General features: G+C 34.3%; 2 protein-coding genes across 7 annotated transcripts in view; one reads left to right on the forward strand and one right to left on the reverse strand.

The window, feature by feature from the left end:
• Positions 1-13256, reverse strand: part of LOC136037651 (alpha-methylacyl-CoA racemase-like) — a 48493-nt gene extending 35237 nt beyond the window's left edge. Inside the window, exons 1-4 of one of the 5 annotated variants that reach the window (XM_065720366.1) lie at positions 13165-13256; positions 3075-3182; positions 1768-1903; positions 1-39 (exon numbers count right to left, since the gene is read on the reverse strand). The exon at positions 1-39 is cut by the window's left edge and continues 105 nt beyond it. In XM_065720366.1, the coding sequence (XP_065576438.1) occupies positions 1-39; positions 1768-1903; positions 3075-3182 (283 nt within the window). In that variant the 5' untranslated portion in view covers positions 13165-13256. Of the gene's footprint in view, positions 40-1767; positions 1904-3074; positions 3194-8430; positions 8450-13156 lie in introns of those variants that run through there. The other 4 variants (XM_065720365.1, XM_065720367.1, XM_065720368.1 and 1 more) reach the window with 4 other exon arrangements.
• An 11720-nt stretch (positions 13257-24976) lies between these two features.
• Positions 24977-57948, forward strand: LOC136037650 (vacuolar protein sorting-associated protein 33B-like). 2 transcript variants are annotated; one of them, XM_065720364.1, is made up of 5 exons: positions 24977-25000; positions 35451-35625; positions 41803-42487; positions 44574-44756; positions 55816-57948. In XM_065720364.1, exons 2-5 carry the CDS (start codon positions 35456-35458, stop codon positions 56572-56574), a joined length of 1797 nt encoding a protein of 598 aa, XP_065576436.1. In that variant the 5' UTR covers positions 24977-25000; positions 35451-35455; the 3' UTR covers positions 56575-57948. The 2 variants fall into 2 exon arrangements, with proteins under 2 accessions (XP_065576436.1, XP_065576435.1); XM_065720363.1 differs by having other exon boundaries at positions 24982-25100.
• The last annotated feature ends 14141 nt before the right edge of the window (positions 57949-72089 follow it).

Consider the following 72089-nt stretch of genomic DNA (forward strand, 5'->3'; position numbering starts at 1 on the left):
TTAAAACTTTGGGACCTAGACCAAGCTTCTCCATTACACCTGAAATAAACAAATCAAACAGAAATGCTATGGCAGCTGTTACCAGACAATAAAGAAAACATGGATTTGCCAAAAATCCATAATCAATAAAGATCACCACACTACAACACAAGGGATGGTGAAAAACGTAAATTTATACATTAATACATTAAGAATAATACAAAACATCTTGATGGCCAAAATATATACGATACATGGGTTCATCATAACTTTAGAGAACACAATTTTGGAGAAACACATCGACTCTTGCGATCTGCTTTTTAAACCGGAAGTGAATTACCAATTCTGAAGAACAGGAACAAAAATTAGCTATACTGTATTGGCTCTACTGACAATATTGTACGGAAAAGACTATGGACATGACCTGATGAATCTACAAACGCTACTTCATAGTGTCCAAAGAATTGCCTAAAATTATTTTTTTTTATTGGGATACGTTGCCACATCCACAGTATCGTTCCGACAAAGTAGTGATTATTTTTCAATTACTTTTATATTTTGCTTTTCTTATGATGCTTCCTCGGCTCGTACTTCATTGGCAATTACTTGGAAAATGGTCATTTCACCTGCTTGGGGTGAGAGATGTTAGCTTTTTTTGTCTTGAATGAATCTTTTGGTATTAAGTTATATATTCAAGATAGTCCTTTCCTGGGTGCCTAAACATAAACATATGTGTTACAATATCTGGACTTTGAGAATTCACATAACATAGAGGGTTTACTGATTTTGTATCTTTGCTTGGTTTCTAGTTTCTGCTGCAAAAGTTGCCACACAGGGCTACCGCAGACAAGGCATCATTTGGTCTCTATAACGCTTCTAAAACAAGGAAGAATTAAACGATCGTTGTGACACGAAATTTTTTGGTGAAAAAACAAGCAGTGTTACGATAGAGGAATCACACATACGGACCACGAGTACAGGAATCACAAAACTACCTGAAAAACGGTGACCAATAATAGATACAATTTCAGACTTTGAATTAACTAAATTTATTTTGTGTCTGAAATATCATGTTTTTGTTTTCTTCGAAGAACTATTTATTCAATTCTTAATATTTCGAAGTTTTCCGTTATTTAACCAGTAAGTTTCCACAACTTTTAGCCAATCACAATCTGAAAACAATCGCGTAATGTTATATAACAGGCATCCGAAACGGAGAGCATACATTTTCTTCCTTTGTGCCTGCTATCTTCGAAGAACTATTTATTTAATTCTTGATTTTTCGAACTTTTCCATTATATAACCAGTAAGTTTCCACAACTTTTAGCCAATCACAATCTGAAAACAATCGCGTAACGTTATATAACAGGCATCCGAAACGGAGAACATACATTTTCTTCCTTTGTGCCTGCTATCCAATAGGCTCTGCAGTTAGTGAACAATTTCACTGAAGAAATTCTTTATAATATATAAACTATAATTTAGGCATTTTCACATTACTCTATTTGGAACTAAGAAGGAAAAAATCAGTATATAATGGCACACTCTCTTTAACTACTTACCAGAATGCTAGAACATCTTACTCCCAGCAAGAATTTTGGTGGAAAATCCCTAACCCCTTTATGATATTTATGGAAGAAGCCATAGATGAAACAGAATGCCAGACACGGGACCCTGAAAGAATTTTTCCGGGAAAGGGGGCACTTTTTGCTCGGCAAATATTTATTGGACCAATTATTGTCCCCACTCCCTCTCTGGATGCCCATAAAACTCAAAGAAAAAACTCACCAGGTCGATATGGTTCAATCAGTATATCAGCCTGATTAGTTAATTTTTTGATTACAGCAACGGCTTCTGGGTTCTTCAAGTTCAAGGCTATTGACCGTTTACCTCGACTAAGGCGGTCCAAAGGTACAGCATTCGTCTTAAAAAATGAAAAACGATTTAATTTTTGAAATAGTTGCTAAAGAAAGAAAAACTGTTAGTATGATGAGGGAATACGTATTGCCAAGCTGCATAGTTCAGAAAACGAACTGAGTCACAATATTTGGTCAAATATAGCTCCTGCATAGTGACTTGACTACAACTATGAGCCAAACTTTCTCCCCCCCCCCCAAATAAAAGGGATAACTTAAAAGATAATTGTACCAAAGGAATAAAATATAACTCTTAGCTAATAGGCAGAGGACACTCTGTTTAAACGCAAAAGCAACAAAAGCATATTGGGGTTCTAATACTTAATGGAACATTTATGACTCATGAGAGATTCAAGTCTTATAACTTGAGTTTGGTTTCAATTTGTTTGAACAGCCATATATCAAGGAACAAGCTGTAAGATAAATTGGGATTAATTCACTGAAAAGGGCTACAATGAAGAGAAGGATAACATTCGATAATGATTCAACAATCAGACTTTTTATTCATCCTAAAAAAGTAGTTTATTTCTATAAGAAAAATTGCTTACTCATTCATGAGGCTTGGTTTGTTGTGAATCTCAAGATATATTAATAAAACCCCTTTAAAAAGTTAAACTAAATAACGCAATATATAGAAACAGAATATAGCAATGAAAAAACTAATAAACAACTAACAAGGGAAAAAATAAGAAATAATGAAAGTAGTAAGACCAGTGAAGAACTGGTCGACATTCGGAGGAAAATTCGACATAAATGGCAAGGAGAGTAAAATTTAAAAAAGATCTTGAACATTAGGTTGGGTTTCTGGATGAACAATGACAGGTTTGAAAAATCATAGTCTTTCAACATCTTTGGAAAGCAGGGTGACAAAAAAGCAGGACATCTTTGAGAGAGGTGACAAAGAGTCACAAGAAAATACTGAAAGAAAGTAGAAAATTCATAGGAGACAGTAAGTAGTAACACTCTAAACAGAGTAGAGCAGAAAACATAAGCATAGAATATTAAAATATTACTTTCCAAAGTGAAGATTTCTTTTGGTATAGCATATGTATATGCTGGGTGTGAGAGAGAGATAAAGAGAGAGAGAGAGAGGGGGGAGAGGGAGAGAGGGAAAGAGAGAGAGTGAGAGATAGAGAGAGAGAAGAAAGAGATAGAATGAGAGGGGATAGAGAGAGGTACCTTGTCAACTCGAATAACTGAAGCTCCAAAATCGGCAAAAATCATTCCGCAAAAAGGGCCAGGAGCTAGACCAGCCATTTCTATGACTTTTATTCCTCTTAACGCCATCTAAAAAAAGACTATCAAAAATTGATGTGATACTTCAATAAATCTAGTCATTACTTTAAAAACTACTTTTTCATCCAATGTCTTTTTTTAATTAACAGTAAGATTAAAGATTCAATTGATTTCATTTTTTCAAACCTTGGATATAGCATCTGCCTAGTTTTGTACCAATCTAGACACAATATTAGAAAAGTTGGTAATCATCTTCTTGACTTCTCCCCAAGTAGGTTTTCCAACATATGCAGGAAATTTTTTTGTACTTTCTTTTAGGGTATGCAACATATGGAAGGAGATGATAGAATTCTAATTGGTGTGTTGGGAGCTTTTAATCTTCAAGAGGGCATCTTTGTAGCTAGTATTTTGCTCACAAGCAGTTTTCAGCAAACCTCTTCTGCCTTATATTTTTGCGCATTCAGAACTGTTGGCATAGTGATGGTTGTTGCAGTTAGGACATTTTGATGTCTTATCTTTTTCACCCTTGTCTACTTTAGAAGAATTTGTAAAGTTGTGATTATCAGTGCAAACACTTAAAGCACATACGAATAATCAGGTCTCTTGGAATGGGTAGCCCTTTCAATAGGTTATATTTGATCCTGTGATTGATCTTCTAAAAATATAGCCCACCTTTTTTAATAGGCCTACCTTGGTTTGAGGGTAAATCTTTAATCTCTTCTATAATGAGTACATCCATTGGAACGAAGAGAAAATCTTTTCCATATTTAATGCTTCTCCCGTCAACGCCCTTTTGTGGAAGTGTACTGTAAGCCCCTGGCCCAGTGAAGCAATTCTTGCCGCCATTTTCTCTCACTTAGTAATCAGCTTGGCATCCCCTTTTGGCCTAAGTCTTGGCAAAAATCTAGCCACAGCCCCCTCAAATGGTACTTTCTCATAATTTTACCAAGACATCTTCCAAGTAGACCATTTAATCCATGGAGAGGAGGGAGCTCATCTCCTTTTTCATTTTGTTGGTAAGCCAATAATCTAATTGTAGAGTAAAAGTCAGTCCTCATCTCAGAAACCCTGGGTGGGAAGGTGGATCTCTAGTCCCTGAACAAAGACCAGGACACTATTACCTTACAATGAATTTGTCATCAAATGACAAATACAGACACCCTATAAGTAAGGTATTAGCTGCATAAGATTCATTTTCAATTATACCTCAAAATGGTCTTTGTCAAATATGGAAAAAATTTAAACAATAGTCACTCAGGCAAAATTGTAGATTAGGGGCTTCTAACAATCTTATACAGTAGTTTAATTAGGTGAATAAACCTTTCAGAAATGATCCCAGGGCCAAAAATGTGGCCTGGAAAGTTATTACTAAGCTAGCATGTCTATATGTTTGACTGACTTTTCTATCTCTTTTCCATTGGCTTTGATTATTGAAAATAGAATTCTTGTTATTTTAATAGATTTTTACGCTATATAAATTATTATTGGCATGTACATAAAGGAAGGGAATACAGGTTAGAGATTTATCTTTCAATCATGATTATTCCCCATGAGTTGAGCGTTTTTGTCAGTATTATTAATGAGGAAAAACCATTACTGATAGGTTGCATACATAGAAACCCCACATGCCCTTGCGTCCTCCCAAGCTCTAATTCAGTTGGCTTAACAAGCCTCCAATCATGATAATCAGGACTTAATTCTTCTAGGAGACCTAGGAGATCTTCGATTGTAAACCAAACGTGTTTTTACTTTAATTGTGTCATTTGCAATATTTATTCCCAACATCATGCAAAACGTGCATTCTTTTGTCAAATCGTACAAGTGTAAACTGCACCTGAGTGTAAGGGGCTATTCAAATATGGTCTTGAAGGCTAACCTCATATCTCAAGACAGTGGTTTTTTACAGGAAACAAGAAAACCTCATGCCATTTTTTAATTTTGAAGCGTGTAAGCACAGCACTTGGTATTTTGTCTAAGAAAGAAACGGTCAATATATTAGTTTATTTTTTTCCTAATTCAATTTTGACATACGTGTTAATATAAAAACAGGGTCTAAGATACAAGTTTAATTCCAGGAAGATATGCAGTGATTTATATGCAAGAAATGCAGCAAACCCTATATGGTATAAGATTTATTTTGTTAATAACCGAAGTCTACAAAAACAAAATAAAACAGCTTCAATTAAAATAAAACAGGCATAAGTTAAGCATTTTTTTTTTCATGTGGAAGACTATTAGAAAAAGGGTGACAACTGGTGCAGAATTCTTCCTTACTTCTGTAACAGTTTGAATACAGTTTTGAGAGACGTAAATTTATATTCTGTTGATTTTTGCTTTTATGGTTGCTTGTACAGAATTGTATTCCCAGGGTTCAAACAGGTTGGTTTGTTCCAAATTATAAGCTCTGTCCTATAGGATTTCCCGGGGCCCAATAGATTTGGAAATTCGCGGGATCAGATCTGAGGTTGACGGCGTCAGATGCCTGGCCACTTGAATTCGTCATTTCTCGAACTGTGCCAACGATTGACTGACACACGTAAAATTCTTGGCACCACTCTTTCTGCATATTGGGCATCAATTTCGGTATGAGATAAGTTTTTCTCTTTGCAAGAGACTACTCCATTCTTGCAGATTTCAGCATCTGCTCTCTTTCACTTGTCCAGGACTTCACAGCTCCTTCAAGCATAGAAAAAGCTAGGGCAATGTCCATGGAGCTCTTGGACTTGGCAGCCTTCTTCATTATGTTGGTTGCTTCCTGAAGTAGAGTATCAGCTACTGTTCTCTTTTCCTGCTCTGATGATTTTCTTTTTCTTTTTGTTTTCCAGGTCTTCTATTTATTTCTTTTGGTTATGGACCTCCTGCAACTTCCACTTGTTGCCCTCTTTGAAAGCTGCTTTCTCCTTCTTGGATAGCTCTTCCTTTTTCTTTTCATCCATATATTGTTGGTACTGAGACCATGCAGAACATGCAAGGTTCAACAGCTCTTTTGTAAAAACAAACCATTATGGTTTTCCTCCATAAGACCTCAATGCATCATATACCATGAGTCTGCCATCCAGAACACATTCATACCTTAACCCCTGGTCCTCACCAAGAATCCAACCAGAAGACAAGAGCCCACACCCAACATCTGAACTGCAATGCAACAAAGACAGCCTTGCTTTGATAAGCTTGGTACCGCAAGTTCCAGATACTTGCTGTCCCAGTGCTCATTCACCAGTCCAAAATCATGACTCCAAAAATGATCAATCTGAGTAATGTCCTCATGGGGTCCAATTTCTATTCACAAAAGCAGCCACTCAGCCTTGGCAACATCTGAGCTTACTCCAATTGCAATCTAATGTGCAACAATCGCTATGTCTGCAATGCTTCTTGAATCCTTCATGTCGATTAGACTCAAACAGCGTATAGCCTCTAGAAAATAATGCTTTATCAGAGGACACTTGTTCAAAATATGGCAAATACCCATAATAAAATGTTTTTGCACATTGACATAGAAAATGACCTAGTCTTTCAGAGTTGCTTTCTCACAGAAAGTTTTTCCGCATTTTCTGAAACAAGGGGCTTTCCTGCAAATTTTTCAGCAAGGTTCAACATTTCTGGTGAGAAATTTTCAGTCTTGGTCACAAAATCTGGAGTAAAGACCCATCTGCAAAGTGTCACACTTGGTCTTTTGATCTCTGTGTGCAGAACATGAATCAGAAACTCTTCTTTCTGGAACAGTTGGGTGAAACCCGTGAACAGTTTGCAGTTCTGATATAAGCCAAAATCTTCAGAAATATGGGAGTGGAGACAAGATTCTTCAGCTTTTGTCTCTCAGCACCAAGTTCAGAGAGTACTCCATGATTGCTGACCACTGCTACATGATTCTAGCAAGGGCATGTCTGATTGTCAGGCACTGGCTTGGGACATGATTTCTGAAAGCATTCCCTGGCCTCAGTTTCTTTTGGCACTTTTGATAGTCTTCACAACATACAGGCCAGCCATCAAAAAATGAATGCATAAGAATAACAAAGTCAGAACTTTTTTCTCTGAAACCCAGAAGACCTTTCAAGAAATGATTATGGATTATATGAATGTTGCATGTGTAAATGTTCTATAATCCCTTTCTGTTTTTGGCATTGAACTTGTTCAAAACGTTTTTGTTGATGTTTGATCCATCACTTCCAAGCATGATCAGTTTTTCAAGTAGCAGCTGATTCTGCTCAATTGGTGACATAACCTTCCTATACAGGTCATCATTTGTTGAGTTTCCTAAAACAAATTGTGCATAAATATCTGCTCTGAATTTGTTTCCATATGAGGATCAATATAAAACATGTATCTGTAACTCTTTCACACCAGCATTGTTGGTTGTCTTGCCAAATACTAGTACAAAAAATAATTGAATGTCCTTCACAAGCATATACTTACAGAAAGGATGCAGCACATCAGTGATCAGATATGAGAGCTTCTTCACACATAACACATTCCATTGGGGATCTTACCAGGAAACTTTTCATGGAAGGCTGCAACAATATGGTTTGAAGAGTTAGTAGACATGGAACTCTGTAATGTCTGAACTGCCCTTATTAACTCAGTTTTATAAGTGCCATCATGCTCACAAAGAACATTTGTACCAACTAATGGTTTATCCTTGTTTTTTTCATCAACTCAATATTGTCTGGTCAAATGAAGCTGTAGTGGATGTGGTTGAGCAATAACTGTGGCTTTGTATTCTGCAGATCGCATAAGTTGGTTTAGCTGAGCAACTCCAGCTGTGCAACCAAGAATTTTCAAGCAGAGTCTGAAAAAGAATGAGGGCTGGTTGTTCCTGGTCTTACACCATTTGCCAATCTGATTACTGCTGCTGTCCATCTTTCCAAGCCATGAACAATTAAACTTGGTATGCCCCATGCTTAATTACTAAGCATCACCTGCAAAGTAGCTTCCCAAGATTAAATGACCATAAAAAAATGTAGATATGTCCAAAACTGGGCCATATTCACATCAGCCTTTTAAATAGCATTCAGCCAAGAAATGCATAAGTTGCAAGAGTTCCAGTGTCATTAAGCAGAGACTGCTAGCCTATATACTGATCTTTGCTCATTTCAGACAGGCCCAACATGACAAAAAACAAAACTTAGGCTACTAAGTCAACAAAACAGCATAGCCCAGGCAGAAGCAGCTTACTAAGCCCAAAAAAAGCATTAGTTAAGTTCAAACAGCTCAACAATTGTAACTAACAATGAATCTACACTGAAAGACAGTACAGTCTACAAGCAGAGTCAAAAGCAAAGAAAAGAACATCTTGGCTTACTTAACAAGCAGTAAAAATTGCAAATCATGAGCAACATTTTTAGTGTTCTTCAGCTGAAAATATAGGAATAAAAAGTTTTTAGTCAAAATATAGGCATTTTATAAGAGTGCATTAAAATATAGGAAATTATGGACAAGTCCAAACACTGTATTCCATTTGTATATGCCCCTTCTCTATGTATGTCTGCTAAATGACAATCTTCTTAACAAAAGCTAGTTTCAGGACAATTTTCTGGCAATAGATTCAATTATCCTTTGCTCTGTCCAAAATATCTACTAAAAAAATTAAAAAGAAAAAAAAATTGGGATGACTGAGAGGCGGCCCCATTTGCATAGTCTTTAGTTAGGAGAGACAAATTAAGCAATTAAAAGTTGTGGAGAAAATTTGAGATTTAAGGCTAGCCACAAAATAGTTCATGCTGTATAGTGTAAGAAAATAGAAACACCCTTCATTAACCTATATCCTAGTTGATTTGATGGGTGAAATATTGTGCTTCAGCTTAACCTTGATTCACACAGATCTGCTTTTTATCATGCAAAATGGCTCTTGCAGAATGGATACAGCAAAAATGCAAAATAGTTCACACCAATCAAGTCCAGTACATCCTATCCATCAAGATACAATCTGCCACCTCTAAGCACTTATACAGATACATTTCAATGGGTGAGTTGAAATATTCCAATGCATGCATCAAGCCATCATAACAGAGAAATGGGCATCAGACAAAGGATGGAAATTGGTGGGTTGCACAAAAATGGTCATTTCTGCATGAAATTGCATATCTGAGAATCTGAGGTAAGGTTATCTTCCATGCTGCTTTCACTTATGTGGCTTCCAGACTATTTACTCCTGAATTCAGTTTGTTTGATCTACCTTGGCCATAGTACTTTTGTTAAAAGCACATACTGCCAATTTTTGTCAAACCCATGGACTGAGAATAGTAGGCTATATTTCTGTTTTTTCTTCACAGCACTGGCTAAGAAATTATTCTGAGGAAAAGTTACTTGCCAACTAGATAGCTAAAAACAGCTGTTTATATAGTAAGTTTCTTTCTTATTAGTTGGAAAAAGAAAATATTTCTGGGAAGAAGTTGCTAGTCAACTAGTTGGAAAAAAAATGTTTTCTTGGCAACATTTGCTTCCAGCTAGTATGCAACATTAAGTGTTGCTAAGGACAAGTTACTAGTCAACTAGTTGGTAAAATTAAATGTTGCTGAGGAGAAGTTACTAGTTAACTATTTGAAAAATGAATTGTTTTCTGGGGCAATGTTTATTTCCAGCTAGTTGGCAAAATTAAGTGTTGCTTTGGAGAAGTTATTAGTCAGAGAGTTGCAAAATTAAGTGCTGCTTAGGGAAAAGTTACTAGTTAAATAGTTAGAAAATGAATTGTTTTCAGGGGTAATGTTTGCTACTAGCTAGTAGGAAAAATTAAATGTTGCTGGGGAGAAGTTATTAGTCAAATATTTGGAAAATGGAAGTTTTACTGGGGCAACATTTCTTGTCAACTAGTTGGCAAATATAGATTATTTCTATAGGAATGGGCCAAATTATCCAACTAGGGTATATGGCAAAAATGTTTTAATTATAAAAAGGATGGATAGTACCATCTTATATAATCTTATAAACTAATTTTTCCCATAGTCTAAGAGTCAATATCCCTTTGTGTTAAAAAAGTGAAATCTTGCAAAACAGATCTTTAGCTCAAATGAGGCAAAAGAAAATTGATTTAAGCTTCAGTTTCATACCTTTGTGTAACCCTAATTAATTATATTTTAAAGATCTGAAAATCTATTTGACAGCAATGCTTGCTTCCAGCAGGTTGAAATAATTTAGTGTTGCTGGGGAGAAGTTAAAAGTCAACTAGTTGGAAAATAAAAGTTAAGCTGGGGCAACATTTCTTGTCAACTAGTTGGCAAATATAGATTTCTCCTATAGGGATAAGCAAAATTTTTCAACCAGATGACAAAAATGTTTTTAATTATACAGAGATTGGATATAAGTATTCTATATAAGCTTATAAAGTTATTTTTTCCAATAGTCACATGGTGGAATACAAACAATCAAGAATGTTAAAGGTCATGAAAAGTCAATAAAGCAAAGAAGAATAAAGGTGGCTACTTTTATTTATCTTCTAAAGATATACTTATGGCTCTGGATGCATTGCTGATAGTTTAATTCACCTAACTCAACTACTTTCCAAGGTAAAAAAAAACCTGAACTAGAATTTCATCCTTGATCTAACTAGATAATTATGACTTTGAAAATTCACCAAAAAATAGTCTCTAGCCCAACTCCATTGTAAATACTTTGTCTTATACAATTATTTTGGTAAAATTCTAGTTAATTGATTTCTTGCTATCTTGGAAAGGGTTTAGGTTAGGAAAATGAAACTTTCAGGGATGGGTCTATAGGCTAAAGTATGCCCCAGGAAGGTATTTTAAAGTACCCACCTCTACTCCTTCTCTGTCTAGAGGGCCCTGAAATTTGAATACCTATTGAAATTTTGACAAAACAACATTTTACCTTAATTTTCAATTACTAGTTGCTTCTTCTCTGCCTTTAGTTCTGAAAATGCAATTCCTGTTATTTGAGTAAAATTTTGAGCCATATCAATGTTGTTTTTTCTTTAATTTAGGAAATGTATTAACATATCTTTAAAACCTTATAAAATGGTGTTGAGCAAACTTATGTAGCTGAAAACAATTTTGTTATACTTCATTCAAGCAGAAGACCTATTTTGCAAGGTTTCACTTTTATAACAAACATATTTTTAAATGTCATCAAAGGTCAGGGCCCTCTAGAGGAACGAGACTTACAATCTTTATTCCCAAGATTAAAATTGAGAAAAAAATTAACCTGAAAGATGCTGGAAACTAGACCATAGGGGTGGAATAACTGATAGAATGACAAATTACAGCTGATGGCGAGCGATAGATATAAAAACTGAATAATATTAATAAATATATAAAAACAAACTAAGATCTGTAAAGGGGAATTGTTTTTTGGTGCGAGCCATTTCAAATAAATTCAAACTATGTTGCAAGAATCAGAAGAAATGCTTCAAGTGGGAGATTAAGCTACTTTAGTATATCATGTAAAATTTATTGTGGTTCACGTCCCCGTCCTTTTTAAATTCACCACTGCTTCCTCTACCTTTAAGCAATTGATTCCATTTTCTGGTTAGAAACTTATTCAAACCGGCGTGTCCTTCATTTGCATGCGCTTCCAATAAATTGGCGCAATTTCGAGGTCTCTTCATGGACCATGCTTAATATTTTTGAAGGGCATTGGGCTCTAATGTTTGCATATTTTATATTAAGAAAAAAAAAATCTTTTCCATTCCCTTGATTTGGAACTCCAACCTTAATCTACAAGCGCTAAAGTATAGCTAAAGTATGCTAAAGTAGGCTAAAGTATGTCCCAGGAAGGTATTTTAAATTACCCACCTCTACTCCTTCTCTGTCTAGAGGGCCCTGAAATTTGCCTACATGACAGGTTTGAAATTTTGAAAAAACAACATTTTATGTTAATTTTCAATTACTAGTTGCTTCTTCTCTGCCTTTAGTTCTGAAAACGCAATTCCTGTTATTTAAGTAAACTTTTGAGCCATATCAACGTTTTTTTTGAAAATTTAGGAAATGTGTTGACATATCTTTAAAACCTTATAAAATGGGATTGAGCAAACTTATGTAGCTGAAAACAATTTTGTTATACTTTATTCAAGCAGAAGACCTATTTTGCAAGGTTTCACTTTTATAACAAACATATTTTTAAAGGTCATCAAAGGTCAGGGCCCTCTAGAGGGAGAAGGAGTAGAGGCAGGTAATTCAAAATACCTTCCCAGGACATAGGCTACTTTAGCCTGCAGACCTATCCCTGAAAGTTTCATTTTCCTAACCTAAATCCTATCTGAGATAGCAAGAAGTCAATCAACTAGAATTTTACCATTATTTCAAATATGTTTTTTGAATTAATGGTAAAATTCTAGTTAATTGACTTTTTGCTATCTTGGAAAGGGTTTAGGTTAGGAAAATGAAACTTTCAGGGATGGGTCTACAGGCTAAAGTATGTCCCGGGAAGGTATTTTAAAGTACCCACCTCCACTCCCTCTCCCCCTAGAGGGCCCTGAAATTTGCCTACATGAAAGGTATATACCTATTGAAATTTTGACAAAACAACATTTTACCTTAATTTTCAGTTACTAGTTTTTTTTCTGCCTTTAGTTCTGAAAATGCAATACCTACTATTTGAGTAGAATTTTGAGCCATATCAATGTTTTTTGTTTTTTTTAATTTAGGAAATGTATTTGTATATCTTTAAAACCTTATCAAATGGAATTGAGCAAAGTTATGAAGCTGAAAACAATTATGTTGTACTTCAATTAAGCAGAAGATCTATTTTGAAAGGCTTCACTTTTATGATAGACATATTTTTAAAGGTCATGAAAGGTCAGGACCCACTAAAGGGAGAAGGAGTGGAGGTGGGTGCTTCAAAATAGCTTCCCAGGGCAAACTTTAGTCTGTAGATTCATTCCTGAAAGTTTCATTTTCCTAACCTAAATCCTTTCTGAGATAGCAAGAAGTTAATTAACTAGAATTTTACATATATAATTGCCAAACAGGACACCTTGACTACTAACAACAGAAAACTGAAATTCTATTTATATTAATAGCAAAATAAAGCAAGTATTTAGAAAGTTGGAAGCAGAATCTTCCATCTTGAATAACTGTCCTACGTTAATTGCCAATTCCTATCTTGGTAGCCAAAGAAACCAAAAAAGAATAAGACAAGGTGTTTGTTTTTCGAAACAAATTGGAAAACAGACAGTGTTGCTAAGAAAATTGAGACGCATTGATTTTCGGCACAAGTTATTTACAAGAGAGTCGAAACCTGAAAGTTTTTTTTAATTCTATTACAATTTGCCAAATTTTTCAGTAATCAAGTAAAAATGTAAAAATAGAGAGAAAAGTTAATATTTATTTTCAAAAGACTACCAAAAGCTCTAGTAGACTAAAATTCACTGTAAATGTCCAGAAAAAGTAGGGAAAACAAAGAAACAACCAAGATAGCATGACAAGAGTTAAAAAATCATTCAAGCATAAAAAGCAGTCAATGAAAATTTATCAGAAATTAGTGAAATGTAACAATAAAATAAAAATCCATGTCCAAGAACTAAAATGAGCTTTATATGAATAATGACAAAAACGAAAAAGGGGGAACAAAATAACACTTAATAACATTTTATAATATTGAACTATCATAGGCTTAAATAAAGAAAAATAATCCAAATTCATATTCCAAGTCAAACACTTTAAAATCAAACCAATTGAAGTCAAACTGTCAAAATCTTTAAAGATAGGAGAATAATCACAAATTTTGATGGTTGAAGAAGGCATCGTGCCGAAGATTAGCTTAAAAAATAGAGTTCAAATAAAAGGAGAAAAAGGCGGTAATTGATAAAAAAGGAGTGGTCATTGTGACTATACACAAACAATTACGAAAAGGGGTGAAAAAGTTAATTTTGGCTTAGGGTATATACCAGGAACTATTAAAGTGGTTCAGAAAAAAAGGGGTAAAGCTTTTTGAAAGCTCTTTGTAACAGTGTGAATCGGACAGTAAGTTGCGATTGCTAAAGAAAATATGCAAGGGGGTTGGGGTATAGTAGGATTGTGAAATTTGGGGAAAATGTCCTCAGTATGGGGATCAAAAATGGCAAATTTAGCGATATACAGGACAATTTTTACCTCTTTTCTTTTAACATGGTATTGGTTGCGGCTTTAAAAAGGAACGAGAATGGGATTACACTGTCTTTGTAAATAGCTCTGAACAAACACTTTGGACCAACTCAGTTTCTGTTGCAAATTCACTTAGAAATTGCGGGATCCAGATAGGGCATGTATATTTTAATAATGACCTGACAAAGGACAAGTAGACACACACGGTATGAATCTTAGCGACAGCAAGCTTTTTTTAACACTTTAAACATAGATAATGAAACATTTGGTTGTTATATAACATTTGAAGCCTGCTTGCCATACTCAAGATTATTAGAAATTGTGACAGAAGGGATTTTAACATGTTTCAATAATACTTTAGGTGGGATAGAGTCAATTTTTATTAGGCAGGATTGAGATCAAGAGTATTTTTTAAGACTTTGTAATCTCTTAGTATTCAATAAATAATAGCCTTTGCTTTCCTCCAAGTCTGTGTTTTCATGATACCTGTTCTTTTACTCAATGAAACCCTGTAATCACAGTATCATACCTTTCAACCCAGTGTATATGACAATAATGAATCAATTTTTTTCTCTGTGTTCTTTAGAACGCAGAAGAAGCTAATTATTCAGTTCGTTTGGGGGAAGAGGAAGAAAACAATAAAGTTTTATAAATATATCTTATAGCATTTAAATTAGACCCAGTTTGGAAGCATTAAGTAAGACAAAATTTCAACAATGACAGCCACATTCCATATAAAAACAAACGGATGCTGCTTCCATTTCTACTCAAGCAGGCAGAACCGTTGCAACTCAGGGGTGGTCCGAACCCCAAACTTTTTAGATTTGGCAAAATTTGGACTAAAAGTCCAAAATTATGCTGAATCTGAAAAAAAAACAAAGTAGTTGCAGCGAAAATTAAGAACATCCAAAATTTAAACTTGATTTTGATATCAATTTCAAATTCTAGTAGAAAAGGTGAAACATCCAGTTGTAAAATTTAAAAATTCTTTAACCAAATTTAACATTTATTTGTCTAGTTATTAATTATAGCATAAGCTCAGTGAAGATATAAAATCGTTACGCAAAATCAAACAAAAAGTTGAGAATTTGATTGAATTTCACACAAGATTTCAATCTTATTCCTATCTTTTTTCTGAAGCCCAAATAAATTCTCGGGAATGGATATAGCAACATTCAAAATTCGTTTGACCTATTCGGTTTTACTTTTTCGTCAAAGTTGAACAGTGATCAATAAAATAAAATAAGCCAAATATGGCCTTGTTTTCGAAAATTCAAGAATTACTTTTAATCAAATGTTTCTTGGAAATACTCTTAACTTTAATTCGTCAGTTAACGCTAACGTTTTCACAAGCTTTTTGAGACGAAAACAATGGTTAAAGATGTTTTTCTCTTTTGAAGATATTATCAACAAAGATAGATATTATCGACTTTTTGATTCCTTCGAAGCTATAATGGATCGAAACATTTTAAATCTTTTGTTAATGCACGATACTATGAAGACATTTTATGAAGGAAGAAAAGTTTTAAAATAGGAAACTTTGTAATCTTTTATATTTCAAATATTTTGCCGCTTCATGGTATATTGAGTCACATGAAAGAAAGAAACTTCCAATCTTTATTCCCAAGATTAAAATTGAGAAAAGAAATTAAACTGAAAGACGCTGGAAACTAGACCATAGGGGTGGAATAACCGATAGAATGACAAATTACGGCTGATGACGCGCGATAGATATAAAAACTGAATAATATTAATAAATATATAAAAACAAACTAAGATCTGTAAAGGGGAATCGTTTTTTGGTGCGAGACATTTCAAATAAATTCAAACTATGTTGCGGGAAATCAGAAGAAATGCTGCAAGTGGGAGATTAAGCTATTAAAGTATATAATGTACAATTTATTGTGGTTCACGTCCCCGTACTTTTTAAATTCACCACCGCTTCCTCTACCTTTAAGCAATTAATTCCATTTTCTGGTTAGAAATTTATTCAAACCGGCGAGTCCTTCATTTGCCACGCGCTGCCAATAAATTGGAGCAATATCGAGGTCTATTCAGGGGTCATGCTTAATATTTTTGAAGGCATCGGGCTATAATGTTTGGCAAATTTTATATTAAGAAAAACAATCTTTTCCATTCCCCTTCATTTGGAACTCCAACCTTAATTCACAAGCGCATTATTTATGATCAGATGGCAATTTCTGGAGCTAGACATTTAATTTTAAGACCTACTTCATATCAGTTCGTGTAGTAGCTGATTTGAAAGCCCTTGTTTCTCCAATTCTGGAAATATGTTAATTACATGTTTAGAAGACTCGGACTCAATTAGTTTTCTAGTAAATTTTACTCATACAAATTGAAAAATTTTGTATTTTTGTTGGTAAAATTCAAAGACATTGAATGACCTCGTTTTGGCCAGTTATGAAACACACAACATTTTAGTTTTATGAAGAGTAATATAGATTTCATTTATTATAATATCCAATCTTTCGACATGTTTTTACCTAAGTTCTCACTTATACCATATTTTTTCTGGTGGAAATAGTACTGAAAAATAATAGACAAATTATTAAAAGGGTTGTCTAACTAGACAATTTATTCGCATCCAATTTCAAGGGGCAAAAAAACAGCAAAAGATTATAAATGACAAAATAATTAAGCTTTTTTACATAGCTTAGGGCAAAACTGAGATACTTCAAAAATATCAGTAACTATGATTTTTAAAAATAGCTGTAACTAAGAAATCAAATTATATATTCCATTTTTTCTTTTTGAATTCTTTTCCAGCCTAGAAGCATTGACTACTCAAAAGTACCACTGCCAGAATCAGCCTGTCATATGCTAGTCTAGATCTTAATATGTTATGCCCAATGAAGACCTTTTTGTGCAGAGCCGAAGCCATACTGCGCGAGACAAAACAACTAGTCTACATTTTTCAAATTTGGCCTAGCAATCTAAATTAGTCTACTATTCTATGCTTCAAATCCTGCTTCTTCCGATGCTTTAACCCATTTATTAATGACAAAAATCCTATTCATTGGGTCTTAATCGGCTATAGAGTATAACATTCTATAATTTCTAACTGACAAAATCAGTTTTTCAAAATTCGTTTCGATTTTGCCCAGTCTGATGGGATTTTATGACCAAAGTTATAAGAGAGGCTTATATACATGTTTTTTTGTGATATTTAAAAAGATCGTACATTTTAAATGAATCTTTAAATGAAACTGACCAAATAATTGTCTCTGCATGCAAATAAATAATTATGTGGGGACCCTTGGTTAATTTTTTTTTAATTTCTGTACTTTAGATTCCATCTCCAATGTTGCAGAATTTTTTTAAGTGAAAAAGCTACATAGAGCCTTAAATAAATGAAATAAACTAAATTTTATGATTCTGTTCAAAAAAGCGAGGCTGTTCAAAACTTAAAAATATAGTCGGTTGTTTCTCCCTAAGTCTAAAACGTATTTCACCTCCCCCACATCCACAGAGAGTTCCTGCAAAAATGATAAGTTAACTATCAACTGCTAAAATAAATTAATATTTTAAAATAACACAGATTGCCCTTAACCCCCTTCCCTCTAATCCCAACATTCTAGGAGAAAAAACGCTTTCCCCTACATCCAGCCATGTTAAGAATGAAGTTTGCCTTATTTTCTCCTTTCCTTTAGAACAGTACTTAACTTTTTAATGGCCTTTAACTCATCCTTCAAAACCATCTTTGTGCAAAATTTTAACATTATTGATAGAATTTTTCCTGACTTTTATAAATCAGTAAAAGGTAAAGGTAAAGGATACGGCATTAGACTTTACAGTCCGTACCGGCGGTGCTGATCTCCGTTTCTTGGCCCTTCAGCCAGGAAGTGCAATGGGGTGTTGGGGGCCAGCCATCCTGTGCTTTCGCACACCCTTCCTGTTTACCTTCCCCAGATTTCTCCAGGTACCCATTTAGAGCTGGGTCGACTCTGGCTAAGCTTACAGAGTCTCGCCACTGACCCCCGTCCCAAACTGAAGAATTGGGTACACTGGGATTCGAACCCGCGTCTTTTCAGACAAGGGATCCCGAATCCAGCGCACCAACCCACTCGGCCAATTGGTTTAATTGGTAGAATATAAAATTTATGTTCTACCCCACCAAAGTCATACATTCAGTTTACATCTTTTTCAGTCCATTTGACATCATTTTAGTATCAACTGTTGTACATTTTTACAATTTCCCATCCCCACATTCAACATGAAAAAAGTTCTTGGAAATTGAATTTGGTCTTATTTGTATACTTTTCACAAAGTGAATACGGGCTAAAAACGCCAACCCATCAATTTACCCCCTTTCCATTTGAATTCAAGCCATTTTAAACTAAAATTTTGGACATTTATATAATTTCCTAGCCTGAGCTTTAAAATCGTAAAAGGTCTTGTGAAATAAGGATTTAATTATATTTTATTTTTCTTATGCTACCGATAAAATATGATAATTTCATGCTTATTATAGTATACTTATTATAACTATTATAATACTTATAAATATAACTATAAAATATTGTAACTATATATTATACACTATAGCTATATATTACTATAACTTAACTATATAATACTATATTATAAATACTTATTATGTAAAGTATACTTATTATAACATTTTCGAAATTGTCTAGAAACTGCATACAGCTGTTCATTTCCAAAACTGTTCATTTAGTATACGTAAATTTTATTAAACGAATACCAAACTTCCTTTTGTGCTTAAGAAATCCATCATTTGTTTTCGAATCAATTGGTAAAAATCCTTGATTCTTTATTGCCTCATTAAAGTAGTTGACAAATTTCCTTTTTTCAAGTCAGATGCATGGTTTTGTCTGATTCTATCAAATTCTTTAGGATTATAACACTTGAAAAATGTATAATAGTTACCGTTTAATCGTATAATTTTAGATGTATCAAAATAGCTCTGAGAAGTATAGATTATTAATATTTTTCGTTTTCTATCTCTTTTGAATATATCTTCAATTTCACGGATCTTTTTCTGTTACAAAATTGTCAAAGATGAATAATTTTGAACCTTGGGATCTAGGTCACCTACATAAATCATATCACTGTTATCATTACTCGCAAAAATAAGATTAATGTCAGGTTTCCTTCCAAGACATCCATGTTAACCATTAAATCTTTATATTTATCTTGTTCAAGATCTTTAGAATACCGATAGTTTTTTTGAAAGTATAGGTAATCATTGATCTAGTTCAAGAGTAAATAGGTTTTAACACATCCAGAGTTATCACAAATCAAGTCGAAACGGCCATTGAGGTGCTAGCAAATGCTTATTTTTAGAAATATTTTATTTTTTCCACATTCATGCACTTTAATAGGTGCTTTTCCATCCATTTACTTGATAAAAATTATTTCTAAGTAAACATCAACTATGAAGATTAAAGTTTTGAAGCTTAAATATTTGAAACTTATAGCTTTGAATCTTATAGATTTGAAGCTTATAGCTTATAGTTTTGAGGCTTCAAACTTTTAACTTATAGCTTCGAAGCTGATAGCTCTGAAGCTTATAAACTAATAGCAAGGATTATAGCTTATAGCTTCAAGGGTTTAAATCCCGGGGTACCGTGTTTAATTTATTTTTTAAAACCTTTCTTATAGTGTCATTAGGGTCTAGAGCTCTTTATTTTGTTTTTTAAGAACATTCTATGCTTGTAGCTTTTAAAGTATACTAAGTTTCTGATACTTCCACTTTTTCGAATGATAAATCTTTATAATTGTGTAATGTTATTTTATGTTTTGTTTTATTCGTTTTGTTGCCTTTTAATTTTTTCTTTTCTTAGGTTTTATCCTCACCATTTTAAATTAGCATATGCTTTTGATCTTGAACCTACAAACTCGGACATTATTGTTCTAGATTAATTTATCCTTCATCATACCTATCACTGACTGGAGGAAAGTTATAAGGGTTATCTTTTTATAATCTGAAATATAGAATTTTTTGTGGAGGTCAGCTTTAATATCTTCACAAGAATCCTCGGTTCAAATATCATTAATAAAGCTATACGTGTCCATAAAACATACCTCAATATTTTCACTTTATGTTGGTTTCAAGTATTCATAATGAAATTCATACATTAGTAACTTAGATAACTCTAGTACAGCAAATCCAAGATAAATAGGTTTATCTTGATTTAATTTTGACTTGGCCGTTCGGGCTACCGAGGAATTCTCGCTGAAGATTATTACCGATCTAGACATAGTTTTTGACCTATTTTCTAGTCTTTGTTCGTCACTTGTGGTTATTCCAATCCTAGCTCTTTTTCAAACATTTTCCATGGTTTTTCCAAAATAAGCATAATTCATTAGTTTAAAAAAATCTTTCTCGAAATCAATCAGTCCCGTTTGTCGTAGTTTAGTCTTATGATTGATGAATTCTTTCCAATAGCGTGACTCAGTAAATTCTAGTATTCTATGTACTTTTATCAATACTAAGCCTTATTTTAAATAAAATTTAAATTTCTTGTTATGTACAACACAATTTGTTTTATTATTTAAAGTTGTACTTAATTTGTATGTAAAATATTCAGGAGCTGTTGGTAAGTATTTATATAAATTGTGTAACTCTCTTGGATATTCTAAATCAACTTCGGAAATCGCTCCTACATTATCCTTATTCACTTCTGACTGAACATAATCATTTAATTGTTGGAAATAATCTGAGGTGCTGTTTTCTTTTAGATGGACGGGTATATCAATAAGGTTAAGTCTTTGTCAGGAAAATTTTGTGACATTGCCCAACACCATAAATTAATAGCAGCTAAAAACAATAAATAATCTTAAAATTTTGTTTGATTAAAGTCTCCCAAATATTTATTATTTGCCTTAGGATATGTTTTCAGAAACTGAGATACAACTCCTCTTATTCCCTTTTCAATAAAGGTATACATATCTTTCTTATAAAATAATAGAATTTTAGCTTTAGAGTGTTTGAGAAAAACTTCACATGTTAGTCCTGGTGCTGAGAAGAGGTACAGTGGATCTAGGGTATAATTGTTTATACATACGTTTCCAAAAATTCCAACCACATCTGATAGAATTAAGATATAACTTTTGAGATATGATTTAGGTGAAATTTAATAGTGTTTTATGTTTAAATAGTTCCGAAATAGATTTTGCTGTTATGTTTTCTTCTTCAGAGATACTTTTTCCTGTTAATCTAGACTACAACATGTCAACCAAAGGTAATTTTATATCATTTGTTTTTCATAGCTATTAATATATTCATAGGGATATCTCTCTTCCTTTATTATTTCTTTGAATTCTTCAGTATTTTGAATTTACATCAGAATTATACTTTAAATTATTGATTAGACAATTACGATTTATTTTACATTCACATTTAGCTACATTTTCAGAAAGTCGATCTAACGATGAAGCCATAGAGTGGAGTCGATCTATGAAACAAATTTCGTATTGGGATTCATTAACAGTTATTGTTTTACAAAATGATATAAAACCCTCCACTGAATCAAAAATACCATTATTAGGTACAATTCTCTAAGAAACAAATAAGAGAAATATTTTGAGAGATTATTTTTGAAAAAAGGGACATGTTTAGGAATTATAAAGTTTTTTTACATTATGCATCAGTAAATCAACGTATATTACCATTCAACCGGTCATGACCTAAATAAGATTATTATTTACTATTTCCTTTTCACAAATGTTTCAGCTTTTAATAGTTGTAATGTTCCATTTTTCTCTTACTTGTTCTTGTGTTATAACCATGATCTCTTTGTCTATTTGCATGCTCATTGGCTATTTCTGTACACACTTCTGTTATGGTATTTACAAAATGCCCGCTAGACTCTTTACCAAGGTATTTGCAATATTTACTTTGTATTGTATCAAAAGAACAACACACTTAGAATACACAAGCAAATGGCTTTTGCTCTGATAGTTTAATTGCCTGTTTACCTTTCTTTTGATTAAATTCTTCATTACATAATTCAATATCAGCTATAATACAGTAAGGTACTTTCATTTTTAGCAATACTAAATTTATTATTAATTATTAATCACAATCATTTATTAATTTGAAAAAAATGATTAACAAAATAGAGTAAATTCATTACATGTGTAGATGTTATTCCATTGATCTTAGTTTTAGGAATATGAGCTCTAACCACTTTATTTTCAATTATTTCAAATAAAAAATTATAATATTGCATATGTTTTCAAATTTACAAATATCTTGAATATCCATTAGAAAATTAGTAATTCCTTTAAACTCAAATTCTTTTTCATAGGGTTTATATTTTGATAGTCTATCAACTTGTCTGTTATTTCCTGGGTGAATATAAGTGAGTATTGACGAAAGAAAGCATTTACTATCATTGTTTTTCTTTTTAATGCATTTTTTTTATTTTTTACAAGTTCATGTAAATCTTTATGAGTGTCTCTCACATAATTTGGTAATCTTGTCATTTGGTAATAAATTCCATCCACTCTTTAGAATTGTAAGCCTTATCTGGCTGTATTCTCTGTGACTAATGTTTTTATATTCCAGTGATTACTATTTAGATGGCTTTGTTTGATGTCACCATTTTCATTAATTTCCAGGAGTAGATATGATAATGAATAATTTTGGGTTCATCATTATCCTTCTGAGAGTAAAATATCACAAGTGTTGTAAATTGAACTCTGTAACCATCTCTATCATTCATTAAATTTTTAAAATCTCAAACACCAGAGTCAAAGTGGTCCAAAATCAGTTCCATTTGAAATCATTGAAATATTAACTGTAAGAAAATTCTATCTAATTCATTGAATGCCTGGATCACTATCATGTTCTTCTTCTTTGAACTATTACTCTGGGATATCTAGAACTTCTCTTGTTTTTTATCTTTAAATAAATTCAAAATGTCAATATTCCGTTCTTTTTTAACACTCTGTCTGCCAATTATGTCTCGAATGAATTGTCGATTACTGTAATCATCCTTTTTATTGATTTCTATTTGATTATTGAAATAAATTTTTGCTTTCTTCTTTACTTCATTATCATTTCCAGAACTTGAAGTCTGTTTTGATTTAAAAAAAAATTAAGTTCAGTAATATCATGAAAAGAGAAATCACCAATGCTACAGCACAAACACAAAAAAAAAAAGAAAAAAAAAAGAGACAGAAGGAGAAAAGGAAGACTGTTTTCCTAAATTAGTGATTAATATAGACCAGCACTTGAATGAGGCCTTAACCCTACTCATCCATACAATCACATAGGTCAAACAGCATAGCCACACACAATCAACCATAAAGAATAATCCATGGACAGGCAGTCATGTCGTCAATAAGTATAAGTCGTCATTTACCGAACAATAGAAAAAATAATATAGACAAATAATTCAGAGGCAACACCCAACATAAGGGCTCATCAGGAGAATACACTGGCCTATATAGGGTTTCGCCACTCTAAATTCTCTACCCAGCACAGTGTTGTGGCTACCACAGAATATCCATGGCATCCCCGCGTCAGGTATCACCCCCAAAATACATGCCTATGAAAAAAACCCAGCAAATGTAAAACAACCAAGTAAAACCAAAACAAGCTTATCTTGTTAATATATCCCTCCCTTTAGCAACAACAGGTAAACTAAATATTATAAATTTTACCAAATCACAAATATTAACACATTGCAAAAAATCTGAATGAACTAAACAATTATAGAATTCATCTTTACCATGTGGCTAATTTTGATTTCATTTTCTAATTTTACTTTTAATTCAGGTTCAATATTATAGTAATACTTCTTTTTTTCTTTTCTTCTGTTTACATTTAGTGACCACTGAATAAAAATAGAATTAGCAATTAATAACCCTCCCAGGAAGTTCCCATTTCCTTTAAATAAGGATTTAAAGGAAATGGGAACTTCCTGGGAGGGTGTAAAGAGGGAGGCTTTAAATAGATTAGGTTGGAGGAGGAGCGTGCGTAGCTGTGTTGGCCTCAGGCGGCTTGGTGCTGCAGTGAGTTATTAGTAGTAGTAGTAGTAGTAATTAATAAATGGAGAAACTTTTAAGTGAAATGAAAATGGTAAGTAAATATTATTGAATTAATAGGAAAGAAGATTTGGATATTGGAATGGAATATACGACTACAGGAATGAAATGTGATGCAACGAAGAACGGGAATAAATTCGTGTTTGATGTTCATTTTAGAGGCGAAATGGTTGGTTTTAATTCTAAAGCAGCTCATCTTGAAAAGAAATTTAAAAAATTAGATAAAGGTTTAATTTCAAAGCTTATTGACAGAAAAAAATAAAATAAGTTATTTATATTTTGATGTCGAACTATCCACTAAATATTAAATTATTAAATTTATTGGTAGTATAGAAAAAATGGAATGTAATTAAACTCTTAATTTGCAAGACCTCTTATGATCTTAAAGCTCAGGATGGAAAATTATAAAAATATCCAAATTTTAATTTAAAGTTGTGTGAATCCAGTTGAAAAGGGAAGAAATTGATGGGGAGGGGTCTATAACCTGTATTCACATTGTGAAAAGCATAAAAATAAGACTAAATTTTATTTCCATGGACCTGTTTTCATGTTGAATTTAGGGATAAAACATTGTAAAAATATATTATAATTGAAATTAAATGATGTAGATGGACTGAAAGTTATTTTAAATTTAATGGATGGGTTAGGTGGAGCAGAACATACATTTTCTACACTACTTTAATTTGATTAAGATGAAAATTTCGGTATTACTGGATATTGAAACGTTCATTATTACGAAATCATTTGTTTTCGGCAATAGTGTCTTGTTGGCAGTCCAATTCGAAAAACAGAAAGGTTGTTAGCACAGAATTTTTACAATTTTTGGACAATTTGGACAATTTTTGGGACTGGAACAGAAGGGGTGTTTGGCGATTCACTTGATTTTGTTATTCATGTACAGAATAATATTTTCCCTGATTTAATTATTGTTATTTAGATTATTGGACATGAAAAATCATACTTGGGCTGGTGACTAGGGTGATTGCTTAAGGCTGGTCAAAATCTTTTGGTGTTTGTTAAATCTTTCCAATTTTTCTTCAGTTTTTTTGATAGGCTAAAATTAAAATAGTTCATTTTACTGACTTAAAAATAAGACGAATATAATATTTAATGACTTTTTTATAGTTTTTATGAGTATAAAAATTGCTTTGCTTGACTAGCTTACTCAAATTTAAGCCCTTTGAGAGCCTCAAAGATGATATCTTTTTCTGTGATATTTGGCTATTAAAAAGGGTTTAAAATAATAACTCTTAGTTCTCTATAATTTTATTTAACACATTTTAACTGCACTACCTCAATACTTTACTATCAACCCCCCCCCCCCTCCTCATGTACAAACATAGCCTATATGCTAGCCTGAATTATATATTTATCAAGTATTTTCTGGCTCTTGATTTGGGTAAAATTCTAGATGAGCTTCTTCTTGCTCTCTTGGACAGGGAATATTTTAGGAAACTAAAACTGTCAGTGGTGGATCTACAGATTAAATTGTGTCAATAGAAGGTATTTTGAAGTACTTACCTTGTTGTAAGTTTAGGAGACCAGCCATACAGAAGGAAACATGCCAAGAAAACAATCCTTAATTCATAAAATGCAGAATAATCCTAGTTAACTCATTTTGCAGCAGGAGAACCTTTATCTTCACTTTTTTCCTTATATTTCCAGTTTTTCTATCACATTTCTAAATATTTGTGTCATTTTTTTTGTCCTGAAAATCATTTAGGCTAATGGGCATGCACCCTAATGCCATCTAACTAAATCTAACCTATTGATATGTTTTTATGAGAAATATTTAAATAGCCCTTGTTGTGTTTAAATAGCTCATATATTATAGAGTATTTGAAAATGGAAAAATGCAACAGAATCTATGCTTATTTTTCAAAATTTTGTTTAAAAAAATTATACAGCAGTGAAATGTTTCCTTATGTATGGCTGGTATCCTAGGCTTATACCCCTATCTCCACTTCTTTTCACTCTTGAGGGCACTGACCTTTGATGACCTTTAATTGTTTTATGTTCTAAAAGTGAAACCTTACATAATCCATCTTCTGCTTAAATAAAGTACCAGAAAAGTGTTTTCAGCTTCAGAACTTTGCTCAGTCCTAATTTATGAGGTTGCAATGATCTTCAAATACATTTGCTAAATATGGAAAAAAAAACATTGATGTGTTTTAAATTCTATTCAAATAGCAGGAATGGCATTGCCAAAACTATTACTAGAGAAAAAAAAAGACTGAAAACTAAGGTATTATGATATTTTGTCAAAAGTCCAATAGGTATAGCCTAAACCTATCAAGTCAACAAATTTCTAAGACTTAAAAGTTAGAAGAAGGTTAACTTAGTAGCTTGGAAATACCTTCCCAGTGTATGTTCTTGGCCATGGATTCATTACTGAAAGTTTCAATTTCCTATCCCTTTTCAAGCTTGTCTAGATTTTTTTTCCAATCTGTTTAAACAAGAGTGATGCTAACAGCAGTATATATATATATATATATATATATATATATATATATATATATATATATATATATATATATATATATGTATATATATATATATATATATATACATATATATATATATATATATATATATATATATATATATATATATATATATATATATATATATATATATATACATATATATAATATAATATATATATATATATATATATATATATATATATATATATATATATATATATATATATATATATATATATATATATATATTATATATATATATATATATATATATATATATATATACTATCTAAAATAAAATTTGTTGGGTGAAATAGAACACTGTTGACCATGAAAGGAATCAGGGTTCTCTAAGAAAAAGATGTTTTATAGCCAGGGACTGATCCAGGATTTTCTTTAGGGAAGGAGGAGGGTGCATAATAGGTTGCATGATAAACTTGCAAACAAAGAAATAACTACAATTTAAAGGGAACCTTGACAATTATGCATCATAGGTAGGTAATGGAAATGGTTATAAATTTAATCTAAAATCTGTTGAGAGTTTAAGTTCTAATAAATCTGTTGAAATTAAAATGGTATAAAAATATTAATACAAAAAATAGACAGTTGTAAAAACCTTCCCATCATAAAAAATAAATGAAAAGCTGTTCAACAACTATAATGAAAAGGATATTTGATATTTTTTGCATAATTTTTTGCCTTTGCACTTCTAACCACTATAGTGAGTGATTCAAGCTTTTTATTGTCAAAAATAATTGGTCTTGAACTATCTTTTGGGGTCATGCCCTCTTTCTGACAATTTGTATAGGTCAAACCATTTAGCATGTTGCCTAACTTCATGGCATCACTTAGTAACTATGATAGTAATGAAGAGTAGGAAATGAGGATAAAGATACAACTTGTATATTTGTAAATGATATATTAAACATTAAATACTGGTTCTTTTAGGAATGTAACAAGAAAAACAGAACAAAGAGATGGAAATGCATAGAAGACATTTAAAACAAGGGTTTTAAGTATTGGCAATTTAGCATTAACCAATCTCTGTTTCTTTTCAAAAATAGTGTTTTAATAAACAGTGTCAACTTTAACAAAATTTAAAAAATTTATTTATCAAGATGTTACTTTTCATAGCAACATAGTGCATCTTTCCGCATTTTAAACTTTGATATATTTTGCCTGAATTACAGAATTCGCAGTTTTATAAGAAAAAGTTTAGTGGTCTCAAATTGGTCCTGCTTCATTAGATTTATCTGAAATATCAGGTGGACAGAGGTCAAAGCTCTTAGGTGAAATGAGAGATATTTTATTTAACCTCAGTAAATTATCATAAACTGAATTCAATCCAAATTCACCTGTATCTTTTTTTTAATTTTGATTGTTTCCCTGAAAATTTGCTTTAAACCTTGGTCCCTAGAAAACAAGAGACATTCCCAAACAAAATAACATGATTTGGATAATTAAAAATATGTTCCAATAGAGCCAACATGAAATCTTCAGGTTTGGAATTTTGCTTTAAGGATGATGAAATAGAATTATAATGTTGTAGTAACATTATTTTCAAATCCTGGTTAGTACATTCCAGAATATATATGATGGAAATATCACAAAAAATTTGACAAAAATATCATCCAACAAAATGTCCTTTTCTAATATCATTAAGCAGAAAAACTAAACAAATGACAAACAAACAAAAACTAAACAACAAAAAATGTAAGCTTTTTTCATCAACTCAGTAAGATATTTTGAAGTATTTTTTCTTAGAACAACATTAGCAAAATCAATTCTTTTATATATTTTGGCAAAATAAGAGTATTCCACAGATGAAAGAAAATAAATCACTTCACAAGATTACTGTATATACCTCATTTACAAAACATTAAACAGAAAAACTAAACCAACAACTTTTATCTACTCAATATGATTTTTTTTTTTCATTATTGCTACATCCCCACTCTGGAAGTAAACGGTATTTCAGTTAGTTGAAAAACTACTTTAAAGCATTCTAAAATACTTACTGATATCATCCCTTAAGGTAAACCAATAAACACAACCCCTCGAATGGTCAAATCACATAAGCATGCCCTAAATTTGCGTACATTCAAGTGAATTTTCAATATATTTATTGGCATTATCCTGCTTGTTTACTGGGGGATAGTTTGTAGGAGATTGTGGTATCTACTGGGATGCAGTACATAGTGGTTCAGGCAAACTATCTGCTTCTAGGATCCTTAAAAAAATTCTTAAATGTCATGTAACATAGTTAGATCAATGTTCAACCATCCAGACTAAGTACTTTGGTATGTTACAATTTTGTTTTTGGGTAAACCTACCTCAAAGTTTGGGAAATACCCCCTAAAAAATATTTTGCTTTTAGATTTTCTCTGTTAATTTTATTTTTGTTTAGTAAAATCTATTGCTTTTGGTAGCAAACTAAAGCCAAATTATCTAACAATGTTGTATCTTGTGGCAAAATATTCAGAAGAAGAAAAAAGCTGGATTTTGTAGATAGGTATCATCTGGTATATAGTAGTAAGGGAAAAAATGGTACACACTAGGACATGTACTAGATGACACTTATCTACAAAATTAGAATCACTTGTTTTCTTCTAGAGATTATTTTCTTCAAAGGGTTTAAGTATATCCAGATGGTCAAAGCAGCATAGATACAATGACTCCAGAACAGAATGAGGAATTAAGTTTCAACTTTCAGGGAAACTAGAGGGGGAGTAAAACTGAATCAAAAGGTACAATGCATATCCAGATTGTCAGAAGCATATATGTGCAATATCTCAGGGAAAAAAGGAGGGATGGTATAATGACACTATGAAAGACACTATATCTGTCCAAATTTGCCATAAGAGTTTGTTATGTAAACTTAGGAACAGATAAAGGTATTGAGCTGAAACTTCAGGATATTTTGAGAGGTATTTATAACCATCCCAGACCTATTGCAGTCTATCTGCAATAGGTCTGGGATGGCTTAGGGCATTTGGATGAAACTACCAGGGAGAGGATACTGCAGTGTATGTTGAATAAAAAAATAAAAATGCATGTATGCATACGAGTTATCTAAAGGGCATATGAACAATATCCAAGCAACTGCTCTGAGCAATAAATTGCAGGAGCAAACAGCAAGACAATCCCTCAGAACTTGAGCAATGCCAAGAAGGCAGGGATAGAATGGTCGGCAGACTTTTGAGCTCAAAATCCACAACTGTTGCTACACAAGCCTGAACCTACAGTCTTCAATGGGTCAACATTGGATAGTTCTTCTCAAGTCTGAAGTCAGTCCTGGAAAAGCTTCCTTTGACTGCAAGTGACATATACAACTGTGCTGGAACTTCCTTGACCACAGATTATTTTCCTCCTAAAGTGCTTGGTAAGAGGGGATAGAAGATAATAGGCAAGGTGACTTTCCTCAGAGAGAGGTATCCAGGTGACCATGGTCAGGACCGTTTCTGCAAGCAGTTAGTATTTACCACCTTACTCTTAATTTTCAAGGAAGAATTTTCAATATGCAAGCTGGTGATCCAGCAAACTCTTCAGATAGAGCCTTGCCATCAGGTTGGATCAGCCAAAATCTATTGTTAAAATATAATTGTCACTTCAAGGTATATTCACCTACATAAATATTTTAAATTTAATTGGCGTTCTTTGACTAGTAATTCGACTGCAGATTGTTTCTATAGATATGACGTGGCCAAAAATGTTACTTCTGGTATTTTATTATTTATTTATTAATACCAAATACGGTAAGCTTTCAAGCTTGTCGCAAATGTCGTATTAATTTCTTGGTTTTTCATTAATCATTCAAGGACTCCGTTCTTCTCTAAATAATTCGAAGTCTGTCATAGCTAATTCTTCTCCTCAGATTAATGGACTCTCTGAAACATTTCTTCACAAGGGTAATGATATGCTTTTAGATATTTCCAGACATAATTTGGAGTTTGTAAATAGATTGGAGAGAAAAAAAAAAGGCTGTTTAGCATTTTATTCTTTGCGTAGTTAAATGCGTAGTTTGCGTAGTTTAGATGTTAGAGAAATGGGTCTTGCTTTTTTAAGTATTGGGATAATGGATGTCTTTCTCCACTCTTTTGGAGTATACCCCTCTTTAACAGACTTGTAAAAACGAATCAACAGTATAGTTTTGGCTTCCTCTGGTGGATTTTTTAGCATTTGGTTGTGTATTTAGTCAGGACCAGTTGCTCCTGGTTTTGTTTTCTTTAAAACATTTTCAAGTTCTTCCAGAGTGAAGTCTCCCTTTGGAGGTTGGTTTGTTTTGTCAATAATTGCATTGCCTGGTGTTTGAAGAGGATATCCATGATCATTAAAAATAAATCCTAGGAAGATCTTCATTTTATCTTCTGGAACTGTGGACTCCATGCCATCCTTTTTGAGAACAGGAGTTTTTGGAGGATGTTTGCTGGCCAGTATAGATTTTGAAATTTTGCCACATATCTTCTATAGTTGTATTATTTGAAAATTTTTCTTCAATTAGTTTCCTCCATTCTTCTCTTGTTTCTTGGAGGGTAATTTTTTTAGGACTGCAGTGGCCCTATTCATCTCTATTTTATTAGTTATTGTTGGATTTCTTGCATTATCGGTTTCTAGTTTCTTCTTTTCCAGACAAGCTTTTTCACAATTAGCATTCCAGCCTGGAATGCAGTTTCTTCTCGTTTTCTTAGGCTTAGAAAAACCAAAAATATCTTCACTAGCTTTCACTAGTACATTTGTAATTTGTTCACTTATTAAATCAATTGTATCATCTGGTGATATTTTTTTGATTTTAGATGCAATGGTACTTTGGCAGCTGAACCATTTGCAGTGTTGAACTGAATCAAAAGACATCATGTGTATCTAGGTTTTCAAAAGGCGGTATATGCAATATCTGAGGAATGACTATCTCTATTAAGTTGAAGCTATCCAGGAATGTCTAGGGGGATTTTGAGCTAAATCAAGAGATACAATGGGCATCCAGGTTGTCAAAAGGACATACCTGCCATATCTCTTGAATGACTTAAGGTATCAAATTGAAACTTTTAGGGAATCTTTCACTGGTGCTGATCCTCGAAAATACAAGGGGAGGGGACGAGGATTTTTTAATGAAGATAAAAGAAAAAAAGAACAGCATCAAGCAAATATACCTAAACAGGGGGTAACCATAGACCTTAATTCTCTTAATTAGCAGATACCACAGCAACAACAAAAACTAAAAATATTTTTTGTTGATTACAAGAGGCACTATATGTAGCAATTTCCTTTAAAATGAGCCATTAAACAGCTCTCTTTGATGTTTCAGCACCCTCCTATTTGCATAGAAGGAGAAACAGAAAAAAAAGAATGTTTTCAATACAAAATATTGTGGTTGCAGCCACTCTCCTTGTTTTTCAAGCCAGTGAATTTTTCTTGCTGTAGGGGCTGTAAGTTTCCTTTATAGGGTTTTCAGACAAGGCGGTTTTGATAATTTACTTTGTGTTTTCGATCTTAAACCAGTTTTAGGAGTACATTACTATTTGATAGCTGTGGAAAAACAAAGCACAGGGGTGACAAATAAGAGCGACCAGTTAGCCAGTCTTGCTGCTTTAAAATAGCACATAGCTAAAATAGAAAACAGCTATGAAATAGAAATGACAAAATATTTTTCAAAATCTAATGGGGGCAATTGCCCCCAGCTTCTCCCCTAATTGGCCTGCCTGGAATCTTTTAACTAAATCAAAAGACACTATATGCTACCTGATTGTCAACAGGGCGTATCTGTAATATTTTCATGGCACTTGGTATTAACCAAGTGCCATATAGCGACCGCAAATTCTGTCGGTCTGCCTGTTGGTCTGTCTGTTGGTCCCGGTTTTGCTACTTTAGGCACTTCCAGGTAAGCTAGGACGATGAAATTTGGCAGGTGCATCAGGGACCGGACCAAATTAAATTAGAAATAGTTTTTTTTCCCAATTTGACCATCTGGGGGGGGAGTGGGGGCCCTGTTAATTTGGAAAAATAGAAAAAATGAAGTATTTTTAACTTACGAATGGGTGATGGGATCTTAATGAAATTTGAAGTTCGGAAGGATATTGTGTCTCAGAGCTGTTATTTTAAATCCCGACCGGATCTGGTGTCATTGGGGGGGTTGGGAGGGGGATACCTAAAAACTTGGAAAACACTTAGAGTGGAGGTATCGGGATGAAACTTAGTGGGAAAAATAAGCACAAGTCCTAGATGCTTGATTGACATAACCTCGAACTCTTATTTTAAACCCCGAACAGATCTGGTGACATTGGGGGGGGGGGGAGTTGGGAGGGGGAGACCTAAAACTTAGTGGCGGGATCGGGATGAAACTTGGTGGGAAAAATAAGCATAAGTCCTAGATACGTGATCGACATAACCAGAACGGATCCGCTCTCTTTGAGATAGTTGGGGGAAGGGGTAATTCTGAAAAATTAGAAAAAAATGAGGCATTTTTAACTTACGAACGGGTAATCGGATCTCGATGAAATTTGATGTTTAGAAAGATATCGTGTCTCAGAGCTCTTATTTTAAATCCCGACCGGATCTGGTGACATTGGGGGGAGTTGGGGGGGGACCTAAAACTTGGAAAACACTTAGAGTGGAGGGATTGGGATGAAACTTGGTGGGAAAAATAAACACAAGTCCTAGATACATAATTGACATAACCAGAACGGATCCGCTCTCTTTGTGGTAGTTGGGGGGGGGGGTTAATTGTGAAAAATTAGAAAAAATGAGGTATTTTTAACTTACGAACGGGTGATCGGATCTTAATGAATTTTGATATTTAGAAGGACATCGTGACTCAGAGCTCTTATTTTAAATCCTGACCGGCATTAAGCCTCTTATTTTTGTTTTAAATCAATCTATTTATTCATAGAATTTTGCTAGAGCTCATACCATATGATCTCTTGGCTCTTAGCTCTTCTTGCCTCGTCACAAGCGCCATATGAGCTCTTAGCTCTTGTTTGAATGGCCATGAGTATCAGGTTGAAAAAGTCAAAGAATGTCTAACTAAGGTAAGAGACACTACATGCCTCTAAGTTTTCAATAAGCTTTATTTGTAATTTCTCAGTATTAGCTACAGGTTTTCAAGTTTAAATTTTCAGGGGGTATTAAGGGAGATGTCGATCAAAATCAGAAGACACTTTGTGCAGCCAGGTTGTGAAAAGGGCCTATCCACAGTACATCAAATACAACGTAGATAACTTCGAAGACCACACTGCCATTCCATGAAGAAAATATAACAGTTCAAAGTAGGGATCATCAGCTGTTTTACTGCTGATGATGGACATTGTATATGTATCCGAAATATTCAGTTAAAAATTTCATATTTGTTTCACTGTCAATTGAAAGGTTTCATCCCTATTTTGAACTGTTATGTTCTCATTAAATACAACTAAGGCTGCCAAGTTGAAACCTTTAGCGAGTGTTGAAATATATCAAACAGTTTGTGGTAACAAATTGTAAGTAAGGAGTAACTTAGTCCAATAGTAACCAAAAAAGTAAAAAAAAGGGACTTTGATAACAAATAATGCTTCGAAATAATTGCCTTTTTATGTTGATTCCAAATATATAATAATTAAAATATGTTAATTTGAAATATGTAATATTTTTTAGGTTTATTGTTACAGCTTCAGAAAATTTGACTAACTTTCTAAAAAAGGGAAAATACTACCAAAAATTTGAGCAAAATAAAAGAAATTTTCAACATCAGATTCGGCATATCCAAGAAAACTAGTGTTCTGAGAATCCTAAGTGTCTTAACACTAGTGTCCTTGGATATGTGACGTTTTGGTCGGATTAAGTGACCAAAAATATTGGAGTGCAATTAGCCACCCTCCACGCCCCCTTTTCCATCCAGAAACATCTTATCAAAAATTTAAGGTAGCTTCTTATGTCAGCATGGTTGAAGGATCAAATAACTATGCCCGTGTGGATGACATGACTCCCCACAGCCCCTGGAGAAAGGGCTGTAACTTACGCGGTTTGCCCATTGTTTATATATAGCATTTGTTATTGGTAAATACACAGAATTCTGTTTTTTCTTCTTTTTTTTTTTGGGGGGGGGGAGAATTTTTGCAGCGGTGTATTTTCACGAGGCTAATTTTTTGTATGGATTTTCAGAATTTGGTAGGGAAATTAAACAATGATTTTAAGGGAAGAACGTTTATTCAAACTTGCTTTTTGTCGGGTAGCAAGACAAGAAGAAAATATTAGCATAAAGACTGGCCAGGGGTGTGGCACCAAAAAGGCATTCTCCATTTTTTTTTGGGGGGGGGGCAAAAAAGGGTCCTTATAATAAAGTCCTTCTCCCCTCTCAATTGGTGACCGTGCTTTTAATTTCTGAGTATTAGAATACATTTTCTTCTGTTGGTATTTGCTGCAAGACTAGGAATAAAAACACTCTGAAAACACTAGCATTTCTTGACTGACTAGTTTAAGGACTATAAAAAACTACAAACTTGGGAATAAGACAATTGCAACAATATACTTTAGCACCAAATGCTTAATATTTTGATGCCAAATGAAGAAATGGGGTAGTGAATATACAAAATTGAGTCGAACTGTGGATACAGATTCACCATTCCTCATTTTATCAAAAATTGTTAGCAATGAAAATGAATTAGGCAATACTTGTAAATACATGGTGCATTATTACAATCTTTTGTCCGTGTGTGATAACATCTACTTGACATTTGTCAACTTGTATTGGTTTGCTGAATTCATCAATAACAAAGGAAATGTATTTTTAGTCAGAATGGACACTGAACCAGCAAGGGAACTAGCAAGAAGCCATCTGTTGTCCCTTTTGAAAAGTATCATTCCTGAAAAGCAGAAGGAAGGGGCCCAGAATATAAAGAAGGACTTGGTCATTCATAGTAGCTTAATGAAAACGTTGGATCAAGTTGCTGGCACTCAAAGGATAAAGTAAATACAAAACAATTTCTGTTAATTATGTTCTGATTATTTATTTTTACTTGTATATGTTCAAATCCTATTAGTAATATTTTAGCACATGATAAAAAGGTGAGGGGTTTTTCACTTGCTCACTAGTTACAACATGAAATGTTTACTAGAAATTAAGGAAAGCTAGTTCATAAATCATAATTCCAGTTTGAAGTTGGGGTAGCAAATTTTAGACAAGAGTCGGAAAAATATAAATAAAGAATTAGATTCTGTTTCAGCTAGTTAGAATAACATTCCCTTTTGATTTTTGGAATATTTTTTTCTTTTTCTTAGTTGTAATTTCTAATCCAATTTCAGTGTTTGTAAAAAAATATTTAATAACGATTGGTTCACTTTGGGAAAATTTATGACTGCAGGGATCCCTTGGTCTCACCTATTGGGCCCTCTGCTCATCAGCTGTGCTCTAAGAATAGCCTACTCCTTTTTTCATGTTTTGCCACTCCTTCTTCTAAGATCTGGACCATAATGTACCTGTAGCTAAGCTTTGGCAAATAGCGTTTGGACATTGGAAATGATTCCCACCCATGATAAGGTGATTATCAAAATTGTAAGTAGAATAGGTCTCATCAGCCTCACACCCAAATATAAATATGTTTATTGGAGAAAGATGGAGTGTGCAAATACATTAAAGAATGTACCCATGGTCAACCCAATTTGAAAGGCGATTTAAAAATTTACCTCGCTGAATAGTGCTAAAAATATAACCACCATAAAATAGATTCTGCTTTGTTTGATAAATTGTACTTTTCTAGTTTGTAACTCAAGATTCATTTATTTAAAACAGCTTTCATAGTACTGCGCAAAACTACTACTACTACTACTAATAACTCACTGCAGCACCAAGCCGCCTGAGGCGAACACAGCTATGCACGCTCCTCCTCCAACCTAATCTATGTAAAGCCTCCCTCTTTAGACCCTCCCAGGAAGTTCCCATTTCCTTTAAATCTTTATTTATGACAGCCTCCTAACCCAAACAAGGAGGACCTGCTTTCCATGTAGCCCCAGACGGTTTGTCAAAAATGACAATCTTCGGTAATCTGTCATCCGTAGAACGTGGCCTAGCCATCTCAACCAATCTTTCATTATATCCCTAGAAAGCGGGATTGAACCACATTTTTCGTACAACCTACTGTTTGAAATATGGTCAGTCAGCCGGGTACCCAGAACAATCCGTAGGCAATTTCTCTGGAAAACATCTAGTAAATGTTCATGTGCTTTTCGGAGCGCCCATGCTTCAGAACCATATGTGACCACTGTCATCACTGTAGCTTCCAATATTCTAATCTTGGTTTGTAGACTTATCTTTCTATTCTTCCAAACTTTTTTTAACTGTGAAAAAACACCCTGGGCCTTAGCTATTCTACTTTTACCATCTTTCACTGCTCCCACCATCTTTACTAATAATACTACCAAGGTAACTGAAGCTCCCAACCTGATCAATCTTTTCGTTACCTAATGTCACCTGTAGCCTCAGCTAAATTACGATATTTCTTACAACACAGGGAAAACAAAACACTATGCAGGATTACTGACACAAAACGGAATAGAAGAAAAGCTTTCTGGCAATTGCTGAACATTTGTGTCTTGAATTTTGCGTCAAGGAAGCAAAGCCATGTGGGCTTTTGAATAGGTGGATTTACAAAGATAGATGGCGTTGTGACCAAGCAAAATCAGCTAGGAGGGCTGATTCTTCGACTGCTTGCACTATGTCACAGAAAATCACTGGAACGAATGCACGAATAAGCTTAAATTAGGAGTGTTGCGCATCAGCTTCAACTTCGATGCAGCACCATTTGTCCAATATCTAAAATTAGTTTAGATGTTTTATTAAATTAGTTAAATAGTTCAAAATTAGTTTAGTTTAAAGACAAATAAAGAAGTGGTAGTCTTTGATCAATTGCTCTCTTGTGGACTTAATGAAAGGTCCTTTAATATGCTCTTGATACTATTGCAGATGCAATTAATAATGAAACTGGGCACAGCGACTTTATCCGCGCTTTTATATTGTTTACATAAGTAACAGTGAAGGCCACATTGCCTAAGTTGCTCTCAATTAAACAAAAGTTAGTCAACTAACAAGTCCATTTGTTTCGCTTTTAGCGTTTTATTTGCCAGAAAGTGAACTACGAAACTTTACCAGGCTCTTGCAAATACAACGGAAAGTTCAGCCGAAATTTCGAAATTTCTATAGCGTAAGCCATGCAAGAAATTAGGAACATACCATCAGGTTCAGGAAGATGAGGCCCGTCAACCTGAAGAAGGTTGAAATCAGCCCTTTTGTGAAAATTTTACACCTTTGGTTTTCTTTAATAAGAAGAGAATTAAATTCCAAAATTCAAAATACAGCCTTTAAGTAAGTGCTTATAATAAACAGCTGCATTAATCGATTTGGGAAACCTTAAATGAATCACCATATTTTGCAAGAGCCAAGACTTTTACGATAAAGACAAGCATGAGCTGTCGAATTCGAATTTTTTGCCAGAAATTTTTCTAGATATCTGACAACGAAGACTTGTTAATAGTAGTTCCGTAGTCAAGTTTTTAGTTAACTAAGAATCCGTTTGTCAAAAAAAAAACATTCAAAATTATCTGAGAAAAAAAAACCGGCAAAATCTACTTTATTAATACAAATAAAGCAGAATGAACAAGGTTCTAGTATGATAATTAAATAAAAAAAACTAATTTTTTTAGCTGAAAGTAAGGAGCGACATTAAAACTTAAAACGAACAGAAATTACTCCGTATATGAAATGGGTTGTCCCCTTCGCAATCCCTCGCTCTTTACGCTAAAGCTTTTAATTTTTTTAAAAAGTAAAATTGTGGCAAAGAGTCAAACTTTGGCGTAAAGAGCGAGGGATTGCGGAGGGGACAACCCATTTCATATACGGAGTAATTTCTGTTCGTTTTAAGTTTTAATGTCGCTCCTTACTTTCAGCTAAAAAAATTAGTTTTTTTTATAAAATTTCTGAACGTTTTTGAATTAATGCATGTTTGGTTTTGGCTCTCCGCACATAAATTATTAAAATGAAATTTGTATATTAATTCTTTTTTTGGCTAAAGGGCTTTCTCTTAGTTTTGATCAGAAGATTTTGAGAAATAAGGCGTGGAGAAGGAGGCCTAGTTGCCCTCCAATTTTTCGGTTACTTAAAAAGGCAACTAGAACTTTTAATTTTTAACGAATGTTTTTATTAGTAAAAAATATACGTAACTTAAGAATTAACTTACGTAACATACTTTCATAACCTTATGTTTTTATTATGTATACGAGGGGGTTTGTACCCTCGTTAATACCTCGCTCTCTACACTAAATCGTAAGTTTTGTCCCAATTCTTTAAGAATGACCCCTGAATCAAAAAGGCCGTAGAATAAATAGTTGAAATTACTAAAAATACTTTTGCATAAAGAGCAAGGTATTATCTCCTCCTAAATACCTCGCTCTTTATGCTAAAGTATTTTTAGAACCCCTCATATGCGTAATAATGTCTGTTCGTTTTAAGTTTCAATGCTACTTCTTCCTTTATTTGAAAAAACGTTTTCATGTTTATTTTTCATTGTTTTCTTATAGTAATGCTAGAAAATCCTGCGCCCTTTTCATTGAATTTTTCTTCCCCCATGACAGATTCCTCCAAGGGAAGATCCTCCAACATAGCCCCCTCTCCTCAGCCCCACCCCCAAACAAAATAAAATCCCCCTGAAAACATCTTTACACTTCCCAATAACCATTATGATATGTAAACACTGGTCAAAGTTTGTAACTTGCAGCCCCTCCCCCAGGGATTGTGGGGGAGTAAGTCATTCCCAAAGACATAGTTATTATGGTTTTTGACTATGCTGAACAAAATGGCTATCTCAGAATTTTGATCTGTTGACTTTCGGAAAAAAATGAGCGTGGGAGGGAGCCTAGATGCCCTCCAATTTTTTTGGTCACTTAAAAATGGCACTAGAACTTTTCATTTCTGTTAGAATGAGCCCTCTTGCGACATTCTAGGACCACTTGGTCGATACGATGACCCCTGGGGAAAAAAAAACAAACAAATAAACACGCATCCGTGATTTGTCTTCTGGCAAAAAATACAAAATTCGACATTTTTGTAGATAGGAGCTTGAAACTTCTACAGTAAGGTTCTCTGATACGCTGAATCTGATGGTGTCATTTTCGTTAAGATCCTACGACTTTTAGGGGGTGTTTTCCTCTATTTTCCTAAATAATGTAAATTTTCTCAGGCTCGTAACTTTTGATGGGTTAGACTAAACTTGATGAAACTTATATATTTAAAATCAGCATTAAAATGCGATTCTTTTGATGTAGCTATCGATATCAAAATTCCATTTTTTTAGAGTTTTGGTTACTATTGAGCCGGGTCGCTCCTTACTACAGTTCGTTACCACGAACTGTTTGACTACAAGTTATGATGTGGAATGAGGACTTTTCTTGTGGGAGTGATCAAAATAAAACTAAGTTCACTATTTTGGTTATATGGCTAGTAGTCAGAAAACAGAAGAAAAAACTAAAAAAAAGATGCCGAAAAAACAACACTTCATAAAATGAAAAACAGACTAAAAGAACAAAGTTATGTTGCCTTAACTTTCAGTGAAGTCCTCATTCCGATGAGTATAGAAAACTTGTATGGCTGGAAACTGGAGATACACATTAAAATGTAGGGGAGGGTTAACAGACTAAAAAACAAAGTTATATTGCCTCGACTTTTAGTAAAGTCCTCATTCCAATGAGTATAGAAAACTTTCAAGGCTGGAAACTGGAGTAACACATTAAAATTTAGGGGAGGGTAAAGAAAAACCAAACCTACTAGCAGTAGTCCTACCTCTTTAAAGTCAAGTAACCTACTTAGTGTCAAGGGTTTCTGAGCTAACTAAGCCTACTGTATTGTAAATTCATTTTGAGCTAAAATTTTTCTTGACTGCAAAAGATCCTGATTAATCATTGCTTTCAGAATAATTATTTCTGTAATTTTAACACATGTCGGATTAATTCTATCGATTATCTAGTTCTGTTTGAAATCATTAATTGTTACTGAAGTTGCCAGACACTGCACTTTCAGCAGTTTTTCGATCGCTCCCATGTCAGTCTTCAATCCCCATCCTCTCGTGTTAAATCACTGAAGATTCAACTCTTATAGTTGCCCATACTTCAGCGCCATTTCAACACCAAAGTTAAATAATATAAGAAGTGTACTGGGTCAAAATGTTTGTTAAGTTGAACTCTATGATGGTAAAGCCAAGAAAAAAAAATATATAAAAAGTGAATTTTGTGATCTTTTAAATTAAGGTTAAAACCAAATTTTGTGCAGACTCAATTTTTACTTTGGGATCGTCTCTTACTAGGTTGCTAGCTACTGCTGCATCCTGGATTAAAACTCAATTTTATACGAACTCAATTTTTGAAAGAGAGCCAACACATCCTAATAGCACCGCCGCTTGAAAACTTAGCGGTAGTAAGACCCGTTTTATTAGTGGTATGTTACTTTGATTGCTTGGTCCTGTCGTTGCCAATAGAAACTGCGGAAAAAAGAAGGGATCGCTAAATACTGTTTTGAATTAACAGCAATTTTTCTTTTACTTCCAGTGAGCTCGTATTGGAGCAATGAGATACACTGTAATAATTATAGATTATAAAGTCGGTAGTTCATCTGAAACTCATGTCTCTACACCAAAATTTATTATTTATAGCAAGGAAAATGTTGAAAATTGGAAATGTATTTCTACTCTTTAAACAAAAAAAATATAAGGAATCCAGAATTAACGTTTTTCACAAAATAGTGGTCGAACTGCCTCCTCCACCAAAAAAAAGAATCGGCTTTCTTTTAATATGTTTTATGTGTCTAGTCATCAGAATCAACTAACTTGATTAGTTCTATCTCAAAGTATAAAGCGAGCGCAAAAAAGTGAAACTATATATTATCCTGTTTTATTGAAGAATCATAAAAATAAAATCAGGTCTAAATCCGTTAAATGACGACCTTTACTCGTGATTTCTTGGAACAGGAAGAATAGCACTGTATTGAAGGCTCAGCTCATTTTTTTTTCTTGAGTTTTATCTGCCGTTTAGATCAGGAATTTAATATGTTTCGCTCGTGGATGACTTAAGTAGACGTTAGGGTAATGCTTCTTCTTCTTCTAGGGAATGTGGCTTTGATCGTCTTTTTAAGCTAGAACCAGTCCATCCCACAACAAATAACACATTGGTCTACATGATACCAGCTGTTTATGAATACGCAAAGACTATCGTAGATCACGTGAAAGCCATTGTTTCTCATGTAAAACAAACTAGTTTTAGTTACATTAGAAAAATTCACGTAATTCTTGTACCAAGAAAGCTGTTTCTTATAGAGAAGCTTTTTGAAGAAGAAGGAATTGCTGGCAACACTGAGCTGCATGATTTAAACTTGAATTTTGTGCCCTGGGATGTTGATTTGATGTCATTGGAAATGCCTTATTTTTATTCAAAAACGTTTATTGATATGGACCAGTCATATTTACTTCCTATAGCTGTTTCTTTATCAAACTTGCAAAGTGTTTATGGAGTTTTTCCCGAGCCCATGGCTTTTGGAAGATTGTCGTGTATAGTCTCGTCAATGATGAAGTCTCAAAATCAAAGTGGGGGTGAATTTATGCAGAAGAAGTTTGAGCAAGTTTTCCTATTTGATAGAGATATTGACTATCCTAGTGTGTTGCTAACTCAGATGACATATGAAGGACTGGTTGACGAGCTGCTGGAAATTAATTGTGGCTACCTGGTGACAAGCGATGGTGGGAAAATGCAAAATTATGCCCTGAATAGTGTAAAGGACGAAGTTTTTTCTACGGTAAGTCTGTGAATAAAAAATATTATAAAAAGGGAACAAGTTAATTCCTTAGACCACATTGGCCTACCAATTTGAGGAAAATGCAAGGAAACCTTCCATAAAATATTTAAGGGAGGTTTTGAAATAGTCGTCTTGTATTTTTTTGGTATTTTTGTTTCTCCTGAAAAAAAAATCCATTTTTGGTTGTTTCTTCTTTATGTTAGGGGAACAAGTTTCAGATAATTAACTATTGGAGAATAGCTAGGAGATAGAGGACGTCATATTGTCATTGAGGATGTGAAACCTTCTGCTTTGAGACGCCCCGTATGGTTTTGTTACCAGAATTTTTTTTTGTAGATGCCCAAAATAATAAATCTGTTATTTAATTAAAAAAATTATTAGTAAAAACTTGCATGAAATACATGGAAGGAACTAGTGAGAAGCCAAGCGAAGCAGAAATACGACTTGATGTTAAGTTGACTGAGAATGTAGGGTATAAGATTATTTTCAACAGGCAATCTTTCTAGTCGTGTGTGTTTATTTTTACTTGTATTAAAGGTGTGTTTTTGAGGTCAACTATTGTTTATACAGCACAATTGTCCCCTTGCATTCTCATAATTTGTAGAAAAGGCTAACATTTCTATGCTGACGATAATAAAAATAGGTGAATTTTCATTGTTACCCGTTCTCAATAATAAATATTTGACTTCAGAATACCCTCTAAAGCTAAACTCAGTTACATAAAAGTGGGAAGTGCGTTTTGAGGAAAATTTAAGAAAATCCGCTTTTAGAAAGTGATAAACCTTGTTTTTTTTTTCGTCTTCTCCTAAGTTGCCATATAAGCTTCATAGAGATAGAATAGATGGACTACGGCTTTTCGCTCTAGAACATTCGATTGGGAAATTCCCATATAAAATAGTCTCATTTGAAGCCTTATTTCATGCAGAGACCTTAATGGGTTTACGACAATCACGTTTGTAGGGTTGTAGTCCATTTTTCTTTTGTTCACGGAGGGTTAGTTTGCTATTAAAGGCCCCAGTTCTTTTCTGAATAGCCTCCTGAAATAACCATAGATGTAACGGACATACATGTTTGATGGTTCGGGACTTGTATCAGGAAAACTACCAAGACCAGGATTGCCAACACAGTCAGGTCCTAAAGTGTTGCAATTACCCACACAGTGTTTTTCCGTGCCACAGTAAAAAATGACCGAAATAGCATTTTCGTGCTGCAGGTGGCAACCCTGACCGAGACCTCTTCCAATTTCTAAGGATATTTCAGATTGTACAGGGTTAAATGAAAAGAAAATCTTTTTTCAGTAGCTGTTGCACAGTTGTTCTCCCCCCCCCCTTCTCCTTCAGAGGCAATCAGAAAGTTTCAGAATGTTCAATATTGAATATTGAAATATTGAATATATTGAAATATTGAAATATTCAATATTGAAATCCATAAAAGATAGTGCTGGTTAGATGCCGTCTACTTATGAATACTATTGCTTGAAGACCATTCACCCCTTCCCTTCAAAACATCTTGTCATAGTTTGTTTCTGGTGTTTAAACTTCTTGAGTGTTCAGTCTCATAAGCAACTTATTCGTTTGTTTACCAGAGACTGCCAATTTGTCTCACTTATGCATCTTCCATCTTATTCCAACTTTTATTTTAAATTTCTTTTCAGTGCTTGCTAAAAATCATTACCTTAATCATTAAGGTAAAAATAAGGCTTAATGGATGCCGATATGGAGGTGGTTTCAACACCTCTCTTGCCTAAATATCAGCTACAAATGCGGTCATACCCTGACGCAGGGGAGTGATAAATTCGAATCACCTCTTCAGATACATTTAGAAGTAGCTGTCTAAAAATGCCTTCCGTTTCGTGTATTGACCCCTCAACCCTACGAATTTGAACATATGCACCCTTGGAAGGGTTTTTTAGATTAGAGAATTATATTGGGTTTAGTGTATTTTAGTATGTCAAGTGAAACACAACTAAAAATAAACAATGTGCAATTGATAAAAAAAAAAACATTTTATGAATTAATAGATTGGAAGTACACCGTTTTTAAATTCTCACGACTTGACAATGAAGTTGACATAATTTTTTCTTCAGATAAAAAGTAAATATATTTCGTTTGTCTTTGATGATCTCCGAAATAAGAGCAGACAATTGAAGGAACAAAAAGACAGTCTGAGCAAATTGAGTGTCCAAGAAACAAAGAAGTTTGTAGAAAATGATCTTCGATCCATTCAAACTCAGTTCAAGTCATTGGCTGTCCATATTGAAGCCTGTGAGGTAAGTTCTCTCAGTATATCTTTACTGCGGTTTTCTGTTTAGGAGGTCTGTCTAAGGTGACACTAGATCTTGTTAACTGCAAACTGGAAATACAACTCAAAACTGCAATAGCACAAAACTATTTTAATCGAAATGCATATTGATTTTTACCGGTGGAATAAGATATTATTAAGTTCGAAATTCCTGTACAAATTTTGCTTTTGTTATTCTGATCTGTTGTGGTAGATTTTTTTGTTGTTGTGTAAAACTTCGTTAAATCTCACGTAAATGGCGTCTTTTATAATGCAGTTTACTTTTTTTTTAAATTAAATGCTCACTTGAACCTCTAGCCCGTTTTCCTGCATCCGTTGAAGAGAGAGAGACAGAGAGAGAGAGAGAGAGAGAGAGAGAGAGAGAGAGAGAGAGAGAGAGAGAGAGAGGTTTATTTAAACAACAATCGTAGCTGAAATGGCTAATTTGATGTTGACATGCAAAACATGTTATTATGCACTATTGTAAATTGATGTAAAAAAAAGGGACGAAAGAGTTCTGGCAGCGGTTTGTCCGAGCACGCACAGGCACAAGTTTTAGCTTCTGTCTCTTACGGCTGACTGTCAGGGCTTCTGGTGGGAAAATGTCACGGTGAGCAGGGTTAAACAGCAGCATTTTGCCAAACCTCAGGATAAGGTCACCCAAACGAATTTCCAAACTTGGAGTTCGAGGGCTGCTAGGGCATCGTGGTAGGAAATGTCTCTGATACTCAGGATGATCCTGGTTGCGCGTTTTTGGACTGACTCCAGTTCCTGCATTAGATAGGCGGTTCTTAATGCTGACGGGCCCCAGCCGAGACAGGCGTATTCAAGCATGGGGGCGCACGTAGCACAGGTATGCCCGTAGAAGACTGTGGGCGTTGCACCCGAAGCGACGTATTTTTGAAAGGGTTTGCAGAGATGCGTTTGCTTTACGGGTCACACTATTAATATGGGTAGTAAAGGTGCAATCACGTGAGAAAATGACACTTAGTATTTTTCACCTCACTCACAATAGGGAAAGGAACTTCAGGGGAGGGCGAAGTCTCTCTTTAGCGGGTTCGGTCTAAGTATTTTTGACTTAACAGACTTAATAGTCAATTTCGTATCAGAGTACTGTGAACTTAGTAGATCGAAAGTATGCAGATTTATATTTTTCCGCAGAGACATTTGTAAAAATCGTCTTAAATTTACAAAGTCGTTTCAGTTTTCCATAAAAGACAGTATTTAGGCTATGGACTTTAAGCAGCTTCATTATTCTGCAATCTTTTAGGTGGAAGTATAGAGTAGATTAAAAGAATATAGTATTTTAACGGAACGAGAGATTGCAGCGTCTACTGCAGGATGTTCTTGCCTCTCTTTTTCGCTATCTCTTACAACAGCAAAAAAATAAAAAAAAAAACTGAAAAATGAAAAAAGAACATTGTGAAATTTGAGATCGATATCCATTAATGAACAAATTTCGTCAAAGTTGAAGATTCCTATACATCTCCCGGAAGAACAGATAGACTCCTTGGTCATGGGTCGAGTTGTAAACTTCTTTTTCTTTGGTCTTCATTGTACCTCTTGAAAGGTTGGTCTGCTCGCGCTTGAGTGCTCGAAAATGCCACAAAATGGAAAGTTCAAAAGATATGATGATGATGATAAATTTGTTTCCCATTTGTAGGACAAAAAGAAAAGATTGTCTTAAATGGAGTATAAAATAATACGAAAAGGAAAAAAGAAAACAAACACGAAAGCAAGAAAAAACAACAACTCCATATTACTCTAAATACATAAACAATAAATCCACATTAACTAAATATATACAACACATGAGCCACCACAAACTAAATTAGACCATAGCAAGGTATAAACTATGATTAGCATCCAAGCCCGCCGCATACCGATCACGCCGATCTTTTACCCACTGAACTGGTTCTCTGAGACTATATTTTTTCACAACATGAGTATTTCCAATCCAAATTGGCAATTTCAGTAAAAACTTGGCATGCTTAAAATGAGTTGGTCGGATATATTTCACATCAGTCGCTATAAATATGAGCCAAAAAAGGGGAAAGTGCAAGAAGGTGGGGGTTTACAAAAATTATGTTAAAGAATTAATTTGTTTCTTTTTCCTTTTTGTGTAACTAATTAATAATATTGAAAATTATCTATCTTTATCCCTGTATTATCCGACACTTTTTTTCTTAATTATTATAGTTTTTAATGAATATGTATATTTGCCGATTATCTTCTCTCTCTCTTCCTTTCTCTCTATCTTTCTCTACCCTTCCCTGTCTTCTTCAGAATTGTGTACAATAAAGAAACTCGTATAAAAGGCGAAAGAACATACCTTCTATTAACTTAAATTCCACAAAGAACCGACCATAATCATTGCCTCCTGAAGATATGGTCAATACAAGCTCTCCCTTTCCTAAAACCATACTGTTCTTCTTTACCACTTTCTCTATAGCCTCAATTAGTCTATTGAATAATACATTACTAATTAACCGTAATGGAAAAAGTGGTATCGTAGATTAGCAATGCTACTTGGTAGTTTCGAAATTTGTTGGTAGATTTTGCATGAAAATACCATTTTTACACAAAAAAATATTTTTTGCGCAAAGAAATGCTGTCAAAACACAAGTTTTGCTGCCTAAGTATCGGCAGCTTTTGGAATTCTGTTACTGGCAGCTTTGGAACTTTGTTCATACCTGCTAAGTAAGCATGTTTCTCTCTACATGTTTTTTTCTTTTTATTATCATATGCAATAAACAAACAAAACCTATTGACATCAAATGCTTGATTTCCTATATTTTTGAGTGAAAATAATTCTGTAGGTTACTGTAGAAAAAAAGGAGTTTCTAAACACGTATAGAACAAAAGAAGATAGGAAAAACAAGTGGGATGGATCAACCAATAAAGCTTGTTTGCTTTGGGGGGGTGGGCGTTTTGTAAGCCCAAGTTTCACAAAATAACTATAATTGAATGTATTTCCAATTAATATAGGTAAAGTTTGCAATATTATGATAAATAAATTATCTTTTATTGTCAGTCGCAAAATAACTTTTGTGAATGACAAAAATATTTTTTGCTAAAAGAAAACTACTACTACTACTACTACTAATAACTCACTGCAGCACCAAGCCGCCTGAGGCCAACACAGCTACGCACGCTCCTCCTCCAACCTAATCTATTTAAAGCCTCCCTCTTTACACCCTCCCAGGAAGTTCCCATTTCCTTTAAATCCTTATTTATGACATCCTCCCAACCCAGACAAGGACGACCTGCTTTCCGTGTAGCCCCAGACGGTTGGCCAAAAAGGACAATCTTCGGTAATCTGTCATCCTTCATCCGTAGAACGTGGCCTAGCCATCTCAACCTTTCTTTCATTATAGCCCCAGAAAGCGGGATTGAACCACACTTTTCGTACAACCTACTGTTTGAAATACGGTCAGTCAGCCGGGTACCCAGAACAATCCGTAGGCAATTTCTCTGGAAAACATCTAGTAAATTTTCATCTGCTTTTCGGAGTGTCCATGCTTCAGAGCCATATTTGACCACTGTCATCACTGTAGCTTCCAATATTCTAATCTTGGTTTGTAGGCTTATCTTTCTATTCTTCCAAACTTTTTTTAACTGTGAAAAAACACCCTGAGCTTTAGCTATTCTACTTTTAACATCTTCACTGCTCCCACCATCTTTACTAATAATACTACCAAGGTAACTGAAGCTCCCAACCTGATCAATCTTTTCGTTACCTAAGGTCACCTGTTCATCTTCACTTATTCCTAACCTTAGTGACTTAGTCTTCTTAACATTAATTTTCAAGCCTATTTTAGCACCCTGAACTCGTAAAACCTCTAAAAATTCATTCATTTTGCTCACACTTTCATCTAATATGCTTAAATCATCAGCATAATCTAAGTCCAGGAGCGTTCTTCCTCCCCATTTGATTCCATGGTCTCCAATTGCCTTTCCTGTGCTCCTTAAGACGAAGTCCATCAAAATGATCCATATAAAGGGGGATAGAACACAACCCTGCTTAACTCCTGATTTAATACAAAACCAGTTGCTAACCTCATTTCCTACCTTAACCGCAGCAGTATTATTCTCGTACATAGCGCAAATCACTTTAATGTATTTTTCTGGTATACCATATAACGATAAGACCTTTGTTAACGCTGTTCTATCAACAGAATCGAAAGCTTGCTCATAATCGATAAAACTAAGGACCAAAGGTGTTTGACAACGAAGGGACTTCTCAATTATTAACCTAAGAGTGAAAACATGGTCGACACATCCTCTACCTTTTCTAAAACCGCATTGTTCTTCCCTTAAAACTTTGTCTACCGCATGTCTCAGTCTAAAAAGTATCATATTACTCAGTAATTTGCTACCTACAGAGACCAGACTAATGCCTCGATAATTCCGACATTCACTCTTGTCACCTTTCTTATACAGTGGTTTAATTAAGGTTTTCCTAAAATCATTGGGTACTTCCCCTTTTTCAAAAATCATGTTCATAATCTTCAGTAGCTTATTCCTAACCTCAGAGCCACCATATTTAAGGAACTTATTAATCATACTATCAGCACCTGGGGCCTTATTATTTTTTAATCCTTCTAGTACTGTCGCTAATTCTTCCTCACTAAACAAATCTTCCTTCACATCCAAGGTATCACAAACTTTTTCATTTTCATCTATATCTTTTCCTGCAACTGTATCTCGGTTTAGCACATTTTCAAAATGTTCCACCCATCTTTCTTTAACTTTTTCCTTATCACTAATTGTGACCCCATTTCTATCTTTAACTGGGACTAGTCCGGATCGGCTACTCCCTTTCAATTTATTAACATGCCAGTATAATATTTTACTATTATGCCGTCTAGCCGCATCTTCCAGATCCTCAGCAATTTTATCCATCGCCTCCATTTCACATCTCCTTAGTTCATATTTTAATGCTTTCTCCACTTTCTTTACATTCCTTTTGTTTTCATACGACCTATCGCTCAGATAATTCTTATACAAACCCCTTCTACTCTCTATTAAACCTAAAGCTTTTTCACTAATATTCCTAGTTGCTGTCTTAGCACTCTTCCCTAGGACACCATCAGCAACTTCACAAATTGTTTTTCTGAAATTATTCCATCCATCTTCCACATTGTCAAATTTTAAACCCTCAAGTTTAGTACTCAACTGTTCCTGGAATTTTTTTCTCAAATTTTCATCCTGAAGTCTACCAACATCATAACTTTCCGGGAGGGAGTTACTCTTCCGAAATTTCAGCTTTAAATTAACCTTAGACACTACTAGATGGTGATCTTTACTTTTAACATCAATAACGGCACTCCTATACACCCTAGTATCTTGTATTGATCCTGCTAGTCTTCTGTTTACAATAACATAATCAATAAGGTTTGCTGTCTTACCATCACGTGAATACCATGTCAACTTATGGGCCATTTTGTGACCAAACACCGTATTGGTTATAACTAGGTTGTTATACCTACAAAATTGCAAAAGCCTATAGCCATTACTGTTTTCTTTTCCTACACCAAAATTACCTAGGCTAGGATACCATCTATCCCTATTTCTACCAACCTGGGCATTAAAATCTCCTAGCAAAAACACCATATTTCTACCTGGTACCCTGTCTATTTGCTCCTGTAACTGTAAGTAAAATTCATCTGAGTCACTAGTATCTCCATCAGTTGGTTCAATGGGGGCATATACTACTATAACTGATACCCTAAACTTTTTAGTCATAAAATGAGCAATTAGTATTCTATTATTAATACCTTCCCAGCCTAAACAAGACTTAGCAGCTTCCTTATTCATCATGAGCCCTACTCCCTGTCTATGTACCCCATCCTTCCTTCCTGAGTAAACAAATTCTATGTCACCTAATTTCATGCTTCCTATCCCTGGGATATGAGTTTCTGAAACTCCTAATAAATCCAGTTCAAACCGTCTGAATTCGTCAGTCAAAATGTCGATGCGATAGTCATTTTTTAACGTCGTAACATTCCAAGTTCCAATTTTCATGTTAATGACAGCTAAAAGAAAAGCTGTCAAATAATAAGTTTTGCTGCTTAAATGTCGACAGCTTCTGGAATTCTGTCGAATTCTGTTACTGGCAGCTTTGGAACTTTGTTCGTTCCTGCTAAGTAATTTACTTTCTACCGAAATCAAGCTAATGGCTCTATGATTTTCTTGAAACGATGATTCCATCTAGCAATATAAAAAAACTATGTAGCTTCATGTTTATGATTAAATAAAAAAAAAAAAATAACTGCAAGTAAGGAGCGATATTAAAACTTAAAACGTACTTAAAGTGAAAAGGGTTCTCCCCTCCGCAGCGCCACGCTCTTTATGGTAAACTTTAACTCTTTGTCACAACTCTACTTTTTAAAACAATAAAAAACTTCGATGAAATGCGATTTTTTATGTAACTATTGGTATCAAAATTCCATTTTTTAGAGTTTCGGTTACTATTGAGCTGGATCGCTCCTTACTACAGTTCGTTAAAACGAACTGTTTGAACATGCTTAGTTTTCTGCAGTAGGGTAACTACTAATGCGCCAAAACGTTGCAGTTTTAAAGAAACTACAAAGTTTTAAGTTAAGGAAAGCTGGGAGTATCATGTGGCATTAACCGATTATCCTTAATAACATTCAGGGCAACTTCACCATGACTGAATGCTCTTTACGCTTAGGGACATTTTTTCAGGACTATACTGTTCGAAGCCTCCTAGGACCTAAAGCCTTTGAGCAGGTCCGTCTGGTAAATAGCCAGAAATCGTTTTGAACAATTTAGTATGGTATTAGTTTCTAATATATAACTATACAAGTAATTTTAGTATCAGGAGAAGGCTTTTATACAATTTTAATTTTTAATTTTTCTGTTACTGTGAATGTCCCAAATCTGGTTAATGTCGATATTTACCGGTGAATGTCCGAAATTCTTTTTTCTCTCCTTGAATTCAATTAGCTCTGCGAATCAGCTTTTTCATTCTTATGCAAGGTTTAAAGTTAAAAGATAAATTTAGGTTAAGTTAGGTTGGGTTTGGTTAAATTAGGCTGTAAGTCTCAGAAACGGGTTGAAAACCTAACCTAACCTGTCACCATCAAACCTTGCATAGAACTGAAAAAGTTGACCGGCGCCGCTGACTAACTCCAAGGAGAAAAAAAATGGTATTTCGGACGTTCACCGGTGAATGTCGGCATTCACCAACTTCGGACATCCCGGGTAACATTTCTAATAAAACAAGTGCACTTTACTCATTAAGCTTCGCTTTTATTGAAAATAGGGTAAGACTGCCTTATCAAATTTTGTTATTTTTGCATAAAACGGTCATTACCATCGTTGAAGGGTTTTATTGTGAAATTATCAAAGACTATGCGCATGAAAATACTAATATAATAGTAAAATATTTATCCTATATCCTCCGGCGCAGGTGATTGAGTCCTGATACTGGTCCTGGGCCAAAGTCGGCCCAGCTCCTAATATCTGGAGAAATCTGGGGAAAAAACTTGCAAAGCGTCAGATGATTTCCCCACCACGCACAGGACTCCCGGCTGAAGGTAGAGAATCAGGAATTCGGTACCTGCGCTACGCGGATCACGTGGATCATTGATCAATCATGCGAAAAATTTTCTTATGCTCACAGAGATTATTTTGAAACAATTTAGCGTTTATTTTACCACCATAAATTAATTGAAACTAAGGATATGTAATATTAGCACGATTTTAAACAGTTGTCACGATTTTAAATATTAACACGATGTTGCATTAGCACGTTTTTAAACGGTTGTCAAAATTACGAAACAAAAAGATGAAATCAAACAGTTCGTGGTAACGAACTGTAGTAAGGAGCGATCCGGCTCAATAGTAACCAAAACTCTAAAAAATTGAATTTTGATATCAATAGCTACATCAAAAGAATCGCATTTTAATGCTGATTTTAAATATATAAGTTTCATCAAGTTTAGTCTTAGCCATTAAAAGTTACGAGCCTGAGAAAATTTGCCTTATTTAGGAAAATAGGGGGAAACACCCCCTAAAAGTCGTAGGATGACACTTAACGAAAATGACACCATCAAATTCAGCGTATCAGTGAACCCCACTGTACAAGTTTCAAGCTCCTATCTACAAAAATGTGGAATTTTGCATTTTTTGCCAGAAGACAAATCACGGGTGCGTGTTTATTTGTTTGTTTTTTTTTGTTTTTTTTTCCCTAGGGTCATCGTATCGACCAAGTGGTCCTAGAATGTCGCAAGAGGGCTCATTCTAACGGAAATGAAAAGTTCTAGTGCCCTTTTTAAGTGACCAAAAAAATTGGAGGGCATCTAGGCCCCCTCCCACGCTCATTTTTTTCCCAAAGTCAACGGATCAAAATTTTGAGATAGCCATTTTGTTTAGCATAGTCGAAAATCATAATAACTATGTTTTTGGGGAAGACTTACTCCCCCACAGTCCCTGGGGGAGGGGTTGCAAGTTACAAACTTTGACCAGTGTTTACGTATAATAATGGTTATTGGGAAGTGTACAGACGTTTTCAGGGGTATTTTTTTGGTTTTGGGGGTAGGGTTGAGGGAGGGGGCTATGTGGGAGGATCTTTCCTTGGAGAAATATGCCATGGGGGAAAAAATTCAATGAAAAGGGCGCAGGACGAATCTGGTCACATTAGAAAAAAACGTCAAATTAAGAGCTTAATATACAATGCTGGGTGTTCGGAGCCTCCCTATTATGGAGTATAATTTGAAAATAACACAACTATACGAGTGATAAAACATATATACCACAACCATAACTCAACTAACGAAAGAACTGCTAAGAGATAACACAACTATAAAGCGAAAACAGGTGAAAACTAACGGGAAAATAAACGAACTAAGAGGTGGAAGGGGCCCAGAGAAAAAATATAATCCTTTTTCAATTGTGAGCCTAACTTCCGCAAAGGAGTAATAATGTCAGAAGCCCCGAAATACCGAATTATTTTCTTTTCAAACAGTTCGTGGTAAGGAACTGTAGTAAGGGGCGACCCGGCTCAATAGTAAACGAAACTCTAAAAATCGGAATTTTGATGCTAAAAGATACATCAAAAGAATCGAATTTTTACGCTGATTCTAAATATATAAGTTTCAATTAATTTAGTCTTTGTCATCAAAAGTTATTTGCCCTGAGAAAATTTGCCCTATTTTGGAAAAAAGGGGGAAACATCCCCTAAAAGTCATAGGATCTTAACGAAAATCACACTATCGCATTCGGTATATCAGAGAACTCTATAGCAAAAATTTCAAGCTCCTATCTAAAAAATGTGGAATTTTGTATTTTTTGCCAGAAGGACAAATCACGGGTGCGTGTTTATTTGTTTGTTTTTTTTTTTTTGTTTTTTTTTCCCAGGGGTCATCTTATCGACCAAGTGGTCCTAGAATGTCGCGAGAGGGCTCATTGTAACGGAAATGAAAGGTTCTAGTGCCCTTTTTAAGTGACCAAAAAAATGGAGGGCAAATAGGCCCCCTCCCATGCTCATTTTTCCCAAAAGTCAACAGATTAAAATTTTAAGATAGCCATTTTGTTCAGCATAGTCGAAAACCATAATAACTGTCTTTGGGAATGACTTACTCCCCCACAATCCCTGAGGGAGGGGCTGCAAGTTACAAACTTTGACCAGTGTTTACATATAGTAATGGTTATTGGGAAGTGTTCAGACGTTTTCATGATTTTTCTGGTTTGGGGGGGTGGGGTTGATGGGAGAGGGCTTTGTGGGAGGATCTTTCCTTTGAGGAATATGTCACGGGGGAAGAAAAATTCAATGAAAAGGGCGCAGGATTTTCTAGCACTACTATAAAAAATACAATGAAAAAATAAACATGAAAACGTTTTTTCAAATGAAAGTAAGGAATAGCATTGAAATTTAAAACAAACAGAGATTATTACGCATATGAGGGGTTCTAAAATTACTTTAGCATAAAGAGCGAGGTATTTAGGAGGAGATAAATACCTCGCTCTTTATGCTAAAATATTTTTAGTGATTTCAACTATTTATTCTACGGCCTATTTGATTCAGGGGTCATTCTTAAAGAATTGGGACAAAACTTACGATTTAGTGTAAAGAGCAAGGTATTAACGAGGGTACAAACCCCCTCGTACTCATAATAAAAATATAAGAATATAAAAGTTTGTTACGTAAGTTAATTCTTAAGTTACGTATATTTTTTTAATAATAAAAACGTTCGTTGAATATCAAAAGTTCTAGTAGCCTTTTTAAGTAACCGAAAAATTGGAGGGCAGCTAGGCCTCCTTCCCCACCCCTTATTTCTCAAAATCGTCTGATCAAAACTAAGAGAAAGCCATTTAGCCAAAACAAATTAATATACTAATTTCATTTCAATAATTTATGTGCGGAGAGCCAAAATCAAACATGCATGAATTCAAAAACGTTCAGAAATTAAATAAAAAAAACTAGTTTTTTTTAACTGAAAGTAAGGAGCGACATTAAAACTGAAAACGAACAGAAATTACTCCGTATATGAAATGGGTTGTCCCCTCCGCAGTCCCACGCTCTTTACGCTAAAGTTTTTAACTGTTTTAAAAAGTAGAATTGTGGCAAAGAGTCAAACTTTAGCGTAAAGAGCGAGGGACTGCGGAGGGGACAACCCATTTCATATACGGAGTAATTTCTGTTCGTTTTAAGTTTTAATGTCGCTCCTTACTTTCAGCTAAAAAAACTAGTTTTTTTTATTTAATTCACTCACCAGATCGATTAGTTTTCTCATACATTGTATTCTATATATTAAGAAATAACCCTGAATACATCGTATAATACATAATGTAATCACTGTTATATCATACAAATAATCCTACATATGTCACTTCCATTTATTTTGCCATATTGTCTAATGAAAGGAATCTGGGGTTTTAAAAATTGGTACAAAAAGTTCATCCATACTAAAATATAAAATAGCCAATTCGGAAAGTGGAGTTGATTAATCTCACCTAGGTTTTGTTTGTATACATATCCTATTGCATGAAGATTGTTAAAGACATTTGTATACTTTTAGGCAATTACCAATAAAAGTGGTGATCTGAAATCTCTACATAAGATTGAAGAAAGTCTAATCCTAGGAGTATCTGTGAAAGAAGCAGCAGCCTACTTAGAAGAAGCTATTGCTCAGCAAATGCCAGCTGATATGATTTTGCGACTCCTCTGTTTACTTTCCATAACCAGTGGGGGTTTGGATGAAAAAGATTACAAGCTGCTTAAACGTGAATTTTTATACAGCTACGGTTTTGAGCACCTTATCACGTTCCATAAATTGCAAAAACTGGGGCTTTTCTGCCAAAAAGATATTCCCACTTCTACTTTAAATAAAGCAATGGAAAAACTGGCTACAACTGTTATTACAAGACAAGGTTTGTTCCGATCCTTAGTGAAAAAATTGAGTTTGATTCCAAAACAGAGTGGTGAATATAATCTGAGAGATCCTCCAGATGGGGCGTATGTTTTCGGTGGTCGTTACATACCAATGATGTCACGGATTGTTGAAAGTTATTTAACAAAAAATATACAAGTAGAAGAGATGCTTCGTACGGCTATGGGAAATCATCATCTTCAGACAAGAGTGATCAATGAAGTAACAGCGACGACGAGTGTTAAGACTTTTTTGGTTGGTATAATAGGGGGTATTACTTATGCGGAGGTAGATGCCTTCCGTCAGTTAGGACAGAGGTTGCAGTGTGAGTTTATTTTGTTTGGAACTTCTATAATTAATGGAAATAAACTAATGAGGGATGTTATTTTCAAAGTGTCCTCGGAATGAAGAGACAACATCTAACTCGTTACCAAAGGCTGACAAATTTTGTGTTTTTAGACTAACAAAAATTGTCTTAAGAGCAACTTCGTTATAGGAAATACCAGTAGACTTTCCTATTAAAATTTTATATTACATATTAAACAAAATTGGCATTCCTAATATGTCTACCTAAGGTTTCAAAAGAGAGTAAAAAAATAATCAATTAATTCCTTACAATTAGTAGTCCCATCTTAAAAGAGGAAGATCCCCAAAGGCTATTTGTTGTTTTAACCTAAATTGTAGACTAATTTCCCTCTCTAGGATAAAATGGTCAGAATCAGACCTTTTCTCTATCTAAAATCTGCTGATGGAAACGGTTCTGAATGCATATAGGAGATGCGAAAGAGAAAATCTTAATACCAATTTTATAATATGTCTCTTGTGACCCCCCTCCTTCACAGATACTTTGACCCTAAAAGTTTTCCTTACAGGTAAGACAGAAGCTCTCCCTCCAAAACATGACGGTAACTGTGAATCAAGTCAACAAAAATTAAAAGCAATATGTTAAACTGTATCCCAACGGTCAGCAATTCCTGTTGTAAGTTTGACTACCATGCATAATATTTGGAAAGCAAAAATGTAGAAAATGTATGTACTATTTTTGTTTGGAAATCAGTGTTACACATTTCCAGTAATCGCCCAATATTTCTTGAATTGTCTGCTTAATACATTTTTTTTTCTTGAAATAAAGAGTGATAGCAGACAATTTTCTGATACGAGGTAGCATGCAACATTGTTTCTCGACTGAAATTCGAAAAATTGATTTCTAGAAAGCTATTGTTTTAATGATACAAGGCTTATAACCTTGGGTATGTTTTTGGTCTTCTAAGGGGGTGGGGGAAATGTTGAGGTGATCCTGAGTATGTGGTCAAAGGTAGCATATTGCATACTGCTAGTACTGGCATCTCATTCCAGGGTGAAGCCAGTTGAGGCCGAAATAGCTGCTCACATTCTTCCACCAAGTTATATTGGAGTTTTAGCATTTCCTCTGTTGAAGTTCATATTTTTTTTTCAAACCTGTCTTATGACTTCTTTCAATCCTGTTCAACTGCGTCTTGGTCAGAATTCAAGAAACTTTTCTCCTTATAATCAAAAGTTTAGTTGGTTGAAAGGTTTGGGTTGAACTACTTTGTAACAGGTCTATGGTAGCAAGTAAAGAATCAATAATTTTATCAAAAACAATGTTGTAATTAAGTTTATATGGTGCTTAAGTTTTTATAATTAAGCCTTATTTTCATTTTTTTGCACTAGTGTTTGCAAGTGAAAATTTTACATAAATTGATTTTATTTATTTGTGCTGTTGTGGTTTATTTCAATCAATAAATTTGGTTCGCAAACTTACCTTCCTATTTTTCCAATTTTTTCAAGTGTAAAAAACGGCCTGAGTCTTGGCTATTCTACTCTTTATACTTCCACTGTATTCGCCATCTTTTCTGATAATACTACCCAGGTAAGAGAATCTATCTACTTGATATGCGTTCTCTACCCAGTTTCACCTCAGTAGTGAGGGGGTTCCAGGTTTAAGAGCGGCCCTATGCCTTCGAATCCTGATATGGACACATGTTTTAGAAACTTGTTCAAGACGCTGATGTTACTAAGTTTTTGTTAAAGTCGCAGGTTTTTGTTCAGATTAGGGAATGTTAGGGGATAAACATAAAACAAAAAGCTAAATCAAGTATTAAAATGGGAAACAAAATAAGAGACAAAAGAGTTTTTGTACCTTATGGTCAACATTTGAGGACACAAATTAAGTTAGGTATTTGGAGTTCTACGAAAATTAAGTCTTGTATTAGGAAGGATTGTAGGATTTTCTTTGAAGGTGGGAAAAAAAAACATCGATTATAGTCAGAAGCAAGGCATTTTGAACAAAATTGATGGTAAGGATGTGACGTCATGATTCCAATGTAGTAAGTTCAAGTCTAGCCAAACCCTCGTCGTATGTAGTATTGGACGTCCCCAGTATAATTTTTGTTGCTCCTTTTTGAATACTTCCGATTTTAGAACAATGGTCTTTGGTCAACCCAGGGTGTCAGACATGGCAAGAATATTCAAGACAGGGTCTTATACGAGAAAAACAAATGATTCTAATCTTTCGGATTGATATGGAGAATCGTTTGAGAAGGGAGGAAGGAGAAAACTACCAGATTTAAATAAGTGGGAAATGTAAGACTTCCGTTTAAGATCATTGTCCAACTGCACACCAAGCAGTTTAATCATATTTAAACTTGTTATGCAAAGGTAATTGTTGATAGCCGTCAAACTTTTAAAAAAATAGACGAGCATTAAACTGCTTTTGGGTATGCTTAGGTTGAGTTTAACAATGTCAAGATTATTCTTTAAGCTGCTAATGAGTGAGTCAAGTTTAAAGTTCGAAGTATTAGAGGTTTGATAAAGGTTAAGCAATGTCAAATCATCCGAAAATTTAAAAGCGCTGTTAAAACTTGGTAAAACATTAAAAATGCTAAAGGACCTAATTTAGTCCCTGGAGGTGGTCCACAGAAAATTGAGGAAACAGTTCTCCCCGTTAGGGAGTACACAGTGCTCACGGCCTGACAAAAAACTAGGTACCATACGTAAAAAAATCTCTGGCCCCTAAAGCCCTTGCGTTATCAATAACTGTCTGATGATCCAAGTTGTCGAAGGCTTTGTTAATATCAGTAAAAACAACCTCAACATAGGAACTGTTTAACTCAAGATGTTTGGAAACAGTGTCAAGTATATAAACTGAGCAATGCGTGGTGCTATGATTCGGCCTAAAGGCAAACTGATTTGGTTGATTTTATCTTGAATATCATCAAAAAGGAAATTATAAATAAAACTTTCTAAAATTTTGAGAAAATAAAGGTTTTCGATATTGGTCTTAAGTCAGAGGGAACTTCTGGAGTCTTATTTTTCGGTATAGGTAATATAATAGCTCGTTTAAACCACACTGGGAAAATATTATCTACAAAACATTGGTAAAAATAATAGTTAGACGTACACTTAAATACTGGGCACATTTCGCAATTAATTTGATAGGGATATCACCTGGATATACTGACTTTTTTGAGTCAAAGTTTTCCAGTTTAAGTTGAGGGCCTGATGTTTTTCAATCACAAGAATATCACTCACTGCACTATTGGCCGACATATTTTGGAACGGTGGATGAATTTTACAGATTGAAGTAAAATAAACATTTATGATATCCGCACTCACTGGATTACCATTACTATCCAGTAAGAAAAACTTTGGAAAGACCTTTCCCATGAGATCTTGGACACTTTCATTGCATTTCTTAGGGTTAAAACACAATAACTTATTGAGGACGTGAGCACCATGCTCCTTTCTTGCTTTACGGATTTCAGTAACAACAATGTTTCGAAGTTTTCGAGATTCTTGGGAAAATTCTTTAAAGAGTTTATTACGGTCATTTATTAAGAACAACGTTTTTTTTATTTATCCATGGTTTGCAATTAGATTTGCGAGTAACTTTTTTCACTGGAAAGGTGTCAGTACAATTGGAAAAGTTCAGCTGAAAACTTAGAAGCCATTGCATTACAACCACTGGTAAGGCCTAGGATATTGGCCCAAGATTTGGAGCTAAGTTTTACTTCGAAATGGGTGACCTTCTCCTCAGCAATGGTTCTATTTGAATAACACATCAATGGTTTCGGGGGAAAGGATGATGAAGGGGTCCAAAAAGTGCAGAGATGGTCATTTGTCCGTAATAGACGCGCTATTTTCGATGCATAGTAGTAATCTTCAATGTTGGTAAAAATCAAGTCTAGGGTTTTATCACTGCGTGTAGGCGACTTGACCACTTGATCAAGGCTAAGAGCAAAGCTAAGCAACGTTTGGTCTAGCTCATTAAAATCTCCCCACAATGTAACTACAGCATAAGGATACTTGCAGCAAATTCTGTCAGCATAAAGTTGCAGATGTGCCATCAGCTCCTTCTTAAATCCTCTACAAGGAGGATAATAGGTAATACAAAAAGCCATGAAAGATACTTCTTTGGAGAAATGTTTCGGTCTGGTCCAGAGCCATAGAACTTTTATTTTGGAGTTGTTCTATATTTCAGAAAAAGATAGAGTCCGATTTGGGAGCCTAGATCGACAAAAAAAGCCACTCCTCCACCGTGAGATAGAGGGATACCATTTTTGTCCAATCTAAGCTTAAAATGGGAGTCATAATTAGGAATCGAGCAAAATTTTCACTGGCAGACAATGTTCCAGTAAGGCAAGCAATATCTATCTGGTTTTTATCAAGATTAAATTGTAGTCCATCCGTTTTATTTACCAGTGACCTTGCATTCGCCAGAAGGATTTTAGGAAATGAATAGGAGGGGGAGCGATGTATCATAAAAGAGTTTCTTGATTTATTATTGGATACTTGTTGTAGATTCGTGGGTTCAATCGATGAAAATAACGGAACTGAGGAGATGGACTGATTCCGCAATTGAAATGAGAGGGAGCTGGAACGTAACATGGAGGTTTTCTGAATGGGTTTGTTTGGTGCCGCTGAAAATTTTGGATTCCTGCTACTTTTGAGGGCTGGTGGGAACAATAGCCTGGTTTGGTGGACTTTGTATTTTGTTTTTGTTTGTTGAGGATGATTCAATCTTACGTGACTTGGCGGATTTATTGGTATTTATGTAATTTCGCGTGACATGCTAGTCTTTAGGGGCCCGTGGGAATCTCTGCTTGTAAGTGAGCATGGTACACGCGTAGGTGTTACATAATGACGGTATTCTAGTGGGTGTTGAGTTATGGCAGTGCAATCGCGGGATGTTGCGTAATGAAGGCGCACACGTGGGATGTTAAGTAACGACGATTCATATGTTGGCTGTTTCATAATACCTAAAGAAGTTTCATTTTCTTTCAATACGTTTTTTCTCAGAGACCTTTTTAAACCAAAGATTTTTGTCCGCATTTGGTTCTGAAAGAGATTTTTCCTCAACGGAATGAAGCGCTAGAGAGCTGGACTAAGAAACTCTTTATATTATTATTACTCGGGGAATACTTTCTAGTGGAAGTGGTTCGATGAAGCTGTTTATTACTTGTCCCCTATGTCTGAAATAATTGATATATAGGAGAAAAAACTGATTGCTAGAAATAGGCTATATTCGATATGCACCTGCTTGTTACAGCGTTATTATTGTTCTAACGTGGCATAGACAGGTTAAGTTAGCTATTGAACCAGTGAGATGTTCCATAGCATTGGCCTTAGATATTTCATTGCGTAAATGATTAGGTATTGTAGGTTCATCATGAAACAAGAAATCTAGAAAATGAAGGTTTTTTTGTACACACAAGTTTTAGTAATAAAAAAAATTACAAACATTCTTATAACACTTTATTATCATCAGAATTACTTAGAAATTCCCTGTAACTACATCCACAATATCAGAAATATAATACTGCATGAAAATCATTACTTTTACCCTATAAATCTAGATCGCTTAGGAGGAGGAGATTATTTATTAGAGGTAAATTCAAGGTGGACAGAGGACATGTGGCTTAATTCTACAGTTTTTCAGTTTTTTCTAGTACTATTTTCTGGTGATTCCCAGCCTGTGACACTCAATGACTGACACACGGCATCCTCTGGAAACCATTATCACACATATGTCATTTTTCGGACATTTCCCTCTAGAAATATCCGTTTGCACTTGATTCGATTGTTTAAACTTTATGAAAAATCCCCAATAACTTTTCTCTTGATGACTCCTTGTAATGAGTCCAGCTTGGCATAATATACCAGCTCCGTGACACTCTTTGGTGCACATTATTACACCTAAGGGTTTTCAACCTTTTTTCCCACGAAAAATGACTAAACTAAAAATGACCATTGTCTTTATTTGAACAGCGGAAACTTGCCATTTCATTGTTATTTTACGATGTTTCATGGGATTCCCAGCGTATGACGCTCAATGGCTGACACATGGCACCCTCTGGCAACCATTATCACACATATAACATTTTCGGGATTTTTCCTGCAAAATATCCGTTGAAACTACAATCAATCATTTAAACTTGATGAAAAATCCCCAATAAAATTGCTTCTGATGACTTCTGGCAATTGATACCAGCGTGGCACAATCTATGATTCCCATGACACCCTCTGATGCACATTATCACACCCAAGACGGTTTTTGGCATTTTCAGGCATAGACCAAACCATAGAAATCCAGAAGTACTCCAAAAAGTCGGGAGATCAATATTTAGAAATCCTGAACAATCCTTAGAAATCAATACCAATACATAGAAGACAAGACCAAATCTAGACCGAACCGTAGAAATCAAGACTATTACACAGAAATCAAGACCAAATTATAGAAATCAAGACCAAATCCTAGAAATCAAGACCAAACTGTAGAAATTAGGGCCAACTTCTACAAAAAGTACAAAAAATGTCATATGTATGACAATGGTTGCTGGAAAGATTGAGAGATTGAGAGGTACAGGCTTTGAATTTTGATAGAACTTTGCAATCTAACAATGGAATGGCACATTTCCGCTGATTAAATAAAAATAATGGTCATTTTTAGTTTATAAAGTTACTCTTGTGAGAAAAAGGTTGAAGGACCCTTAGGTGTGATAATGTGCGCTAATGGGTGTCATCGGGCCAGTAGATTGTGTCACGGTGCCCTCAATTGTCAGGAGTCATCAGAAGAAACTTTATTGTAGATTTTTCATTAAGTATAAACCATCGATTCTACTGTAAAAGGATATTTTTGAAGGAAAATATCCGAAAATGCCAAATGTGCGACAATGGTTTCAAAAGGATTCAGTGTGTCAGCCATTGGGTGTAAAAGGCTAGGATTCAATGGGAAATAATACCAATAAAAAGGGAACAAAATATAGACGTAAGCCACCTGTCCTGTGCCCGCTTGAGATCGCCTCTAATAAGTCACCCCTTAGTCTCAAAGGATCTAGATTTTTCGGTTAAAACTAATGGTTTTAATTGACTATTGTATTTTATAATGTTTTGAATATACTTATGGCCGATTTCACAATATTTATGTTGATAATCCTCGACTGAACGCCTTTCCAGTTGAAAATATCTCCCTCCTGCCTGTACAATATTCATTTCAGTGTCCTAGGAATAAAGTATTTTAATAATGCTTTTATTTTTTTTATTAATAAAACATGTATGTACAAAAAAGCCTTCATTCTTTACTTTTTGTGTTCCAGGATGAATCTTCAATACGTAGTTATTTAAACAATGACGTGTCTAAAACCAACGCTGTGTAACATTTCAGTGATTCAATACCTAAATTAACCTGTCTAGGTAACGTACGAAAATTAATAACGCCATAACAAGCAGATGCACATCAACTGTAGTCAATTTTTTGTAGTCGATTTTCTACCCTACGTGTCAATTATTGCAGACATAAGGAAAATGTAATCCATAGCTTCATTGAAACATTTCCGTTAGAAAGTAATCCCCGAATAATAATATTAGAAAGGATATCTTGTTGCAGTTTTCTGGCGCTCTGGTTTTCTGGCGCCATTGAGGCGAAATCTCTTTTGAATCGTAATGTGGACAAAATCTTTGGATTATAAAGGTTCCCTGAAAAAAAAGAAAAATCTATTGAAAAAAATGAAATCTGTTAAAATATTATTTAAGATCCTATGTGTACATCGTCATTACGTAGAGTCCCACGTGTACGCCGTCACTACCTAACGTCCCACGTGTGAGCTACCATTACCAAACACCCACGTGTGCGCTATGCTCAATTACAAGCAGTGATTCCCCACGGGCCTCTGGTCTAGCATTTCAGGCAAGATTCCGTCACTCCCAATAAATCTATTAGGTCATTCAAGACTGCATTATCCTCAACACAAGTAAATATTTCCTATTACTTAAGAACCAAAGAAATCATTTACATAAGTAAACAAACCCCTATTATGTCCCAACAACCTGCATCCATTTGCTTAAGTAAACAAACCCTATTACATAACAAGCAAAGAAAGCCTTAAGTAAACAAACCCTATTACGTATTAACCAAAGAAATCCTGAAGTAAACAAACTATATGACGTTACAAGCACGTGCATCTTCTAGAAAACATTCCTTATTACGTAACAAATACTTTCGTTTTGAAAAAAGTTATTATAACACCTTCGTCTAGAAAAAGTTTCTAGAAAAGTATCCGGATCGAGATTCGAAAGGATTGGGCCCCTCTTAAACCTGGAATTCCCTCAGTACTCACTTCTTTTCCCTCATGACTTAGTTTTATCAGTTTGTTCCTAACCAAGCTGCCCCTGATCATTTTGCTAAAATTTAGCTTTTCCATAAAAGTGCTTCGAAAATGCAAACATCATCCCTAGATTAACACTCGATTAGCACTCGGACCTAAATTGCTAAAATAGTTTTTCAGGTCCTAATGTTCATATGTAGGGTAGTGATTTAAGAAAAATATTGCTCTTGAACCTAAACCCCATCCTTTTCCCCAACTTTTGAAATGTGGAGAATCCAAGCCAATAAGCTTTTCTTTAGTTCTTTGGGGACTGGCTCTCTCAGAACTTTCACCTGATAACATTTTGGCTCCTATCAGGCAAAGATCTCTGTTTTGCGGCACAAAAATTCCAGAAATTGAGACTGTGGTAAGATATAAAATATAAAGGCCATATATTATATACTTTATCAATATCTTAAAATACTACTAATGACAACTCACTGCAGCACTCAGCTGCCTGAGGCTAACGCAGCTATGCATACTCCTCCTCCATCCAAATACAAAATTTGCCCTTCCACCCTATAATACACCCTCACAGCAAATGTCAATTTTCCTTAAATCTTTCCTTATGACAGCCTCCCACCTCATTCTGGCACGAACTGATATCCATTTGGCCTTAGATGGTTGGCCGATAAGAATGATCTTTTACAGTCTCTCTCTTTAACCCTCCCAGGAAGTTACCATTACCATTTCCTGGAACGGTTTGCCACCTCCTCATAACCTCGCTCTTTTTTTCAGTCCGCTTAGTATACATAATCACATTTGTTTATTTTAAGTTTTAATGTTTCTCCTTAGTAGTGATACATCAGTTTTCTGGAATACACATAGTGGGTGTACAGTTGCAGCTTCTAATCCCTCAAGACGCTATTGCGCCCACTCTGGTTCCCTCTTACGCAATACAATAGTGAACCTGTAACTGTATAGTACACCTGCATGTTACGTAATAGGGACTGTTTACTTTTGGTTGTTATTTCAATGTAGTACGTTCTACCCATAAAATGCCGTAACGAGTTCATTGAAGCAAAAGGAAAACCAAACAAATTTAACGATTTTCAGGTATTCTTCTAGTTGGAATCAAAAATGTAAAATTATTGCTCAGACACCATAAACACTTTTGTAATTTACATATTTACTTCATCAATTCTACAACCAAATCTTAAATAAAATAATATTTATTTGATTTTTTCTCTAGAAATAAAGCATGCCGTTGTAGATATGCTCACTTTAGGAGTTAAGCAAAAAAAAAGTTTGGTTAGAGGTGAAAGTTATAAATTCGAACTAAGAGATGAGACAAACTTGTTTTATTTAAAATTTTCAGGAGTTATTCCAGTTTCAATCGACAAATCATGTTTTTTTGTTAAAAGCCTAAAAAACTAGTACATTTTTATACAACTATATGTACATGCTTTTTATAGTGTTAAAAATCTTATTTCGATCTTTTTATTTAAGATGATTTACTACTACAGTGATCAACAAAATATGCAGTTTTTGTAAGATATCGATCCTATTTGAAAAGATTTTTATCACAAAGAGCACTATATGTAGCAATTTACACTTAAATGAGTAATTATACAGCTTTCTATGATGCTCCAGTGCCCTGGTATCCGAGGAGAAAGAGAAAATATGCAATATATACAGAATATTGTAGTTCAAGTAAAATTTCTTGATTTTCAAGCCAATAGATTTCCTTCGTTGTTCAAGCCAAGGGACAGCTATTTTTTTATATTTGGGTATTGGACAAGGCAGCTCTAGTTGTTTACTTCTGTTTTGATATGACTCTAGTTTTAGGAGTTTTTGGGTTTTGTATTTCTTAGTATGGGGCGTAATCGTCTCTTGCTATGTTGGTAGCTACCAATGCCACCCGGTTCACGTTGATCTCTTTTGCAATGTAGTTTCTACTATAGGACTTGATTATCTCCTAATAAGTGGTTAGCTACCGCTGCGACCCGAATAAAAGGTTACCTAGATATATACAAAGAGGAAGAAGCCTTAGGTATTTCTTCTTGAGATTAGTAAGTGATGAACCTTGAAGAAGCAGCAGTAAACAAAGTTCAATATGCGCAATGGCTAGTTTTTCTAATGATCGTCTTTTAATATAACTACAGGCTTGATACCGCTAAAACTTACAGAATCGCTATTTATAATTAATCAGACAGTTCCCCTATATAATTTTTAGTGAATTAACGAATTTATTATCATGTCTTATATGTAGCTTAGGTTTCAAAAGTATCTGATGATAAAAAAGTGAGCATACCGCATGTCACGCGGGAGTCCGGGTTCGAATCCTCGTCACAGAGTATTTTTGAAATATTGAACTTAAAGCGATATATTTAAAATTTATAAAATAATTCATCAAAATCTGGTACTTCTTTTATATTAAGAATTTCAGTTTGTATGGGTTAGAGAACGATATTATAAAAATGTCTACACAGGGGTTTCGGACAAGACTGTTCTAATAGTTTACTTCTTGTTTTGAAATTACTCTATTTTTAGTGGTTGAGGGTTATTTTAGTTTTTATTATGGGGTGTGATCGTCTCTAGGTTGCTAGCAATCGCTCCAACTGGAACTATCTTGTAGGAAGATATGCGTGTGTAAATATTGCATTCACTTATTACATCATATATAGTTATTACCTTTACGATTACAATGTCATTCATCAAGGTTGTACACGAAAATGCAGTTTTTTTGTCAAAATTTATTCATTTTACAAACTATCTTATTTTTAATTAAAAAGCCACTAGATGTAGCAGTTTTTTTAAATGAGCTATATACAGCTCTCTATGATTTTACAGTGCCCAGCTAGCTGAGGAGAAAAATGAAAAGAAAGAAAGTAAAAAGATGCAGAATTTCGTGGTTGCAGTCATTTTTTTTTATTTTCGAGCCAATATAGTTTCCTTGTTGTTCAAGCCAAGAGATAGTAAAATTTTATATAGGGATTTAGAAGAGGCGGCTCATGTAGATGACTTCTTGTTTTGATCTGAATCTATTTATAGTAAGTATGGGTTACTTTAGTTTTTACTATGGAGCGTGATCGTCTCTAACTTGGTTGTTAGCTACCACCGCAACTAGGATTTAATTGGGCGTTGTTAACATTTGGCTTTTATGTAATAGGAATTATTTAATAATGCAAGTGGATGCAGATGCTTCTTACGTAATAGGGTTTTTTTTTATTTCAGGATGTCTTTGGTTGTTACGTAATAGGATTTGTTAGAGTCCGCTAATCAAACACGGAAATTCCGGCTGTAAAAAAAAAAAAATTGATCCTGATCTAAGATTTGCAAGCGAAGATTGTGTAGTCTTATGTAAGTTTAAATGGTTCCGGTGGACCCTCATAACACGGCAAAAACAGGTTTTAAACGTCAACGAGAAGTGAGTTGTTAGATCTTACGATTCAATCACCTCAGTATTGAAACAGAGTTCAATACTGAACTCTGTTTTTATATGAATGTATGAACTCTGTTAATTATAGATACTTTTACCCTATTGGATATTGAAAATGCTAGCAATGGCGAAATGAAACCAAGAGTGTCTAAATTAGCAGTTGAAATTACAAGGGGTTGCCGGCTAACCTTAGAATATGGATGAGATGTTTACGCAATACGTAATATTATAGAACAAATTCAAGTCGGAATAACAGTTATGTTTTGCAGTAAAAGTGAAAATAATGCATATAAAACTTCCGGTTAAATTGTTCTGGTGGACCCTAATAATTCGGAAAAAACAGGTTTGAAAGGTCAACGAGACGTGAGTTATTTTACCTTACGATTCAATCACCTCAGTATTGTAACAGAGTTCAGTGTGTCAACATGAAGTATAGCATTCTACATTACTCTATTAGATGTTGAAGTTGCAAACAATGGCGAAATGAAACCAAGAGTGCCTAAATTAGCAGTTGATAGAACAAATTCAGGTCGGAAGAACAGTTATGCTTTGCAGCAAAAGTAAAAATAATGCATATACAAGGACTATAAGACGGATTAAATGAAACAGTGAAATATACTGAAGAAATTGATCTTTATAAATCAATAAAAAAGAAATAAGTTTGTTACTAGAATCCTCGTTCATTGTTAGTCTCTAATCGGTAGTGAGAATGTCAAGAATAAAAATTGCTGGATTTGAGAAACAAAAAAATCATAGGAAATCTAGTAACTTAGGAAAAATATTTGTTTTAACATGATGATTTTCTAGAGTTATCTCTTCAAAGGAAAATGTTTTCTCAAAGAATGAGAAACGATTTTCCATCTTTGGACTATTTTATGAAACTTTTCATCGGTTATATCATTTTCAAATAGTTGTGAATCTCGATCTAGGATTTACATGGTCAATTCGTATAAGGTCCTTTAGGATTCATCAAAGGATAAACTGTTGAGTGAAATTCCATTTACTTTGCATACAAGAGATGAAACTCGAAATATTTCAAATTTGTGTGGAGACCTTATTCATGATCCAACTGCATTGACACTTTTTGCAAAAGCCATGGCGAATTTCAAGGAATTTCGCCTTGATAATTGATAAATTGGTTTATACAAGTGTACGTTGTTGATTTGTAATTATCCTGTAGGATTTATCAAAGGATAAATTGTAGATTACAATTCCATTTACTTTGCACACAAGAGATGAAACTCGAAACATTTCAAATTCGTGTGGAGACTTTATCAATGATCCAACTGCATTGGCACTTTTTTCAAAAACCAAAGCCAATTTTGAAGGAATTTCACCTTGATATTTGACGAACCGGTGTGTATACATGTACCCGCATCAATATATTGTTGATTTGTGATTGCATGTGGAAAGAGCAATTTGATATTATTCCAGTAGCTCTTAATTTTACAATTGCCAAGGCAACAGAACTCACAACCTATTTTTTTCCTATATAAAGAACTGCCTAGATGAGAGAAACTGTTACAACAGGTACAGCGTCAACTACTTTTCGCAAAATAAAGTTTGACGGAATAACTTGTAGCTCAATATCAATCTTAACATTGGGTGGCATCCATTCAGGTATATTAAATCTTTCATGATTTATTTCATAACCAAATGTAAATCTTTAGCTGTCACATCTCTAATTATATTGCTAGTGTCAATGCCATTGTACATTGGTCATGAATGTCACATAAAAATTATTTGGGATTGTGAAAGTCTTCAGCAGCAATTCAACCATCAAAATAGGAGTTGTATCCTAGCCAACAAACAAGCAAATGTCTCTTACCCATGTAATTTTGACTCTTTAATATCTTTTCAAATTGATACATTCAGCTGGTTTTACCTTTTTGTAATTCATAGTCCTTAAAACCACCAAGAATCTCTTGAATTTTCATATCACGTAGACGGTACGATCATGAAGGGTTGAAATGCTTCCCTTCAACCGGCGTGGGAAGATGTCCTTGCTCCGGCGCACATGAGGGATGACTGGCGGCTTCTCGTTGATGCCCAGGGCACCTCTGGAGGCACAGGAGGGTCTAAGGTAAGGTAGACGGTACGATATAGGTTTTGTGTCCAAAACTTTTAACGCTTTAAAAAATTCAGTGGACTCCAAGTTATTGCACTTTTCAAAAATATTAGTAGTTCAATTGATTTATCAAACGATCAATTGATTTATCAAACGATAGAGGTTTAGTGTCCATGACTTTTGACACTTTAAATTATTCAGTGGAACCCAAGTAATTCCACTTTTCAAAAATATTAGTAGTTCGATTGATTCGAACTGTATCACCGACATTGAATTTCTTCTTTTTAACTTGCCTCCCTTAATTGGAATATTGTCTAAGCAAAATCTCGAGTGTATTGTTCTCTTCGTGATGAATTTTAAGAGTTTTAAGATTGGACAGGAATTGATGAGGACGTTGATTATAAACCAACATGATTTTATTTGAATCTTGAATAAAAGCGGCAGTATTTTTCAATGTACAATGTCTTAAGAATAAAAGTCGAATTGTTCTTTTCAGCCAATGCCATTGCTGCCTTTATTAGACTATGACTATGATAGTGCATTTTATAAAATTTCAACAAAACAAAATTTAAGTATGGATTAACAAATTCGGAACCCCGATCTGTTTGAGTTTTCCTATAAAAACCTTGCTCAAAGATAGATTCAAGGGTTCTAGCAACATCATTGCCTCTATTTGAAAGCAATTGAATATTTTTGCATAGCGACTAAAACCCCTGATTGCAAGTATACAGGCTATTATGACCACTTTCAATCTCGTCTCGAGAGAAAAGAGCTGTTTGTAAAATATTCAATGGGAAAATAATTTAGTTTTTCGATAATGACTACTGTGAAATCTATGATTTTGACGAAGAGTGTAAGGCTCATTATGTAAATACTCTGTTGCCAACTTCTGTTCAACTCCAGCGGCTCGAGCAAGTGTGGTTGGAAAATTTAAACTTCCTACTTTGCAAATATTTGCATAAATTCATTTCGAAACTTTTTGAACGTAAATACGGCGTAAAGTGTCCGCTACCCTTTTGTATACTAATAGGTGATGTATTGGGAATAAGACGCTTTCGTTTAACACTCTTTAAATTATCATCCCCATTTGGTGTGCTAGTATTTTCCGAAAACCAGTTAGAAACATCTTATGATATTTCACAATATTCTCTTAATCATTTGATGACCTTATAAATTATTACAATGGACTATCAAATGATTCAAGTATTTTACAATTTACATTTAAATCTGTTAGTAAATCCACGAGATTGCAACTCTTGCCGTGGATTATAATTTCACTCTTTTTTCATCAATTTGAACATGTATTCAGTGAGATAAGTCAAGAGTCTTTTACTTTACTAACGAGACGGTTGGGGTAATAGGTCTCCAAAGCTTTAGATAAATCTTCATCATCCATGGAAGGTTTATATGTTAACGATGGGCTGCTAGCAAATCTTATATCCCTTTCCCCAGGGCTGGGGGAGGGCTCAAACCTGTAACTGTAGCTGTTTGACCTTTGTATAATTTTGAACGAAAATGGTAACTCAAAATTTAGATCGATAGTATTTAGAAAAAAAAGGCTGATGGGCGGGCTTACTACTGTCTGATTACTTTCGACTTTAAAAATAGAGCTAGAACTTTCATTTTAAATCAAATGAAGCTTTTCCGAAGTCTATACGATTACCCCTTTGATAAAACCTTATATATGAACAATGGACGTCCTGCATAACTTATAGCCCCTGCCCTTGCCAGTGGGAGGTTTTGTCAACCATGAAGATTAATTATTTTAATTACTTCACCTCTTGATTATTTCTGACACAATGGCCATCTC

This window comes from Artemia franciscana, chromosome 17 (assembly GCF_032884065.1).
Source record: "Artemia franciscana chromosome 17, ASM3288406v1, whole genome shotgun sequence".
NCBI lineage: Eukaryota > Metazoa > Arthropoda > Branchiopoda > Anostraca > Artemiidae > Artemia > Artemia franciscana.

Bases quoted from the DNA above. Each gene is read 5' to 3' on its own strand.
- LOC136037650 (XM_065720364.1), top strand. From the start codon at position 35,456: ATGGACACTGAACCAGCAAGGGAACTAGCAAGAAGCCATCTGTTGTCC. The intron at 42,488-44,573 runs GTAAGTCTGTGA...TTTTTTCTTCAG, and splicing joins AGGACGAAGTTTTTTCTACG to ATAAAAAGTAAATATATTTC. The intron at 44,757-55,815 runs GTAAGTTCTCTC...GTATACTTTTAG, and splicing joins TCCATATTGAAGCCTGTGAG to GCAATTACCAATAAAAGTGG.